A 60,098-nucleotide genomic window follows, 5' to 3' on the forward strand; every position below is an offset into this window, starting at 1 on the left:
TTTTTTGGGTGCTTCATGGGAAAAAAATTGTATTTTGCAGTTTTTTCCCGTTATTGGGGCAAGGCTTGAAAGGCGGAACGGGCAGGTTGAAGGGTCCTTGCATATGCATATTGATTGGCCGATCCATTGGGAATTTCAAGTTGAAATTAATTTTGTGCAATATTCATCCTCGTGTGTAGACACACATCCGCGCACATTCAAAGGGAATTGCTTATTGTTTGTCTAAGGATACATTCATATCAATCAAATGAACAGTTCCGATTGCCATTGATTGCCAATCGTGAGCTCAGCCAATCATTTATTCACTTGCCCATTCACCCACTGACTAAATAATCACAGCGGCAACCTTGATTTGCGCCAACAAAAGGGTGTCCATGCACACTGGGTACATCTATTTGCTCGGCTCATCGTATTTATAGTTTAATAGTGCTTTGTCATTGGGGCCACAGCCACGCCCAGCGTTGAGGTGCTCTTAATAAACTTGTCAGTGGCGTTTTGCGCCACACCACACCATCGGACCACTTTCGCCGGTGCGCCTAAACGACGGGCAGACGGCTGTGGGAGCCAGCCAAACTCCGTTTTCCCCTATTTCCGCTTAGGAGTGAAGGCAAACGTTTGACCTTCCACGGCGAAAGTCTAATTTTGAAACGTTTACCAGCAATTTCTTATAATTCGCTCAATGGAAATGAATGAACAAATGTCAGAATGTGGTTTTTTTTTGGGTGTTTTAGCCGAATCGATATGAAGGATGACTGCGCAAAGGTAACAAGCAAAACGTTAATATATTTCATAACATAAACTGGACTTTCTTAATGTACAAACTAAACAAACGGGCTGGCCTTTGCCTCACAAAAGTGCCCCAGTGGGGAACCTATCGAAGTATTTTTTTTTTGCCTAATTAAAAGAGCTAAAATTTTGCACATTATTAAAACCTCAATTCCCACATCTAATTGTGAATCAATTCTACAACTCACATGGATACTTTCTCTGGCCACAAACTCCAACCAAAGTAATGCCCCAAAAAGTATGCAAGCATTTTTGTCCAGCTATTTCCTCTTCTATATGTGAGACATATTCTCTCAACATTTTACGGTTACTTTAAAGTACTTGGGCCTGCCGTTAACCGAAATGGCAAGACTTTGCTTGCGTCTCAGCCCTCCGGCGGCCACGGCCCAGGATTGAAAATCGATGCGCGAAAGCATAACATTGGGGTGGGGAAGTGTAGACGCCGCGGCGTCAGAAAGATGTCAGCCATACTTAAGCGCACAACTTTGCCAACAGCTTAAAGAGCGATTCCTTAGCTCAATTCCTTGCACCCCATATCCCAACCCCAAGCGAGTATTTCAGCAAGAGCACATGAGTAGAGATATTTTATGTACATTATATGTGTAAAGAACGAGATTGCCGAATCAAAGCCGTCTCTTAAAAGATTCATTGTGCTGAAAGGAACTTAAGGAAAAGACCGGCCAAAGTAATATTCCGCCAAGAAATTATTGCTGGAATGTTATGTTAACGATTTCTTGCAGATTTTTAAGATGTAAATATTCAAAAATGTAAATATAACCATACCCAAAATTATCAGCAATATTTATATTTATGTTCGTTCACCCATTCTGCTGTCTTTTCTTTTGAAGGTTTGCTCCTATGGGACTAGTTTAGTTCGAGTTATGCAATGGCTCCCTGTTTCAGTTTCCAATCTGCTTTACCCCCTGCTCTGCCTGTTCTTTTTGGGCATTCTTCCCGCTCCGCTCTTTCGGTCTGTCGTTCTTCCTCCACTTTGGGTAAGGGGAAACAAAACGCTTAGCAGTAGACTGGGCCAAAGGGAAGGGGAAAAGCAAAGCCTTTGGCAGTATTGCCCCCAATGACATTGGGGCGCCTCTAACGACAATGTATAATAGTCGTGGGGTCTGGGCTGGCGGGTTTATTGGGCGACGTCGCCGCTGTCGTCGCAGGGAAGCGCGCAGCGGGCGGCAAAACATTTCATTGACCTCATAAATTGGAACCCAAAAAGAACAAGCAAGCGCGCGCAGGCAGCAAAGGAGAAGGAGAATAGCATCACCCGAGAAGGCAGGCAACGCATCCCCGCCTGCCGCAGACGCGGCGGCCATTTAGTGTCGTGCAGAAAAAGTCAAGAGAAAAGGCAGACATACAACAGTAACAACTTGAAAGCGCGAGAAAACCAGCTTTGATATGCGCCGCACTTGATACCCTATGAAACATACACACTCAGCCAGAGGTTGTTGTAAAATATAGATTATAAATTGCATAAATATTCAATCTTAATTAAATGCAATTAGATTACTGATGGTATACTTAAATTGCTTTCTCTGGTTGCATCCAATGCACTCAAAACGATTATACCCGCTACGAGGGTATACAAGAAACAGTTATTAATGCCTGCTAGTTGCTCATCGTTTGTTCGTCGCAGTCGCTGTTGACGTCGCCGTCGCCTAAAGAGGAGACCAACTAAATTGCTTTCCATCAAGCGCGAGTGTGAGCTGTTTAGCAAGAGAGTGCCGGAGTGGGCAGAGGAGAGGCTGCAGTCAGGCCAGACGGCAATAAGAATAAATTCAATGAGGATGTTCAATGGCTGTCAAGAATGTAAAAGAGAAACTGCATAACACGAAAATTGAATGACGAGAGCGAGAAACAGAAAGAAGCAAACAGAGAGATAGAGAGAGAGGGGGAGAAGCAGAAATGCAAATATGTAGTTAGTTATCAAGCAGACAAGTCAGTGCAGAGCAGCGCAGCGCAGCAGAATTTTAACGTACAGTGGTGCAAACTAGGCAAACAAATATTAAAATTCATCTGGAGCTCTCATCTGTCATCTGGAAGCCACAGATTAATCCACGTTAAAGCTGATTAAAATAAGTCAGGTTCGGCAACCTTTCTTATTTATGCATATATATAATTCCCATGGTCTGGGGAAGTTCCAATTACTGGACAAAACCAATGCGACGACAACGGGGACTTTCTCCATACCGGACACAATGTGTCCCACTGTCGGTAGGACTTGCATGAGCTTGCCTCAAAGATGCTTATCAAGCAGTGCAAAGGTGTCTATATATGTGTGTGTGTGTGTACGGGGGAGGAAGAAAAGACAAAGTGAACACAAAACGTTGCTTCTGATGGCTGGCTTTTGATAAGCGTCAATGACACATTCGGCTGGGTGGCGGTGGTGGCGCTGGAGTTAGTTCTAGCTGCAGTAACGCAACGGATGAGGTAGTGGATGGGTCGGTTAAAAAAGGGCTCCACTCCGTCTTAGGTTGCAGCCAGTTTCAGCCGCCACTCTCATTATGTATGCCCGGACAACGTGGTGCGAGGCGAGCTATTGTAACCGAGTCGTGTCGGAGGGCTCCGGGGGTGAGCGCTGAGGCTGAGTCATTCCAATTTAGGCCAAGAGGCGGGGGGTGTGTGTTTTTGTTGGCAGAACAGGTGGCTAGGCAACGGTGCTTCGGTCTCTCTTGTGACTGGCGATGCTGACCAGGGAGTGTCTCCGTTTCTCGGCCGGTGCGAATCTGCGACTATGTTAAATGCGATTACATATGTAAATATGTACAGATGTATGTACATATGTAAAGTTGTACATTTACATTTTTGCATGACTTTTGCCTAGGTGAAGAATTTCAGGGCAGCCGCAGTTAAATGACTTTCCGAAAGGTAAGCCAAAAGCAATAATACCAAAGAAAAATTAATTTACGAATGGCTGCAAAGAATTAGCATGCAATAGAAAAGAGAAAGAGAGAGTAATGGAGGAATGTAGAAATGTGGAGGGGGAGATGACTAATATGTTCGCTCAACAGAAAGTATTTTGGGGGTAGTTAAAAGACCTCGCACACCCTCACCCCCCAACACCATCGTCACCAAGCTAAGCAACGGGTCTCTTCTTATGGTTCAGCCTTGCACTGCCTGTTATTACTTCGATCCATTCATTTTAAAGCTCATTCTTAATCATGTGCATGTATTTGGCAACATTACAAATCGAATAACTACTATACGTATGGAAATGGATGGATCTGCGAGGGTATCTGAGCCGTCGAATGGACCCCTTGCCTCGTTTTTCTGTTTCTGTTTCTGTCATTGTTGCTGTTGCTGTAATAGTGTAATGGCGTGCCGACTGCCATGGCTGTAGGTGTTAAGTAATGACACACATACACACGCACGCACACACAGACAGTGGCGTCAGTAGGCCAACGGGGAATTGAGAATGTAACGGGGATGGTCACGGGTAGGGGGACAGACATTAGGGTTATTCCACTGCATGGGCCGGAAGGGGGAGGGAAGGGGCTATCCAATTAATGGAAACTATTAACTATTACACCACAATATGTCGAAAGTCGATCCTTGAGGGGTACTTGGGCTGGCAGTTCAGTTAAATATTCGCAGTTTTTGCAGAAAAATAGGTTTAATGGCCAACGGCAGCTCGATGGAAACTCTCGCTAAACATTTCAGAATCAATTATTGGGCGTGGAGTGACAATTTATTGCTGAATATCGGCAGAACTTGCCCACATCGACGAGGTAGAGGGTCACTGTAATCGTTTAAATTGAGAAACATAGAAAAAAAAAGAAATTCTTCAATATCTCTGACTCCTTCTATAAATATAAAACTCATTTGATTTGAGATCAAGTTCAAGCAACCGTTTAGAGATCGATGTGATAAAACCTGAATCTTTATTTTCCACTAAATCCTTTTGATGTTTAAAGAATTATGTAGAGAGCGTTAGATGTATGTACATAAATAAAGGGAAATTAAAGGCTCAAAACCTAGACCAAACAACCAATAGAATAATTTACTGCTAAGAACGCAATTAACTGTTGAGTGAACTTTCATTCGTTTATTACTGCCTCAATCTCGTTCAAGCACCCAACCGTGAATGCTAATTTCATTGGATTAGACCCCAAAAAGCAGTTGCCTGGTAACAAGGCAGCCTTATATAATTGAACCTGGTTCACCCATTGTTCCATTGAACATCCATCCGCATGTGGGGATATATGTACACGCACAAACACACACAGACACACACATGCAGAATGATTGTGGCCAAAAACTGCACTCGGAATTCGTGGCATACTTGTTTGGGTCTTTGCCGCTGGAATTCTTGCACTCAAACAAAAAACAAGCAAGGAAGACAACCCACAATCGTAACGGGATAAGCCGAAAATGTAGCGCATCTTTGCGGGGAGAGTAAGAGAGGGAGAGAGCAAGAGAGAGAGAGAGAGAGAGAAGCGTGGAGTAACAGTAACCACGTAAGGTATTTCCCCTCTCTCACGATTTACTTCTTTCCGTTGTTCTTTTGCTTGCTCTAGTTCGAACGCTATTTTCACTTCGTTCTGTTGCTGTTACTGTTACTGTTTCGTGGGCTGAATTCGATTAGAACCGTTAACCGCTCTCGGCGCCAAGCGAACGCCAACTAAACTTATCAGCCACCGAATGTTGCCATAAAATCATACATATATACATACATACATATGTACATACATATTCGTATGTATTTACATATGTGTGTGACTCCCATTGTTTCTGCTTGTGTGTGTGTGTGAGGGTGTTGCGACGACAACGAGCATGCAACAACAACATGTTGGACCTTAAACAGTGGAGTTCCAGCACACACAGGCGAAGAAGAGAAAGAGACAAAACAGGACAGACAAATGGCACATTAAATGTAGGGTAAGGTGTGCCCAATATCCAAATTCAGCCTCTTCCTCACTCTTTTTGTCTAATTTAATATGATGTGGTGTATCAAATATCATCCATCATATTACATTTATTTCACCTTCAGTTTAATACACCTTGGACACCCCACACAGAGGGCAGAGAGCGAGAGAGAGAGCACCACACCATTGTTGATTGCACATTTCGCCTTTTCCTTCTACTTCTGTTTCTCCCTTACCAACTGCATCGGCATCTATCGGCTGCGACTGCCCACAGAAGTAGCAGACAGAGAGAGAGAGAGAGAGAGAGCTTTGTGGATTCGAGCTGATTGATACCCTTGCAGAGATTTCATTTGCAAATACGTTTATGAGCTCAAAGCTCTGCATTCTCTGCGCTACAAAGTTGTAGTCAAAATCAGCATACCCTTGGCAAAGGGTACGAGGAGCATAACGACAAAGAAATCCCCTGCAAAATGCAGATTGCAGAAGCGACAGGTCAGGACAGGGCAGGGAAGAGCTGGGATGGGATGGGCAGAGACCGAAGCGCAGCGTAAGCTTGTTTTTTGCTGGTCTTCTGGCCTCTGAGAGTGCTTCGAGCATGTTAATGGGGTCGCCCGCCTTGCCACGCCCACAGACTTGCCAGACCTGCCCCCACCCACACGCTGCACTCGCTGTAACATTTACAATTCTTGTGGCTAAATGTAAAATTGATCAATTTTGGTTTCAAGCCACCCACCACCCAAGTGCATGTTCATGTGCATGGGCATGTGTGTGTGTGGGTGTGTGTGTGTGTGCAAGAGAAAGTAAGGAAGAACGGGTGGGGAGAACCAAGTGGGCCAAGATATGGTGTACGTGGAGTGTCTAGGCACCCGTTCCAAAGCCTCTAATTGCTGTTTTCGGACGCTCATAATGCAAACGAAGGGGTTGACTGCCACTGACACAGAAATGCATACATAAATACAGTTATGCACATGCATGCACACATACATATGTGAATTTGTAACTCCCTTTATGAAATTATACAATTTTCCCATCTTATAATTAATTAACTTGCAGTTGACAGCGCAAAATTAGTTGGACGCCAAAGCGGCATTTAAATTTGACTTTAATTATCGCTTGCAGCATTTTAAAGGATATTTACCTGTCACTTATGTAAATAGTAGCAGAATTCATCGAAGCGTGCCTCACATTGCACTCGTGTTGTGGCAGTAACATGGTAATGGAAATTTTTGGCAGCGCATCAGCGTCATGGTGGGACGGAAGCTGAGCCCGGCACGCGCACCTCGGATCGACAATGTCTGCGTGTGACAGCCAGGGTATTGGAATGAAAATGCCACAATGGACGTCACAGCATTCACTTGCCACAAAAACTTGCCAACCACACTCGGAATCCATCAGCCACGCATTCACATTGTACATCGCTGGCTCCCAAGCTGTCTCCGCAGCCTGCTGACAGGCAGAGTTGCCACATAATTCGATTACCGTCAGGCACATGCATGCACTCCACTCCGATACGATACCTCTGTCGCGGGTAGCGCCACAGCACTGGCGGATCACAAATGGGGTATAATCGGGGGCTAAGGAAAACATTTAATACCAAAAGAAGGAGAGGGAGTATACCCAGTCGAGGGAGGATACCCTCCCAGAGCAGGAGGAGTAACATCTTCTTTCCATAAGGAGGCATTCCCTTTCCCTAGCTGATGGCAGCCAAACATTTGAAAAAGGAAATCTATCTGCGCATGGTGAACCGCATGAACCGCACCCAGCCACACTGTTTGTCAACACCAACAGCTGTTAGCCAACACTGCCTGCCAGCCGTGTCAATTCCTAGAATTGGAGACACGAAACATTTCTGATGTACCCTTCACCCGGTGAAGACCTATACGGTATTCAAGAGTGAAATTGCTGAATAAATTGTTTGGGCTTAAGTAATTGTTTAATTCATTTCAAAACTGAACCTTTCACACACGAAACTAAAGTCTGATCAACAAGTTTAACAAAGAATTGGAAGCACTCTGATAACTCATTTCAAATGTGATGAGAAGTGCAGCTTAGATTCAGATTCAGATCAATGAAATAAATTTGCTTACTTTTTGTTCACAAAATAGAGTTGAAATCAAGGGCTTATGGCTCTCCATTTCGATTACGATTTGAAACCCTTTCCATATCTTTGGTTTCTTCCATTAGAATTCCATTATCCTACCCATAGCTAGCACAGCGAATAAGAACATCGGAGGTGTCCGTAAGTATGCTGAAATCGATCCACACATCAACTCTTTACTTCGATTACCAAAACAGAGCATAGGGACGGACGGTCATGTGGTCGAATACGGGGCCAGCCCGTGTCCAGCGCGAGATCAACACGGCCATGCACATGAGGAGCGTGAACGGGGAGCCGGTGGATCGTGGATTCAAGCTCTGGCTGATCGATGAGTCCTGGTCGAATCTGTGTGCCGAGATTGAGGGACCACCGGACTCTCCCTACGCGGGTGGAGTGTTCGTTGTCAAGATTCTGGTGCCGGATACCTATCCGGTCGTGCCGCCAAAGGTGGAGTTTCGGACGCGCATCTGGCATCCGAACGTCTCGCCGGAATCGGGCGCCATCGGGCTGAACATACTGGGCAAGGCCTGGTCGCCCGATATGTCGCTCCGCACCATCCTGATGGCCGTGAGGAACATCATTGGCATCCCGGATATGGCGAAACCCTTCGACGACGATGTGACGCGACAATACAGCCAGAGACATGAGCTGTTTGTGCGCACGGCCAAGCACTGGACCCACCGATATGCCAACGGACCCAACTGCATACCCGAGTTCGATGCGAAGATCCAGACCCTCATGGACCTGGGCATGTACGAGTCGCTGGCACGTTCCACGCTCTCCAAAAAGGACTGGGACGTGGACAAGGTCTGTCACAACTTTTCATCACTCAAGCGAGCATCCAGCGAGGAACGGGCTTAGCTACCAGACCAAAGAACAGCCAGCAGCAGCGGCTCTTCAGGCATCCATTTGGTGTGGTCCATAGAGCCAGCCCTCAAGGACACCCTAATCCGCCAGCATATTTATGCGCAAACCAAATCATCATCAAACCACAGTAATAACAATCCACAGGGAACGACACTGTATATCTGATAGTCTGTAAGGATCGACCAATCAATCAATGGATAAATATTCTTGAACATCGCCTGCAACCCAAAGGGCTCGAGACGAGCTTCTTACACAAATAAAACACACACTGACCGATCGCCGAACACGAAAAACACACAGGCAAAACCCATGCTAAAAACCAAACAATTTTGAGTCGAATATCATTTAGATTTTGATGTAAGCTTGGGCATCAATTGGATAATGATTGGAGGAAGAGTTCCAGCAAGTTCAATTCCGCCAGAGCCAGGCAATGTGGTTCTCCCTCTCTCCATCTCCAAGCGCTTCGCTTTCGCTTTTGCTGTGGTTGTGGTTGTGTCTGCTCCACTTCACATGGATGTGCGCCAGCTTAGAGCACTGCCACTGAAAAAAGAAGGAGGTAGACTCAAGTAGAACGACTCTCAATTATAACGAGTGGCATTAGGGAGATGAAGCAGCAGCAGTCACAGGTGCAAAGGCTTTATTCTCTCAGTGCACAGTGCCACAGCCTGTGGCCACTCTCCGCACTCCTCTCTGTGGACACTTAATTGCATTTGCCAGGCATCCACAGGCATCTCCATATTGATTGAGATTATGTTGCTGCATCAAAACTGAACATTTCAGCGAGTGCCCATGTCGAGCACTCCTGGCACTGGCACTGGCACACAGCCACACAGCCACACAGCCGCAACCGCCGGTTGCACAATGAAAGCTTTCAAGGGGAATTCAATTATGAAAATGGCGAGGAGCGCAACGCAACGCAACGCAACGCAGCCCAATTGGGGATGCGTTAATGGAGAGTCCACAAATGGTAGATACATGCATATATGTACATTGGTTATAGATAAGCCAGCCACATAAACGTATGAATAATATACATGTATATTAACAGAGCGGTCCCCGAGCACAGCTTGGGCTGCGAGTGGGGGCATGGTTGATGTGGCATGAAAACAAACAAAAAATTAAAGATGTAAGTGTGTAGGTACAGTTGCGCCATTCGTTGGTTAATCAATTTCCAAATTCTTAAGGCTCTGCGCAACCGAAGCGGCATGGGATGTGCTGGATGTGCTGGATCTCCTGTTGCTGCTGCTGCTGTTGGACAGCTTTTTGGCCTTGTTTAGCTGCCAGTTCTGGCCATCCATCAGATAGTCCCTAAAATGGCATACGTGAGCAAAAGGGGAAGAGAAAAGCGAACAAGTGTCCACTTACCTCTGCTCCTTGAGCAGTTGCATCCACTGTTGCTTCAGTTCGGACATCTTGCCAGCCTGTCCGCCATACTCCTCCGGCAGCATGGAGCGCGGAAAGTGCTTGAAGGGCGTCTCCGCATTGGGCAAATGGAAGTGAATCAGCTTGAAGACCTCGCTCTTGATGAACGGCTTGACCACGGTGAGCACCTTGTCCAGATACGAGGGGCAATTCAGCACATGGACCTCCTTTAGCCGCACGGGATGCGCCTCCTGCACGAACTTCATGTACACCCGCAGGCTGCTGAGCACCGTCTTGGTCAGATGCCGCAGCGTATAGCCAGCCATATCAAAAATGGGTATCTCCCCGTCCGACATCCGCCCGTCGTTCTCGGTGGCAAAGCGGCAGTCGGCCACCATGAAGAAGACCTTAATGCCGGCCGTAAAGTTGAACTGTGTGCGAGGGGGGAGAATCAAGCTGGTAGTCTATGGTTGAAGTGGATGCTTTGGCTTTGGGTTTACCTTGTCTGCATCGAAGTCAATCAAACGGTAGAAGAGCAGCTTATTGTTCTCCGGGGTCAGGCCGGGCAGCGGCACCAAGTCGCTAAGAGAGATAGAGAGAGAGCAAGAGAGAGGGAGAGGCAATGACGGCAGGAAAACCGGTTGCCGGCTGGAGCATGGGCATGGGCCCGGCTTGGGCCTGGATCTCATGCAATTTTCTTGCAAAGTACTCACGCCACTTGCAACAGCTGCTGGGAGCTCGCATCCAATGGATCGCGCTCAATGAAGATCTGGGCATGCTTGTTGCGCAGTCCATAATTGTGCTCCATCAGGCGCTGTGTGGCAGCCAAATCGCCTCGCGTCGTGTGCAGAAAGCGGCGCAGCAACATGCATGCTGCAAACACACACGCACACAGTCAGAGAGAGAAAAGAGAGGGTTAGGGCAAGGAGGCAATTTGGCAATTTGGCTGGAAGTCAGTTATGCAACTTACATATATTCGGCGGCAGCTGCGACTGCTGCTTTATCCAATCCTGCAGTTCCAGCACGCGCTGCACCATCAGCTGATCCTCATCCTTTTCCTGATTCTTGTGCACCATGTTCCGTTATAATATGTATAGCCTAGAGTTGCTCGCACAAAGTTCGAAGTTTCGAAGTTTCGATGTTTCCAAGTTTCGATGTTTCGATGTTCTGTGCCGTTTCGCTGAAGAGAGCACTGGAGAGGGCGCACCTGTGCGACGCTAATTCGCGACTGCAACTGACTGCTGATTGGGTTTCGGCTGGGGGCTTTCCTCAAGTCTCAGGCTGCTGGCTCTGCTTTGCTCAGCCGACGCTGACGCAGACGCTGACTCTGCGCGGCCCTCTTTTCGAACTCTGTGATCAAAGCATACACGCATGCACACATGTACATGAGTCGATGTAAGTGCGTTAGTGTGCCTGCTTGTTCATGTGTGCCTTTGATTCTTCTGTTAATTATTCCCCGTGCGGTGGATTGTGCAACACACTCCCGTGGTGTCAGAAGGTCAAGCGCAGCCCACCCCCGTTCTACGTGGGGGCCTCTCCCTAAGGGCCAGGCCCTGTTTGGAAGCGTTTCACAGCCTTTATGGCGACATTGGCAAACAGTTTTCGGCGAGCTGAAACGCCGCGCTCCACTTGCTATGCTGCCGCCGCTTGTCTGCTGGCGGGGCTGGTCTGCTCTGGTCCGGCGTACGTGTTTCGCAAGTTAAACTATTTAAAAGAAGAAACAAAAACATGAGTTAAAACAAAACCAACAACAACAACAAAGACTGTCAAAGAGAAGAAGCAGCAGCAGCGGCGAAAGCGACACAAAGCAGAGACTTCGATACGCTCGCATTCGTTGCTGTTGTTGTTGTGCAGAACGCGTGGACGACAGTAAAAGAAAGAAAGAAAGGTTCGACCACTTGCATACCCTAGCAGTTTCACATGCATATTTACGGTCTTTTGGTTACACTCATTACTCGTTCATTTAATGATCCATGAAGAAAAATGTAAAATCAGCAACAAACCAAAATTATAATGTACATTTTTGCTAGCCCAAACATTTCCAATGTAACTTCGAGGTAGCAGTGCCATTTTATGCTCAAAGATGTTCAAAGTTTTATGCTAGCTCTGTACAAGAAACGAACACTTTTTGCTAAGATTTGGCAAAGATGTTTCCCGCTGCCTGTCGTTCGGCGGGGTCGTAATACCTTCCATGCCGCGGTCACGTCTACAACAATTGAGTTGTCTTAAGTGGTCGTGGTGGATCGCATTACCATGTTATTTAGCGTTCAATTAATAGAGCTGTAAACTGTAAACTGGTCGCACACATGACCTTGACGGGGGACATGGAGCATTGACGCACCGGCAGACTGCCACATAACATAAAATAAAAGCGAGACCGAGGTGTTAAATGAGCAATCCAAATAGTTCCAAGTTCCATTCAAATTTGTTGATGTTCAGAGTTGCATATGTATGTGTGTGTGTTTTGCAGGCGTTCTTGGCACCAGCGACCTTTAGTGCACAAAGTTCAGCCATTAGCTGCTGAATCATATGCGAATATAATTAGCCAGAATACTTAGACGCAGCGGCAGCAGCAGCATCAGCAGCAGCAGCAGCAGCAGCAGCAGCAGCAACATCAGCAGCAGAAGCAACAGCAGCAGCAGCACTTAATGAAGCCAAGTAAATTTTGGATCGCATTTGGTCGAAGCTAAATTGTTGATTTATACTCTGACAAATAATATGACCCATAAAAGTTTTAGAATGTGCAATCCACGTAAAAATGTCTATACAAATAAAGGAAGGCTAAAAATTTTGCCTTAGCTTTTCTTTATCTCTTTTTTTTGTCACATTCTCTCACTCTCTTCATCTGGCAACACTGTCCTATGTCCCATTAGCAAACATTCGGCAAATGCTGCAAAATGGTAATGGTAATGTAATGCTGCGAAAACGCATTGCGATATCTGAGATCTGAGTGGAGTGCAGTGGAGTGGAGTGCAATGGTATTGTGTAAGCCAAGCGACTCTATAGACTCTGTGGACTGTTGTGTACTGTGGATGGGTCAGCACAAAAACCGCATAATTAAACGCTGCAAATTGCGACACACATACTAAACAGTTTCTGTGCAGTCACCTGAAAATGCATACAAACATAGCTCCATCCATACATATTAATTCCCTTATGGTTGAATTGTTTTCTGATTTGAAACTGCAGTCGTTGAGGTACAATGGCGCCATCTGCTCACTCCACTGAGTGGAAATCGTGTAGTTCGCTGGTATTACAACAGAGGGCGCTAACTGCTGGCAGCATCAAAATTTGGATCGTTTTCATTTAGAACTGTTTTTGCCAAGCCAAACAATTCGTATTTGAATTATAGCACAACTACCAATTCCAATACCAAATAAAAGTCCCAGCTCGGCTAGAGATTTCCGTACATTCAGAATTGATTTTAATTTAGCATCTTTTGCTTGCCACATTCAGAATACTCGTAAATACATTCAGAATAATAAATATATTAATAATTGTTTTTTGTATTTATTTATTTATTTCCCATAATTTATATTTCTTTAATGCCGCAAAAGGTGCGTGAAGGACTGTGGCGGGGGAGTAGGAAGTAGGGGGGGTTCAAGGTAGGTTTCAAGTAGAACAAGGAGATTTCTGTACACACCTCTCTCTCCCACACACGCATTTCTCTAACTCTCTTACTCTCTTTCTCCGTTTAGTTCCTCCGAATGAGTGAAAAATAAAATCAAGTTTCGTTGGACAAATTTTGAGTATTAGAAATAATATTGCAAATGGATATAATCGAACCACCGCTATCCAGCTTAGGCATTATCCGTGTTATCCATTTATTCGCTAACTCCTATCCGTAATGCTCTATCCTAGATAATATCAATTCAGCGGATTCCCTATCCCTATCCGTATCTTTATCTGCATCTCTCATGTGAGTCCGTTCCGTTCCGTCTGTTTATGTTTATGTTTCTCATTCATATTTAGCATCTAAGTACACATCAATACGTTTAGTTTTATGTGGGAATAATCTCAGGGATTTGTTTCGGTTTCTTTTGATTCTAAGTTTGATTATGACCATCCCTTAGCATCCCTTGGATAACATTTCATTTCATATCCATTTCCATTTCCGTTTTGCAATTGTCATTCCCATATGTAGACATCAATATCTGAGGGGGGGGGACAGCTACGTATATGTTTTGGTTTGCTTTGGTTTATGGATACGATTTAAGTTCGTCTATAAATATGTCTGGGAGTCATCCTCCATGCCAGTGCACCAGTAGCCGGGCAACGCTGCCTCCCGACCCTCGTCCGAGTCATCGTACTCGAGCGAGTCTGGCTCCGGATCGGACTCTATGTTGGTCCGTGGCTAAAATGTTTGGGCATTGCGGCAGACGCCACAGCCTAGGGCGAACTCCTCGCCGGTGGGCGGATGCATTACGTGCAGCGGGCACTCGTCTCCCAGCAGCTGCTTGGCCTTCGGGCCGGCTGGGCACTGCGGCAGCTTGATCTTCGGTATATTGGTCAGCCGCTGGAAATCGTCGTGGCATGTGTCGCAAAAGTGTGTCGTGCCGAAGCAGAAGAACACCGCCACCGAGCAGCAGTAGCGGCACTTGTACTCGAGGAAGTCGGTGCCGTGCTTGGGGCACATCTGGGCGCGTGCCACATCCGAGCAGCCGCCGCACACGAGCTCCTCGGGATCGAACTTCTCGCCGATCTCCGCGTCGCAGCGTGCCTCACCGCCGTAGTATGCCTTTTGGCACTTGAAGCACACGTAATACGCATACCGATCCATGGCCAACTGTGTCACATTCACGTCCTTGCTCTCCGTGTCCTTGACAACGCCTTCGTACTTGATGCTGTAATGGTTTAGGGTTAATTATAATACTAATTAGGATGTGGGGTAGGTGGGTCATGGGTGGGTCTACGCACCGCATCAGCGCCTTGCGCTTGACATCCTGCTTGAGGGCATTGATCGGCTGCAGTGTGTCGCGCAGCAGCGGATGATGGATATCCGCCTTGCAGATGGGGCACAACGAGAAGCCAAATGTGATGCGTGGTCCGCTCCAGCGCTTCTCCAGCACCGCCTTGCTGCAATGAAAGTGGAACACATGTCCACACTCCAGCTACAACAAAGAGAAATTCGATTAGGAAACGTTGCTGGCGGGGGATTCGACTAGGAGCTGCTTGCACTCACATGTATGGAGGGAGCACAGGAGACTGCCTCTACAAAGCAGATCATGCACATGTCATCCGCGTCCTGTGTGAGCTTCGGATCGTGCTGCTCCTCGGCCAGCTCGTTCTCCCGGGCATGGCACACGTGCTGCAGGCAGGGCAGACACTTCTCCTCACCCACAACGCCGCCGCACGCATGGCCGCAGGGTTTCGTTTTGAGGCAGGAATTCGCGGCATATTCCTGACACTGCGCATCCGCGCACACATTGCCAATCTCCAGCAAGCCCGAGTTGCCGGTGAGGCCGCAGAAGCGGCATCTGCCCACCGCCTCCTGCGGCCCCGAAATGATCGTGTGGCTGCCGTCGCGGAACTCCACCATGGCCTTGAGCGTCTTCGAATCGGCCAGCGCGAGCAGCCAAAAGAGTTTCGTACGGCCGCACGATTCATGCAGCTCCACGCGTATGGCCTCCTCTTCCTCCTTGCACACCTAAAAAACAAATTTGGAACTCGGTTTAGTGCATGGATTGGCATGGATTGGCATGGCTTGGACTGCTCTTCACCCACCGTTCGCTTGTGCGCTCGAGTCTTGCGATTGAGATGCAAAAAACGATCGCAGTCGCCGCAAAGGGAGCCGCATGTCTCGCACTGTATGATGGCCGCCGTTTCGCCATCATCGTGGTTGCTGCACATGGGTCGGGTGTCGCACACCTTGGACCACTGGCCGGACGACAGCTTCTCCACGTGATCACGCTCGAGGACACACAGGCTGGCCAGCGCCAGCCACAACGTGGACGTCTTGGTGCAGTGCTCCGGCGTGCGATAAATCTCCTCGAGTCGCGTCAAATTCAACACGGACTCGGCAATGGCCGCCTTCGTCGTCTGTGACCACTTTTCGCTCAGCTTTCCCTGTTGGAATGAAGCGGAGAATCATTCGGGAATTCGCAGGAATCATTCGATTCAGACTTACGCTTGCCAGGTCCCGGATGAGGCCGATAATGCTTTCGGCCTGCTTGGTTGAGATGACGCCGTTGAGGAACCAACGCTGATTGAGATTCCGCTTGGACTCCTTTCTGGGCGGCGCTGCCAGCTCGAACTGGAAGGGATCGGCTGCGGCTGAGGCAGCGCCCGATGTTGCCGGCACTTGGGCCTCGCCTGTGGGTGGACGGGAGCGCAGCTGTTGCACGGACAGATCCAGAGAGCTGCAGAGCCGCACAAAGGCCGGCGTCTTCTCCTGCTGTCCCTGCTTCTGCTGGCCTTGGCCCGAGCCTCCGCCTCCTCCGCCGTTGCTGCCTGCCGTTGCCGCTGTGGTCTTCACTTTGACCTGCAGCTGCAGGGACTTGGCTATGACAGCCAGAAAGATGTCCAGCAGTCCCAGGCGACTCATGTCAAAGTCGCTGCCGCTCTGGTGCGCAATGCTGTAGTCGGCCGGCGGCAGCCGCTGCACGCCCAACAGATCCGCAAAGCTCTCCGGCGAGATCTCGGGCAGAATGCGCCGCAGCAGGGCCGTCACCTGGCGCTGGACACGGTCGCTGCCGGTGTGCAGCAGTCCCAGGAGATCGCGCAGCAGGCCGTGCTGCTGGGACAGATAGGAGCGACCCACGACGCTGCCGGACAGGGCCAGCACCATGCTCAGCATCTCGAAGCAGTACGTGTCCGGTGCTCGGACGTTGCGCTCCGAGCTGCTCTCCCCGCTGCCGGCTCCAGCCTGCTGCGGCAGTGGCGGACCCGGCAGAGCTGCGGCTGCCGCCTCCATGGGATTCTTGAGATCGTGCGCCAGATTGGCCAGCTCCCAGTCCTCCTTGGCGCGCAGTGCCTCCCGCCGGATGGCGTGCACAATGTGGACAATCACCTGCTTCTGCAGATGCGACAGCTTGCTGCGCGAGAACAGAATGCCGACCATGTGTTCGCGCAGATCGAGGGAGTCGGCCAGCAGGGAGCTGCCACCGGCACCTGCACCAACACCACCACCACCACCACCACCACCGCCGCCGCTGCTGCTGCCAGCTGGGCCGGGCACCTCCGGTGGCGGCTCCTCGCTGCTGCGCACGGCATTCACATTGCTGATGAGCTTGCCAAACACCTGGCCGGTGATCAGGCGAAAGACGCGCAGGGTTTCCGCTTCGCAGATCTGCTGCTGGATGTGGGAGGCATGACTGAGCCGCATATAGGGCTTTGGCTCGCTGCCAAAGGGTTCGTCCAGGCCCAGGCCTAAGCCCAGACCCATGCCCATGCCCATGCCCAAGCCCATGCCGAGGCGCATGCCCTCGCCAATTGTCTGGAACTGTTGTCCCTGCTGTCCCTGCTGTCCCTGATGCTGGATGGGCAAACCCAGCAGCTTGATCTGGCGCACGCGCAGCGTGTTCTCGGGCCCGTGCAGCTCCAACCGGAAGTGGGTGTAGCTGTCGTCGTTGACCTTGGCCGAGATCCAGGTGCACGCCTTCGAGTCCACATCCACCGACTTGATTAGGTTCGTGTCGCCCAGCGATTGGCCCGCATAGAAGCCAACATTGAGGACTTTGTTCTGTGGAGAATGGAGTGGAAAATGCTTGAATGATTCTCCGCTGAGATCCGCCACCTGCTGCCGCCACTCACCTGAATGTCGCGACTGTTGTCAATGTGCACGAGCAGAAAGCGGCACGCGTACGTCAGCCGAATGAGGGACACTTCAATGATTTTCACCTTGTTGCGATCCTCCTCGTCGCTCTCCCAGAACGTCTCCGTGGAGTTGTCCGTGAGGGACTCGGCCATCGCCGGCCGCGACGACACGGCAATGTCGAACATTCCCGCGAGATCTGTGTAGCAGATGACCCGACCACCGGGTCCGCCGCTCGACTGGTTGTGCTCGATGACGTCGCAGTGGGAGTCGGACTTGAGCAGCGTGGACACGGCCATGGCGTCATTCTGCTCGTCCGACTTGGACAGGATCTTCGAGATGTTGCCAAAGACATGGGAGCTGTGCAGGAACTGATGGTCGGCCTGCCGGAAGCGTATGCCAAAGCACTGGATGGCCACGCGCTGCAGCGGCGAGCCCGGCGGCAAGTGGAGCGTCAGATCGGCCACAGACTGCAGCAGGACGTGCAGCGATTGGGTTATCAGATGGGCAAAGCGGCCGCTGATCTGTGTGTACGCTGCCGGATGCTCCAGCGCCATGTCCGGCGACTCCTCGTACCTGCCATCCGGCAGATGGGTGACGGCCGTCTCCAGCGAGCTGACGAACCACCACATCAGATCGTGCAGGCACACGCCCTGGGTAACGCTGCGCAGCAGCCAGTTGAGCGCCTGCAGGGAGTAGCTGCGGCACACGGAGATCCTCAGGCTGCGCCGCATGGCTGCCCGCAGCCGCTCCAGCTCGTGTTTCTGCGTAATGAATGCCATGGCAGGTCGGGACAGCAGAGAGCTACCTGCCGCTCCTCCTCCTGCTCCTGCTCCTGCTCCTGCTGATGCTTGCTCTGGCCCTGGACTGATGGCCTGGGCTTCTCCCTCTGCTGCTGCTGCCGATGTGGAGGCGGCTGTTTGGAGCACAGTTACGCTGGCCAGCAGCTTGTGCGGCACAAGGCGTCGCAGGTGCTCCGATGGATAGCAGATGAGCCGCGCGCCCTCGCTCTCGCTGCTCAAGTTATTCCTGCGCCGGTAGACAACCTTTGGCGGTGTCTCCTGCTGCTGCTGCTGCTGCTGCTGCTGCTGCTGTGGCGCCTGTTGCTGCTGCTGTGGCGCCTGTGTTGCTTGCTGCACAAGCGAGGCCCAGCCCTGGCCCATGGAGTAGCTGCGATGGAACTTGGAGACGGCACCAGCGGCAGCGGCTGCTGCACTCGTGCCCGCTGCCAAGGGTCCACCACCCACATCGTAGTTGTTGGGATCGCACGACTCGTACGATATCTCAGAGAGTGGCTACCCAGGGGGAAGACAGCGAGAGAGAGAGAGAGAGAGAGAGCGAGGATGAGCATCATTGGGGATTGAATTTGAAGACTCTTTCGCTTACCCTATCGAAGGCATTGTCGTTGGGTCCCAGGCCGAACATCTCGTAGGGCGGATCCTCGTGCCCCGCCGTGCCCAGGCACTCCAGGCACGCAAAGCTCTCGGGTGCCAGCCAGAGGTTGTCCGGGGCAGTCGGTGGTCCGCCCACAAAGCTCTTGCGAAAGGCTCCACCCACACCCACACCCACACCCACGACGGGGCCAAACTTGGGGCCGCCGCTGAGTCGTGCCATGCGACTGTTGCGGCTGGTGCCGGGCTTTAGATCGGCCACTCCCAACGGATGATGCAGATGATGGTGATGATGGTGATGATGCTCAATGACCACCGGCATGGCCATGGACTGAGGCGAGCGTCGCGACAGACAGTTGTTGCTGCTGCTGCTGGCGACGGCGGTGCTGTTGAAGCTGGAGCAAAGTTCCAGCAGGAATGTGGCATTCTCGCGCATTGTGGTGTAGACTTCGGCATTGGCAATCAGCGTGGAACGGACGCCAAAGAGATTGAGGACATTGTCTGCAAGAGGATAAAGGAGAGATTAGAGCACGGGGATACTCCTGGCTGCTGGCAGGACTTACCCTCTGCGGAGTTTGCCTCCTGGCCGCGTGCCACGCTGTTGATGTTGTTGGTGCTGCGGCAGCTGGCCAAATAGCGATCGCGGCACGTGTCGCACATGAGGAACCAGGAGGAGGCACCCTTGCCGCCCTCGCCGCAGTTGCCGGCCCAGCCCTCGCAGAAGATGCCCACCGAGTTGTAGCCCTTGCCCTTGGCGGACTTGCCGCAGCCCGGATGGGCGATCCGCATGTGATATGTGACGGGCATCGGCAGGAAGAGCTCGCAGATCTCGCACCAGCTGCCATCGTCCTTCTTCTTGCGCTTCGTCTTCTTGCCCTCCTTCTCGCCGGCACCCGCCGCACCCTGATCCATGTGATGCCCGCCACCTGCCAGCTTGCCCTCCTTGGCCTCGTGCCCGTCCGCGTGGTGGATGGGCGAGAGCAGGCGCGTCTGTCGCGGCTGCTCGAGGCCATTCGTCTGGACAATCTGCACACAGCCGGAGCAGATCTGCTCCCACAGGTACACCAGACACCGCAGCGCCGGCGGCAGCACACTGACCATCTCCGGCAATGCCTGCAACTTCTGCTGCTGCTGCTGCTGCTGCTGCTGCTCTTCGGGGGATGTGTTCTTGCGATGCTTGCTGCGATTGTGCAGCGAGCTGTTGCCGCTCTTGGTGAGCGTCTCCAGCGTGGAGGGCCGTATGTTGAGGTAGTGCCCCGCATTGGCCACCTCCACCGAGTGCCGCTGCTGCGCCTTCTGCTCGCGGGAGAGCTGCAGCCGCGCATCGCCCGAGTCGCCGCGTCGCGTCACTACGGTGGCCCCCTCCTTGGGCAGGCCGGGATGGAACTTGAGGAAGCTGGCACAGGCCATGGCATCGTGGACGACGCCCTCGTGCCACAGCAGAGCGGCAAACACGGCCCGAATGCTCTCGGCAAAGGACGGCGGCATGGCCCGCTTAATGGGTCCCATGGCGTTGCGCTTGGAGCTCGCTGAACCCGATGTGGAGGCCACAGAGGAACCAGCAGCTGTGGCTGTGGCTGCTGCCGATGTGGATGCCAATTGCAATTCGCTTTGCTGCTCCGTGCCCGTTGTCGTGGTCGTTATCTGCAGCAGACTGAGATCATCCTCCAGGCCGGAGACCACATCCTGCACGGCAGCAGCTGCCGCGGCAGCCGCCACCCCAGCGGCCGTTCGACGTGGCGTGTGCTTCGGCGTAGACAGCAGTGCCGCCGTCTGGCTGGCGGTGTAGTTGGGTCGCCGCATGCTGGCCAAATTGAACTCTGGCTCAGGTGCTGCCGCTGCTGTTTGTTGCTGCTCCTGCTGACTGCTGCTTCGATTGCCATTGCCCCGCATCGATGGGCAGGGCGAAGCAGAGCCAGGTGAGTGTCCCTCCTGTCCCATGGCCCTCACCATTTCCCGTACAGAGACACCCGCGTGCTGCGGCGGGGACTGCGAAAAGGATGCCTCCATGTGGCTGTGCTCCTGGGCATGTCCTTGATGCTGGGACTGGGGCTGATGCTGAGCACCCTCGATGGCATCGCCTTTGAACCATTTTTGTAGGGCCTGCAGCCGTATGGCACCGCCACCGACAACGCCGGCAATGGCAGAGCCGAGATTGGCGGGCAGAAGCTCCGTGGCCGCCACCGCCGAGGAGGAGGACGACGACGACGCTGCTGCCGCTCCCGCCAGTTCCGGCTCCGGCTCCCTCTCCCTCTCCCGCTCCCTGTCCTGTTCGAATGCTACAGGCGGTGGGGCAGACGCGCCTGCCAGCTCTGGCTCCAGTTCAGCTTCCACGTCCACATCCTGGTCCGGTTCTCGCTCCATTTGCTGCACTCGCTCTCGCTCCTCCCGCTCTCGCTCCTTTTCCTTCTCGCGCTCTCGCTCTCGTTCTCGTTCCCGTTCCCGTTCCATTTCTCGTTCTCGCTCCCTTTCGCGCTCTCGCTGACGCTCCCGCTTGGTGGGGAAGAGGAAGGGATTCGTGTTGACGGGACCGCCTAGGAAGCGGCGCTGGACAACGGGCGACTTGGGCAGCACGGGGCTCGGTGGGGGACTGTGCTCGGGCTCTGGCTCGGGGCTGGCGTCGCCGCTGCAGCCGCCGGTGGGACTGGCTGGCGCCAGAGCGCATCCCTGGGCATCCTTGGTGCCGCCTCCTGCGTCCAGCACGGGCTGCAGCAGCACCTTGGCCAGATGCTGGTTGAACTGCAGGCACCAGGCCTCCGTTGGGTACCAGCCCATGGTGCAGTGCTGCCGTATGGACTCCGTGGACAGGCGCAGCCAGATGCCGTCGTCGTTCTCGATCTCGTCGATGAACGAGATGATGCCGCCCAGCCGCACCACGCCCACCTGCTCCGACTGCAGCGTGGGATGGGAGCGGATGCGGAGGCCCGCGCTGTGGCGCACCTGAAAGCGTCGCAGCTTGCTGGGCGCCTGGGGGCGGCGCGTGGCGCTGCTGCGCTGCGTGGGCGGCGGCAGGACTCCCTCCTTGACCTCGACGCGGTAGACCTCCTCCAGATGGATGCCGTCGATGATGACGGCCAGGCAGTAGCCGCCAACGGAATTGGGCGTCCACTGGACACTGAAGGTGCCATCCTCCATGTCGCGGGCGCTGAGCGTGTCCGTGGTGCGCGTCTGGACGGGGCTGGAGTAGCGCAGCTCCTCGAACGAGTAGTTCGTGAAGGGCTTCATGAAGGTGATGGCCTTGAAGCACATCCGCTCCTTGGTGGTCACCTCGTAGTTGAAGCGCGGCGGCGGCGCCACACCGCCCAGGCACGCGTCCGTCGCCGACGTGGCGCAGGAGGCGCGACGCATGCGCAGTATATTGGCGCCACCCACACCGCCCGGTCCATGGGGACCCGGGCCCGTCGGTATGGCCTTGATCTCCACCTTCAGCTCGGGCACGAGCACAGCGTCCCCATACTGATCCCTGATGGTGATGGTCACCTGGGTGGGCCAACCATAGCGCAGTGGCTCCGTGATGGGATTCATTTCGCATCTACAAATGGCAAAAGGTTAAGCCCTGGAAATGTGGGGCATGGGGGGCTGATGACTCACTTGTTGGGATCCAGGCGGGACTCTGGCTGCAGCCAGGCCGCCAGTCGGGCACCCGAGGAGCCAGGTGCACCGCTGATAAAGTCCTTAAGGAATTGCCGTTCATTGGATTGTGAGCTGCAAGAAAGACAAGAAAAGTGGTTCAGATAAGGCTCCAGATAAAGATATGCACGGAAAATCCCATCCAAAGTTGGCGTTGCCTTCGTTGGCTTATCGTCAGTCCACAAATCAAAAGACAAACAATAGATCAACGTTTGGGCAGTCAACATTTGGAGAGTCTTGATCTGTGTAATAAAACAGGTAGACAGGGCTACTACAATAAGGGCATTCCCCTTTTCATGATCCCTTTTGGGGAGTCTGCTCGGCACCTTTGGGGGTGGACTCTCATCAAACCCAGAGCGATTCCAATCCATTTTCAATCCAATCAGAATCACAGCATCAAAGCCGGCACACCGCTGCCTTCCGCTGACCTGCTGCCCTTCGATAGAGCCGAAGAGCGGAAGAAGTGCAGCACGTAGGGGACAAACGGGCGAGAGGAACGAAGCGTACCGAACGCACGTTCGTCTATCGCTTTTCGCAGCAGGCGGTGCGCAGCCCGAAGAACGATGCACGATGCGCGATGCGTTTGTGTGCGTGAGTCAATACAATGAGTGATCCAACAGGCACGGACATGTCGAGAGGGAACGGGAACCTTTCCAACTCAAATGCAGGGCATATGAAAGATAAGATAACTGCTCCTGGATCGTCGATGACACGCCTCCACCAACCCACACGTGTGAAATTGATTTCATCAGAAATTCAACAAAATGATTACACTGGCACTTTCCTGGCTATAGTTTTTGCACAGGATCCGATCATTATACATACAGATGTACATTCACATTTATAGGAGTGAAAGAGAGAGAGAGAGGGAGAGTAGGGAGTAGGGAGCGAAGGCACTTGAAGATCTTTTAGGAAATCGAAAGAAAGGGGCAGGAGGCTTATGTTTGAGTAGAAACAAACATGGAAACAAAGCAAATAAAACAATACCAAACTAAATAAATACAAATGAAATGGAATTGAAAATGGGAATCCGAATCGGAATGGGAATGGTGGGGCCAGAGTAAAGTTTTCCAACGAAAATGATAATGTCAGGGTTCCAGCTCCACCACCACCATGAATACCACTGCGCACATGTCAGAGGGAGATGCAAGCAGAATGAGCAGGGCAATGCCAACCCTGCGCTTCACTGGCCAAAGAGAGAGAGGGAGAGGGAAGGAATGGAAAGGGGGAGACACAAATAGCAACAACAACAACAACAACAGCAAGAACAAAGGAAAGCAAACCAAGTGTTGCCGCAGTCTACCTGTGGGAAAACACGTTTCCACTGCAACTCCAAGCCCCCCCCGCACCCAACACCAGCACACACCGCTTAACTCATTCAGCAGCTCCTGCCCAAGCCCCACCCCACCCCTTTACGGGCACGCACTCACACGAATGGAAATAGAGCGCAGCGGCGGTGCAGGGAAACAAGTTGGAGTTTGGAGGCCATGTTTATCAACAGGTAGGTAAGGCAGCCAGTCTCCCTCCCGTGTACTCTCTCCGCTTTCTACTCTATTGCTCTCTTAGTGCTTTGCGTCAAGTTAAACATTAATAAATGCACATACACAAATATCTGTATCCCATACCTTCTACTTGATGTTCCATGGAGTTAAGAGTGTAATGTTCGTGGGGCAGAGAGGACTGTGTGTACAATGTGGAGAGCGAGTGGAGTGTGTGTGTGCTCCCTAAGCTGCAATGTCATCGTTCAATTCATTCATTCATTCAATTTTTTTTATCGCAGAACGAAATGCGGAAGAGTTTCAACTTGATAAACGACAGAGAGCAGATAGAGAGAGAGAGTGCATGATCGCGTGTGTGGATGTGTGGATGTGCGGCATTCGACCATTCATTAATCGTTCACTCCTAACCCCACAAAAATGGAAACAAAGGAAGAAAGAGGAGGAGTGCCTTTCAATATGAAATCATTTGATACCCTCCTTGCAACTTACATATGTATAAAATATAATGTTGATACGATCCTGCAGGCTCCAACATCATACTCATACTTATTTACATACAAAAGTTGGCTGCGCGCTAAGTCAGCGGAAAAACCAACAGACAGACTGACAAACAGGTGGGGAATGTGTGCTTTGCTAAAACATCTGGTCAAATCGTAGTGCCCTCTCCAAGAGTATGTTCACAAACCAGAAGAAGGGAGTCACTAGATTCGGCAATTGATGCCAGCAGCAGCAACAACAAGAACAGAAACCAAATCACCGTTCGATCCAATGATATAATAATTGAGTGGAAGGGAGACAGCATTCCATTTAAGTGCCCGCATCTCTCTCCCTCGCAACGATCTGCCCTGTGCTCTCTGCATGTGTCTCCCTGCGGGCCGGCGGCGGCACTGTCTCAACTTCCGCTTGTATCCCCATGCCATCCGTGCGGTGCGTCGTGTGTCCGTGCTGGAATCCAAATTGAACGCAAATTGATTTGTTGCCTGCCAAGGAACGGCTGCGGAGGGGAGCAAGGGGAATCATTTTCATTCAATACAACTTAAAACTCAGCTTGTCTCTCTCTGTCTCTCTTTCGCTCCCTCGTTGAGCCTCTCCACCCTCTGTCTGTAATGATGGCAATTAAATTTTCTTATGTCTCTCTCCCACGGGCAAACCAATTAGATGTGCCCACCTACCCTCTCGCTCCAGCCACAGCAACAGTCGGGCAGAAAAGCTTCTCTTCATCATGTGTGTGTAAGCCAAAGAGGGTGCAAAAACACAACAAAATGTATTCTAAATTTCGAGTGCCCTCAAAATATTTGTACAAAGATTACAAAATATTCAAGAATATTTGTGTAAGTCTGGAAAGAAAACTGGAATTCGAATTCGATCCCTCTACGATCGTTTCTTATCGCACCAACAACAAGCGCCAACCCCCACCCACTTGCACTGTGAATCACGCAAAGAACTACATCCATATGTTTCTTTGGAATATATTCCAGCTGAGCTTCATTTCAATGCTAAATTGCTTATAAATAGCAATTACTTAAGTGAATATCAATTATTTGTATACATAAAGTGGCTAACCTAACGATTTGGAATAAGTATTGACTCTGAATCTCTGGTTTATCTCTCTCTCTCTTTACAGAATAAAATATGGGGGTTTCAAATGCAAAGAACTGTTCAGCTGATGTAATTTATGTAGAGCTGCCCCTCAGACGCATCAAACAGCTGGGAACTCGCTCATCAAAAAGAGACAGAGAGAGAGAGAGAGATTATTATTGTGTACAAGGTACATTCGTTAGAAGGTAAGGAAATTGATTTTCATTCTCTGTGTGTACATGTAATCTTTAATATTTTCAAGTTACATATATACATTTTTAAATTTCCTTCAGTCGTATTTTCACTCCCAGCCAGCCAAAAGTTTATTTTGGCCTGGATCAGCTGCTTTCAAAACAAGACTCGAGCCACAAGTTCGCCACCCTAACCCATATACCTTGCCGCTGAGAGCACAGCGCCATCGCTCTCACAGTACTGCCACTGATCGCTATTCATTCCTCACTCGAAACTTGAATAGTACCGTACGACGTGCGCAGTGCGGAAAAGCGTTGGTTTTTTTTTTTATCCGTTATAGATCGCGACTCTATACATATATTTTTTTGTTTCTTTTTCTGTGTGTGTGCTAAAATATTTCTGTGGATGACAGCGGCTGCGGCCCGTTAATATGTATTTTAGTGCGGTGTCTTAGATCGCAAGAGGAGACCGTTTCTCGCTGCCGCCCCAAAAGGGTGGAAGACGGAACAGACCGACAGAGAGAGATAGAGACAAAAGCGTTCGCAACGGAAAACGAAAGTGCTAAAAGATAAACAAAACAAGATCCCAAGAAAAGAGGAAAATTCGCGGATCAAAAACCAAGGATATTGCCTCCAAAAAAGAGAAATGTCTGGAAAGTTAACGATGCTCTTGCTGATTCTTGGCACTCTTCTGCTGGTCGTGTGTGATGTTGAAGCCAGGGGTCGACCACTGTACGGTCGATTGCCCATCGCCGCCTACTCCGGATCCTGGCCCGCCTGGAATAGTGCCGCCGCCGGCGCTCCCGCCAGCCTGATCACTGAGACGTCGGGAGAGAATATCTGCAATCATTGTCACTGCTTAGGGAAAATGGTCACCTGCGATTTTAAGCAAAACCGAACGGTGAGTAAGAGTATACATGTACCACATACCAACCTAAAAACATAATTATGTTTATGGAATGGGAACTGTTTCGCAGAAAGGTGTGTGGGCTGCCGACTAATTTGTGGCTTTTTTGCTACAAACGAAACCTGCAATGCCATCCACAAGTAGGTCTATGTTTTCAACAGTTAATTGTTTGAGTCAACAACGAACCAGAAGGACAAAAACAGAACAAAGACAACGTCACAGCAAAACAAGTCAGCGACATTGACTACGACGAATAGGCGGCAGGCGGGCCAGCAATGGAGTGAGCCAATCGGACAAGTTCAATTATGTCTTCACTTGCAAAATACGACTGTTTTTATCCTTTGTGTTTATGGGAACACACACACACCTTCGCGTAGGATAATTACTATATTTTTTCCCCAATGGTATGCTAATTTCACTTATGGGACATCTGCACTGCGTGCAAAAAGGGAAATTTCGAAGACGGCTTTAATAATTTGTTCTTTTAAATGAATATTCAAATATTATTGCATTCCAATTTCAATTTCAAAACGAATGTTTTGGGATGTGCGTGGATTTTTCTTATGCCAAATCGAATTTAAACAAAAATGTCTGATTAATAAACATGCGGAATGGACTGCCTTAACTGGTCGCATTACTTCTCATCGACCTCCTCTGGGGCGGGGAATGTAAACAAAATCTTCAAAACAAAATGAGATAAATGAATGAAAGAACCGAAAAGTAACCGAAAGAAGGTGGGAGCGAACGCTCTCAGCTCCCAGCTCTCTGCTCTCCAGAGTCTCTTTCAACCAGTCGAACAGGTTATGTTAATTAATTACGGTTACAAAGAGAACGAGAACGAGAATGTGTGCGCGTAAGCATGAGAGCAAGCGAGCCATAGAGAGATAGAGAGAGAGACAAGTGCAAGTGATTGCAAAAATGGATTTATGGCTGAACAAAGATATTATTCGTTAGTATAAGAAATATTCTGATAAACTTATACTTGCTCTTATATGGCCATTGCTTTTGTTTTGCTTTCGGCATTTCCTCTGGAATTAAGATGCCGCTCCCCTCCTCAAAGCGGATGTGGGCCAAGCGGGTGACAAATACACACACACACAATGAAAGCTTGTCGTTTATTTGGTTCTGTGTGTCGTCATCTTATCATCAGAATTTGTGGGCTGCATAGAAGCAAAGTGGTGCATGCCACGGCCATCATTCCACACGCCTGCCGCTCTCCATTAATAGATACGGCAATAATAATAATAATAATAATAACAGACCCAAAACCAAAATATAGACACAGTGTGACCAGAAAATATTTCGAGACTTGAAAACGTTTTACACAGTCGCAGACTTATCCAAGTTCAATTAGTTGTTGTAAACAAATATTTCACCAATTACATTTGTGTATCATGCACACAGAGCCGCTCACTTATGGGTAATTTGTGCAGCCGAATAATTTCATCATTCACGGTAAAGTGTTCTCTCAGTGGAGTATCAGAAGTATAAGAGTGTCCCCCAAATCCAAAATGCACTCAATAGATGGAGGGGGGTGCCCAGAGAATATTTCTAGGGGATGGAGGGGAATGATGTGTGTGTGTGCATTGCGGTGTGTTTTAGTGAAATGCCGCGCCGCCTACTTAAAGGCCCATTTTGAATGTCTACTTAAATACTACTTTAAAGAACACAAATGACAGACAGACAGACAGACAGGCAGACAGACAGGCAGATAGATAGACAGAACACTCACTCTCACTCTTACATTTATGGGCTGTGAGAGCTGCTAAAATTGCTCGCTCTTGTTCAACAATAAACAGAGGCAACAGCACGAGGCAGAAGGAGGAGTTGGAAGAGGCGAGCACACCGCAGGAGGTGTTCAGCAAAAAGAGATACTAAAGTGAATGATTTTTGGCCAATCAGTGAGAGAGAACAAGTATATATGACTAATCATGGCTATAGCAAGTGAAACTGCAATTTGCAATGGAATGAAACCTTATCGTTGCCAGTGTGAGGAGTGTTTATCACAAGAACAACAACAGCAACAACAAAAAGTGCAAAAGAAAAGCAGAGAGCCACCGACAACTACTCGGATAATCACAACTGATATGTGCAGGAAAAGGAGGCGGAGAAGGCAGAGACAAACACTAGGTACTACTCGGTACTCCGGGGGGTAGGGGGTCCGAGAAAAAGTCCGAAGTCACGTACTGTCTGGTTCCGTCTGGTGCTCGGACGTGCGTGCTGTGTGGTTGCCAGATATGCCACCAGATACCACATGGATTTATACTCTCGTGTGTGCCACAACCACAACGGGGAAAGTCCTTTTTCCAGGGACACGTTCGGATGTCCAGAAAAACCATGTGGCCCGCTGAGACACTTCTGCCCATGTGAGTTCTGTTTTTTCCAGGGATTTCCATGAAGAGTGTGAGAGAAAGAGAGAGAGACAGTAGGAGGAGTAGGGGCAAGCGGAGAGCACATCATAATTTATTTTTAATTGGCTTTTGTTTCTTATTTATTTATGTGCTGCCGCTGCCGCTGTATTTTGTAGCTTTTGGCACTTTCCAGACAGCGATGGAGTCTCGCGGTGGCAGCTATTTCCGCCCCAAAAAGGCCTCTACACTCAGCCTAGTCAGCCAGCTCTTCCGTCCCTCCTTCATCCGTCCATGCCACTAGCAGCCATGTACCAAAAATCTCATTCGTTGGTTAAAAATATCATGTAAAAGTTCGTCTCGACGACAAAAATGCCCGGAAAAATATGTAAAGAATCGCTGAATGCGCGCAGGAGTGGTGGAATCTTTTGGAGGAAAGCGCCAGATCGGTTCCGTTCCTCGATTTCGTTCTATAAATAGCGCCTGGAAACCAATGCACATAAAGCATCGAGAGGAGCATGGGGATATACAGTGCCGGGCAAAATGTTAGCCTCTGAAATCTTGAAACTCTTGAGGCATTTTTCCCGCGTTTTAATTCTGCAAACTAAAAACTTGACTGCTAATTCATTTAACCTGCTTCAGGGTATAAATAATTAGTTAATAGTTAATTATTTTCTTAACTTTCTATGGGGGAACTATCTTATTGACCGCTGCTGTACATGTGTATATCTATAATATATAGTTTTTATGTACATATATCTCACGCTATATGCACAACATCCGAACTTCATAAACTTTTGGGCCAAGTTCTTTGCTGTTCTTTTTACTGTTTGTTGTTTTCCACACATTTCCACACATAAACTTGAATCCGTAATGGGGTGAGAAAGAAGGGATTGGGGGATAAAGATAGAGATACAAACACAGATGCAGGGAAGAGAGAGGAGAGACGGGGAGGTAAGGAGGGAGCAGCGGACAAATTGAAACTTGCACGTAATTGAGACTTCCTCTTCAGAGAGGCAGTGGAAATAGAGAGAGAGAGAGAGAGAAACAACGAAAGATATATAGAGAGAGAGAGAGAGAGAGAGAGAGAAACTGGAGCAATTGAAAAGAAATGCAAGCCCATGGGGGAAGCAGCAGAGCGAGAAAACGCTAAGCGTGGATGCTGTTTGCGTTGAACAATCTTTGAGATGAGGCATAAGAATAATAAATAAATAAATAAATAAGCGCAGGCAATCTCAGCAAAGAGACAGAAACCCAGAGAGTACAGCGAGTATGTGGCAGAATCTGCAGCTGCAGCTGCAGCCAGACATTGAACCCCACATGGGGAGGCCACAGACACAACATGGCTGTCCAGCAGGTGGCATAAACAATAGGCTACCGGTACGTATCCCCCCCAAAACATTTGCCTAACATTATGGAAATACGACAGAGTCAATGGAGGCACGTACGAAACGGATATTCGATCCAAACTGATCGATAAGCTTGAGACTTGAGACAAGTCGAAAACCCGAAACTCAGTCAATAATTTATTTGTATATTTTACTATTTTCGGTCATTCTCTTCTGCGACTCGAGTTTTTCGCTTGTCCACTTTGTAACCGTAAAGGTTTATTGATAAAGATAGATATAGATGAGTAATCAGTGATTCATTAGGGGGAGGGAAACAGCCAATACGATTCGATATTTAGCTCAGCTTGTGCCGCGAAATCAATGCAAAGGTTGTTTATTCCGTTGTCAATTAGGTTACATTAATATTAATATTAATATTAATAAGGAAGAATGATCTTCAGCAGATCAACGAGGAGAGATCATCAAGATCATTAGCAGACGACCCAATCGTCACCCACAAGGGGCAGTCGACGGCAGAGTCCCGTTCCGGGTTTCAGCACTTGAGAGCTTCAAACTATTTTCACTTAATTTAATGAGAAGATTGCACCAAGCGGAGACTCCCATTTTGCGTTTCGAGTCGTGGATTCTGCCACAGACGGACTGTCCCTCTGTCTGTCTGTCTGTCTGTCTGTCGTTTTGGAGCAATGAACGTTGTTGCGTTGCGGTCAAGTTGTGGATTGAATGGTTGTTGTCGCAGACACTGCGTTTAAAAATAATACAAGTACTCAACTCACACAATGGGGAGACGGCGAGGGCTCACAGACATGCAATGGGATGGGATGGGGACCGCAAAAGAAATGTAAGTCAAGCGTCAAGTCATAGCGACAACAAAGCACCACACACACACACACACACACACACACATCGATGGATGTTGCAACAACACTTTGATGTCTGTAGACTCCATTTACACATTTCCCCATTTCCACCGAAACTTCCAACGCGACAAATAAATTAAAGTGCCAATAAACCAAGAGAAATTTTCAAACAATTTTTCGGTAAAAATTGCAATAAAAAGGAAGCCCTGGACTGACAGCGGCTGAGGCTGAAATCGGTGCCGTGCGAATGCCTTGGTTCTTGGCAGTTTATCTTGAAAAATCAGTCAATTAGCAACAACTATTATGGGGCTAATAAGAAATATATATTGGGGCACTTCAATCATCGTCAATCATCGACCGATAAGACGAACAGCTACAAGTTCTCTTTTGCATTTTTCGCTTGTGCGACACCGAACTCATTTTTACATTTTGTTTGCCTTCCCTTCTCGAACAGCTGTCCCCTAAATGGGATTCCAAATATTTCGTGCCAGTGGCCATAACCGCCATGCGAATAAGCCTGGCCGGCAGGACACAATTTGAGCTGCACAACGAGTTCTTTCGCGGCAATCGCGTAAATTTCTTTGACATCGTGGGCCAAGGGAGCACGGATAGCGATCAGGTGGAGCTCACAAAGAACGCATTTCAGAACAATCTTGGTGGATATCCGGACATACAAGTGCGGAATGTCCAGCGCGTTTTTATACGCGAAGGCGCCTTCTCAGGTGAGTTTCCACATAGAGAGGTGAAGCATCCAATCTTAATCCTACATCTAATGCTTTTCCTCTGCGTAGGTGGAGAATTCAAGCTGCTGGTGGAGAATAGCCATGATGTGGTGTTATTTCCGCGTGCCTTCCAGAACATGAACATTTCGTGCAGCTTTCGGCATGTGGAGAATCTCGAGATGAAGGAGGAGACCTTCTATCCCAACTCGGATAGCAGTGCCAAGTCTCTGGTGAATGTAAGTAGGATATGCAGGGGTCCCATCAATCCATTTCACACTTAAAACCTTTTCTCTCTCTCTCGTTAGCTGCGCATTGAGGACACGAAAATCGAAAAGATTGGCAGCTTTGATGTCTCAATGCTTAAGGTGAGCTTTGTGAAGGCAACGATCGACAGGATCCAAACGAATGCATTCGATGTGACCGAAATCAAGGAGCTCTCCTTCGAGGACTGTCACATTGGCACGATCGAGGCGCGGGCACTCACCAGCAAGCTCCGGAGTGATCATGTCTCCTTCAAGGGCACCACCATCGGCATGATTGACAGCGAAGCAATCATCGACTGTGGCATCTCTCGACTGACGCTCAAAAATAACACGTGAGTGCGCACCACACAGCATCTCTGTACAACTCTAAATGATATTCTCTCTCTCTCTCTCTCTCTTGTTGACAGCATTATGAAAATCAAATCGAATGCCATGCAAATCTTCAGCGTGTTCGTTTTCATACAGGACAACACGGTGAAGCATACGGAGCACAATTGGTTGCGCGTAAAGGATGGCGAGCATATTGTGATCGAGAACAATAGCTTTGGGCAGTTCAATCAGTTCGGCTTGGAGCTGGCCAAGCTATCGAAGCCCTTCAACTGCACATTTGCCAACAATCGACTGGAGGATCCGGAGCAGAACAGCCTAAATTTCAGCAACTGCGAGGTGCATCGCATCACGGTGGGGCATGACTGCAGCTGCGACAACGAATGGATGCACCGCCTCACCGATCACGATCTCGATTCGGAGATCATTTGTCCCCTGGTGGCCACGGATCGGGGCTGCTTCAATGCCAGCAGCGTCAACAGGCGCCGCTTTGTGCACGAAGCCTGCGGCGGTGGCCATCACAATGTTTCGCGACACTGCACCAATGGCCAGTGGTCGACACGAACCGCCAGCGACCTGCTGGGCAGCGGCGGTAGCCTAACCATCGGCCAGATTGGCATGTACATCGTGGGATTCATTGTCGCTGTGGGTCTGGCATCCCTCATCGTTCTGGGCCTCACCGCCGTGTGCAAGAGGGGAAGAAGCGGCAACAGTTCGGCCGCTGGCTCTGGGGACTCGGACCTGTGCAGCTTTACGGATGATGCCCGGCGCACCATGCTGAAGCAAACAGAGTCGCTGCGCGACGGAGACAGCACCCGGAAGAGCATTCGTAAGCTGATGAGCGGAAAGTTGAGCCGCATCGAGTGCAAGAATCAGGTCATTGACACCATCAAGGAGATGCCCAATGGTTCGTCCATTATTAAGGATTTGCTCACGCAGCATCTGTTGGACTGCCATGACCCCAGCGGCAGTGGCAGCAGCAACAGTCACAGTCACAGCCACAGCCACAGCAACAGCAACGGGCCAGCATCTCAAGGTGGGGGCGACTACTATGCCACATCGACAATGCCACACGACAGTCCGAGTGCATCGGCGGCACCCAGTGCCCCCAATTATGAGGAGCCCATCTACGAAGAGCCGCAACAGCCGCTGCTCACCAGCGAATACTCATCGCCATCGGATCCGATGACCGAGACGCCCGTCTACTCGGAGCCCATCAACTCCACTGCCCCGCCGAGCTCCAGTAAGTACGGTTGCGGCCATGGTTACGGCGTACTGCCCTCGTACGACTGCAACCGTAACAGTAGCGGCAGTGGCCGGCCACGCCCACTCGAACCAACACCCCCTCGCACTAGCACCCGTCCACTCAACGAATTCCACACCCAACGAATGTGAAAACCTCTCAACATGATGGTGTTATCCTCTAGTACTTGTAGTTCTCGTGTAATCCTAATTATGAACAATTATGTAAATAATATGTATAGCCGAATGTAGAAATGTACGCAGGTTGTGGTACATTGTTAAGGAACCAACCCAACATAATCCAAACCCAAATCAAAACAAAACAATAACTTAAAAAATAACATTAAGTGCTGCACCCTAAAAGCGATAGTCTGAGGTGGAACCACTGGGATGCCCACATGGAGGAACAGCTGCTGCGAATATATTCAACATGGGGTCCACATATGATCCACGCGGGATGCACATTTTGCAAATACAATCCACATGCACATTATTGTATTTTATAAATATTTGTATGTTTGTATGTATAAGCGCCCAGCACACACACACACACACACACACACACACACTAAATACACACACACTAAATACACACACCACACCACACACACATAGAGAGAGAAAATGCAATCTACACACAAACACACACAAATATGGAGCGCATTAACCCAAGAAGGTACTACTAAACAACAAATTAGTTGCAACTTTTTTCCCCACTTGCTACTCTACTCGTAAATAATGGTAATGGTACTTTTTGCCCTTCCGTCCGCCTATCACTATCTCTCTAGTATGTAGCTTCTATCTCTGGCTCTGGCTTTCTTCCTCAATCTCTGTAATCTATCTACCCATTTAGATATGTGTTCTATGTTGTTTTTGTATACATTGCCATGGCACTTGAATCGACTCTTTTTTTGTTCGACTTTCAGATGCGATTAACGATATACCACCGGCCTATCAGTATGCCCTGCCCATGCGGCACCTGGGCCCCCCTCAGTTGCCGTCCACCAGAGGTCAGCAGCAGCCACAGCTGCCGCCCGCTCCACCATCGCAGCAGCATGTCAGCTATGCCACGCCCGTGTGGCGTGCCACAGCCAGTGCCACGCCCAACAGCAGGCCACCAACAGGAGGAGCAGCAGGTGGGTCAGGAAGAGCAGATATCATCCCACAGCGGCATGTGCGGGATCTGCGACAGGATCTCGAGGCGATGCCACAATTCCATCCAAATCAGCTGACTTCAGCACGCCACCAAAGACAGTTCCACCATCCCCAAACGCAGCCACAACCCCAGTCACAGTCACAGCCTCAGGTACAGCCCCCGCCATACAGTCAGCGGATGGGGGCGGTGGCGGCAGGGACAGGGACTAGGGGCAGGGTGAGAAGCTTCGAATGTCTGGATGGTGCCGCCAGTTTGGCGGCCATGGAGCATATGGACTCGGGATCCGATCATTCGGGGGGCAGCGACGAGACTGTACAGATTGGCGATGTGATCGACTATGCGGATGCCTAAAAGACATGCCGCATGACAAGCCCCCACACACACAGCCTGCCACGCACAAATAAAAAAAAAACAAAAAACAAAAAAAAATAAAACCATTAAATGTGATATTTGAATGAAAAAGAAAAGATTTAGGAGAAAGATGAGTGAAGCGGAAGAAATCCAAAATATGAAAATCGAAAGAGGAAAATCGATTAAGCCTAGGCTAAAGAAGTGCAGATTTAAGTCAACTATTATACAGTTTATACAAGTCAACGAGAAATAGAGAATAAATGTAGTATACAGCCTACCTACATTCAAGCTGTGTGTTTTGGAACTTTTATTACCCTGCAGGTACACACACACACACTAGGGGTAAGGCACACATTGTATTAATCACCCACAGTTGTTTTGGGTCGATTTTTATGGCCGGGGTATCGAGGTAATAGGCTAAAACCAAAAGGCAAGTTTTGCTGAAAATTGCAGCATTTTGAAATGTTGTAGAACTTGATTTGCCAGCGAAAACTGCTGACTGCTCGCTGCCTGCTGCTATGCAAATCCGTTCTAAAAGCCTTTTAGAGTTATTAATGTGCATATATGGTCAGTCGGTCGAGTCAGCAGATTGATCCAGTCTGTGGATCATGCATGATCATGCCTGTGCATGCACGCCAGAGATGGCAGTTGGGCTGTGATCAATAAGAGGCATGCCTGTTCGTATAAGAGCTTAACACCTCACCTTATATGAATACACCTTGGGCTTGCATTGCTTATCTCTCCATTTTTCTGCCTACTCTCTGCCTGCGCTTCTCTAATGTCGTTGCATGGAAACACTCTATGTGTTACTCAATAATTTTCAGCGATAAGAATGAGTCAAGTGTAGAGAGAAGCTACCAGAAAGTGCAGATTATAGTGGGTGCATTCCCAGGGTATCAGCTGGGTGGCATGCATCCAGCATCCTCTCTCAAAGCCATAAACACACCACACACATGGTTTGAGTTTGAGTTTTGAGCGGAAAGCGGAGAGCAGAGAGCAGAGAACTCTTAACAAGCTCTCTACTAAGTGCTTGATGTTTGCCTTTGATTTGATTTGTGTAGTCTTTGTCTTTTGCTACCGCCGTCGCTACACCGCATTTGTGGGGGCTTTCGTGGAGGAGCAAGTGTCAAGCGCTGCATCATGTCGGCGCGTTGGCCGTTCAATTAAGCGCTGTGCAAGCAATCAAATAAGATGCAGTAGCAACATCAGCATCTCTGTGGCAGAGAGACCACCAACCATCACAGCGACTTGGCAGAACAAGGTATGGCAAGCAAGAGGCAAGGCAGTCACCGAACACAGTGCAGTTTTGTGTCCAAAATATGTTAATCTTTTAAAATATTAAATTCAAATCTCAAAAACGAGGATGCCTGACCTTACAAGGTATGTAGCTTGAACTTGAGCCTCCTCTCCCACTTCCCTCACACTGTGGCAAACAAAAGGCAAGCAAAGCAAATAAACGCGAAAAATTCTTTCTGCTTCTTTGTTGTTGGTTTTGTTTCTGTTGAGCTTGCTTAGAAACGCTGCCAACGCTGTCGTCACAGCCAAACTGGCGCTCGCACCAGCTCAACGAGAGAGAGAGATTTGAGAGAAGCGAGAGCCCAGCCAACCGTGATGCAACTTCAGCCAGAAGCAAGCTAGCTTTGTGATTGCCAAAAATAAATAGACTTGGGAATTAAAACAAATGCGATCATATAGGGTAAACTATTAAACATTAGCTTGAAATCAACAAAAAAAATTTAAAAGTTGTTTAACAGCTGAATTTGTAGCCAGAGATTTTTTGACAGACCCAACAGATCTTCCCGCTAGAGCGCCAAATGCACAGCACTGCCTCGCGCTCTGCTCGCTGTTGTTGGCTGTGGCGGCCGAACGCTGTGCTCTGCTGCTCTGCCCACCGCTCTGTCACTGGTGGGGGACTGGGAGGTTGGCGGCTGGTGGTTCGTGAACGTCGCGCTTTGGCGCTCAGTTTGTCATTTGCAGGCGCTTACGCCGGTTGGGCCAACAACAACAAAAAGAACAGCTAGAGAGAGCAAGGCGGACGGAACGGACCGCTGAACTGACCGCCGTTGCTGTTGTTGTTGTGGTTCTTACCGCTTCGCGTCGAGTGGCGGAGTCGCGTGTGTGTTTCACTGTTTTAATTTTGTGCGCTGATTTCATTGCTAATGCGAATATTTGCTTTAGCCCTGTTTAAAGTACAAATTAACTACATTTTGTGTTTTTTGTTTTGTTTTTATACATACAGTTTTAACCCCAGGGCTTGTGCACACACACATATAACATTTTGGAGCCAACCGTAAGGCGCCTCCACAATAAAGTTCAAAACGATAAAAACAGCTAGAGAGGGCATCATCTTAGCAGAAAAATACAAAAATGCAGAGAAGAGAGAAAATAACTAAAACAGAGAGGACAGAAGTACATATGAAGGGAGATGGCTGATGCAATGCATATGCACACATCTCTCCCACTCCCACCCCCCTCTCTCTTTTTGCTCTCCTCTCTGGATTCCTTCTCCTTCTGGGCATTGCGTAAGGCAACAACAGCACAGCCCACGCATCAAACCAAAACAAACAATCCAAGCGAAAACACAAAAATTTGCGGGTCGAGCTTTGAATGCCCTTGCATTTCGATGGTGTCTCTGTGTATATATTTGTACATTTCATCCTATTTTAATCAATTCTACAGTTCCCCATAAATATAGAGAACCAATTTAAGAGGCTGGACTAGCCGCTGGTTTCGTTCTCTGTTCAATTCGGTATACTCTCTGCCAGGAAGTGTATTATTAATGCCGAAGCAGGGAAGACAAGAAATGTTGATGCTGTTTTTGCCATTCCCCCATGGGAGAGAGGAGACGAGACGAGCAAATCATGTAAATTAGCAACGCACACAACTCTGTGTGTGTTTATGTGTTTGTGTATTTGCTTACGCCCCCTCCGATACAAATTGGCAAACGACACCTTGCCATATATCCATATCTATTATGCGCCCTGGCCGTCATCGTTCGGCGTCACCGTCGTCAAACGATATTTCGATATTTCAAGGTTAATGACAACGAAGAAAAGCCAACGCGAAATAAAAATCTGTTTTTAGTTTGCCATTAAAAAAACGATTTCGAATATACAATACAAACAAAGTATTGCCCAGAGTCAATGTTATACGAAAAGATCAGCTGAAATGTTGTGGCAAAAACCACGAAAATTCACAGCTAGAATCACGAATATTTCATGAAGTAGAAAGCAAAAAGCGCACAAAGCAAAACAGAAAAACAGAAACAAGCTAAAAACATTAACCCCACATCAAAAGTGCCCTACACACTTTTTACCGCACCTTTGGTGAACGGTTAACCGAGCTTTTGCGGTTGGTTTTAGATTCCAACGGAAAAAAAAACTACAAGCCATAGCCACGGCCAGGGAGAGCTTCGAAAGGAATGGTGAACAGATAAGAAGATAATATCGATCCAAAGAGCCAACAAAGCGCTGTGAGGAAAGCTTTTTACTGAACGGGGTTTTTTCTTGAATAATCTTATCGGCACTGCTGAATGCTCTAGTAGCGTGATTCCCAATACTTTTTGCAATGCTTGTTCACGTTTTGAAAGTCCAACGAAGCATTTGCTCATCATTCGAAACGTTTCATTACGATTACGATTGCGATTCGATTCGATTGGAAGCTCAACGAGTCCGCGCTTTGGATCGTTTGCTGTGGTAATAAATCCATGAAATGTGTTAATTTATATATAATTTCCATCTAATTGAGTAACGGGAGCGGCAGAGTGCGGGGTGTTGGCGTACAACTTAGCTTGACAGGAAATGCAATTTTTGCTTTAATTTAATTCCCTAAGCGATGCTCCCGCACAATGAAAACCTCTTGATGCACATGGAAATTCACCCTAAAGGGTTGCCTCTCCACTCCGTCTGCGGCACATCCGGAGCCTACATCGGTAGGGTTGGGGTGGGAGACTTTGGCATACGGAAAGCTCTGCGACAGCTAGTTTACCCATCCATTTAAGGTGTCAACAGTTGAATGGGTGCAGAGGATGATGACTCTCTCACTTAATCATTCACTTGATAAATGTGTCAGAGATAGATAAAATAGAATCAGATATGCATGACAACTAGATATAACCATCAACTGATGATAGTTTTCATCAACTCTTCCGAACTTTTCCCTGATGTTTTCAGGTGTCATGGAAAAGTGTGAGCTGATTGTAAAAGTGCAATCTAATAAATAAATGAAGTGCAATTAAGTTCGGTTCGTAGAGTGAATGATAAAGGGGCAATTGGGCAAGTCCAAAGTTAGGGCGAGACTTTGTGTAACTTGAGAGAAAGAGCTTCAGCTTCGAATTTCTCGACTTGTGCGCAAATATTTGAACAGTCGAACACTTGAGATGTTGGAGAAGCCAGCCACACACAGCTGGCGATGCTGGTGACTACATTTCGTTTTGTAAATTAAGTTCTTTAAACAAATGAAAATGAAAATGGCCATAAACAAATAACAAAGCATAATTGCTCATGTTCGGGCTACCAGAGAGAGAGAGAGAGAGAGAGAGAGAGAGATCCAATAGCAGTCCCAAAAGTACAGTATTTCCCATATGATGGACGACAGTACCGACCTCCAAATTCAATTAACAGCATTCGCCAGAGTCACTCGCAGCATTGATTGAAGTAAAAGCGAAGCAGTAGCAAAAGCAGAGGCGAAGGCAAAACTAGTGAAGTGATCATCACAATTGGTAGGAGGGGGTGTTGTGATTCAATTAGAGCCATAGACACAGCAGAGCAGAGCCACAGATAGTGTTCAGCTTCGACAATCATTGGGCAATTGCGTTAGCTGATGATTATGAGCGACACTGTCAACTGTCGAGGATTTATATAAATATATATAGTTGGTCAAAGATTCCGTCTAGCGAAGGGCCCATCGATCATGGCAGTAAAACAATTGAAATTTCACATTCTCCCATTTTCGAACAGTCTGTGTTCCCATTTAATTATTCGTTTCGCTTACCTAGAGTAAAAGGCGAGTAAAAGACTTCAAAAGAACCGATAGACAACGAATAAACCTGGACACTTTATTTCTTTCTGGACACTTTGTGCAAAAAAATACCTTAAATAGTCGCAAATTTAGTTATCAGAAAGCTTTAGCGCTCTTTTTGTCATTATCTGCAAGTTTCTAACACCGGAAATGTCCCGCAAAGAGCGCAGCATTGTTGGGGCTCTCACCGCTCTCCTTACTGTTATTTAACACAAATATTTGTGTTCCTAAATATAAATACTAACGCTTTAGGGCAGGAATTCTTTTTTTGTTGGAGAAGGAGAGCAACTCAATTCGCCGTAAAGTGTATTTATTACTCATAGAAAAAAGACGTGTGTGTATTTTGTGTCAAATATTAACTTGCAATGGGGAAGTTCTGTGCGGTTGCCCTGTTGTAGGGTGGCCCCAAAATGTAACAGCAAATTCATTCGAACACACAGATAAATACACCTATCAGCGTGGTCTGTGTGTGTGTGTGTGTGCTTTTGTGTAGTAGATAAGAAACACCTTCAAAGATAAGAGTAGAAACTGAGCGATTTCCAACTTATCAGCATTTCCATGTTGAACGTTTAGCCGAGCAGAAGCAGAAGCAGAAGGGGTCTCACCGCTCCGCCGAGTGCGAAACGAGACGCGAGAACACATAAACAGAGCAAAGAGAACAGAAAAGCAGAGCGCAGAGAGAAATGTAAATGTGTAAAGAGTGCGAGTTGAAATACAAAAAATAAGAAGCCAGCGCAAAAAGTGATTCCAGTAATATGAGTGAAGAATAAACCTTCAGACAACATCCAACCTAAGAACCCACGCGACACACAAATCAACCATGCGAAATATCAGAAATCTCAAGGATCCCACCAATGGGCTGGCCATGCTGCTGCTAATGTTCCTCTGGTTGGTGGTGCCCGGACATGCGGAATTGCCAAAAGTCATTTGTCGCGATCATGACACCACCATCACTTGTGACTGCAACAACGAGGAGCAGGTGAGTCACTCAACCAACCCCTAAAATGACTCAACCAAAACCTAACCAATCTTATCCCTTGTCAGGCCATGGTCTTGCCCCAGCTGCATGGTGCCGTCTTTCAGGTGGAGGTGCGCAATTGTCGCGATCTTGTGGTGGAGGCCAATGCTCTGAGCCAGACCGAGGGCCTGCGCAAGATCTCGTTCCGACAGCTGGGCCAACTGGTGCTGCGGGAATACGCACTGATTGTGCCCCGCTATGCCAGCAACAAGGCATTGATTGTCGAATTCGAGGCGGTCAATGTGAAGCTAATCGAATCGCATGCCATCAACGGGAACATCGAGGAGATCTCATTTGTGGGTGGACGCATCGAGCAGATGCAACCGTTTGGTTTCACCACCACCAAAAACAGTGCCATATTGCTGAAGCTCGACGGGGTCACCATTCAGCGGATTGAGGGGCAGGTGAGTGCCTTCGAATATGCTCCAAACTGTTATACGCAATTTTGTGCTTTCTGCGTTCTGCTTTCTGCTAGGCCTTTAAGAAGTTTGCCGTGGAGCAGCTGACAATCGCCAATTGCCATTTCCTGGGTGATCTGCCCACACGTTCCTTCTACGAACTGGAAGTGCTCCACGAGCTGAGCATGCGCAACAATCTCTTCCAGGTTGTACATTCCCATGCGTTCTCCTTTAAGCGTAAGTACCAATGCACATGCCTAGCATTCCACCCCAGCTGCTGATCCCTTAAATACTTCTTTCAGTTGTCTCCAAGCTGAGCCTCAGCGATAATCATTTTGTGGCTGTGGACGGCGAGTGGCTGGAGGCGCAGATACGGGATGCTGTCACGCTGCGTGGCAATGATTTTGGAGCCACCAGTGAGATAGCCTTCCGCAGCCTCACAGTCCATCGAAGCTATCAGCTCAGTGAGCGGCTGGAGTTGCGCTTCCACAACAATACCCTGCGCAGTGCTCGTCCTGACAGCAGCGGACAGCAGGATGTCGCAGCACAGCCCCTGCACTTTAACGAACGCTTTGCGTTGAGTTTGCGCGAGTTGCGCTACGAGAATGCCTGGAGCTGTTACCAGATGGACACCAGCGTGGAGCCGCCAGTGCCGCGCTCCGACTTCTTTCGCCTGCACAGCGAGCAGCTGCTGTTCCCGCGGCCACCCACCGCAAATGGGTTGCAAAAGTTTGTGCAGTTTGTGCCGCTCCGTCAGCTCATGCCCGAGCAGTGCAAAACGACCAGCTATGTGGCGTACATAGTGGCGGGCAGTGTGCTGTTGGGTCTGCTGTTGCTGCTCCTTTTGCTGCTGTTGTGGTGGCGTCTGGCACAGCGGCGTAAGCGGCGCAAGCTGGATGTGGTGCAGCCGGAGCCGCGCACCTACAAGGAGACACAAATTGTATACCAAATTGAGAACGCTGGCCTGCTGAAGACTGATTTGTAGACAGGACACCAAGCAGGACGCACACCCACAAAGACAATTATAAGCACAGAGCTAAAGAGAAGCTACCACCCTTGAACACACACACCGAACACGCACCGAACCACCAATCCACCAATGAGTGACCTTTTGTTGTACCAAAACCATAGCCTAAAACATAGTCCTAAATAGCTAGCACATAAATATTAAATATTATATTATATATGTATCGATGTAAGTCGCCCTGTAAATAGTTATTATAGATAGGGGGATGGGATGCGTCATCCGAATGTGCATAAATATGCCAGTATATTGAATAAATGGAGCAACGAACGCTTATCGTTTATCGTTGGTTATCGATGGAAAACGATAAGAACGCATTCAGGCCAGAGGCAAAGCCGGAGAGTGCTCTTACAATGAATTCAATGCATAATTCAAGCATAAACAGGCCGAAGGAATATTCTAGAATATTCCATCGCTTAGGCAGCATTTATCGATAGGCAACGCGATAAATGATCAGTTTATAATCATAAAATACAACTTACCCAATGGGCAGATATGGTTCCAGAGCTTGATGTACATTCAGATGTGGATCGGAGAGTGCAAATCCCTTGGAAAGCAACGAATGATGCGCCATAATCGTCTCCTCAACGCCACTCATGTCCTCAACATCCTTGTCCTCTGTGATTGGATATTAATTTAATTATTTATGACTTATTTTTGATATGTCTGCCCTACCTGGCATATTCAGCTCCTTCTTCATGAGATTGGCACAGCACATGCCGCCCAAATAGGATAGCTCCTGCTCCAGTCGTATCAAACACGAATTGCTGCCATTAATCTGAGCGAGAGAGTGAGTGCATCAGCATGAATATGAGTGGGTTAGCAACAGAGAGCGAGAGAGGGGGAGTACTCACAGCCGTGGGATTGTCATAGCCCACCACCAGACACTTGAAGCCATAGCGATTATTGTGCGGATCCTGGGCATACAGCGATGATGTCTCCAGCGAAAACTCCACACAATTGCCGGGCACAACCAGAACACTCATCAGCCAATTGGAAGCGCTGCAAGCAAGCAAATCAATGAAGAAGAGTGTCTTAAAGGTTTACTGTCTGTCCTCCCACTTACGTGTTAAACTTCTTGACCACAATCCATTCTCTGTCATTGGCATCTTGGGCACGCAGCAGGGAGGAGGATCCAGAGCCACTGCCACCAGTGGATGTGCCTGGAGTGCGACAACAGCTGGCCATCAGCAGCTGAGCATTTGCGGAGCGAGTTTTATTAGCCGCTGCTCCACCCATCTCCGCTGCCGTGGGTATCACTGTCCTACGTGTGTCCGTGGCCGCACTTGGCAGATTATTGTCGAGCATATCGTAGTAGTCATCCGTTTGGGTGGTGGCAGGTTCGCCCGCCTGCTCGGCCGGTCGCATGGGTATGGATAGCAGCAGATAGTCCTCCAGCTGTGCCGTGCCCGACTGCCCATCAAACTCGATGGTCATCCATTGGACGCAGGGCGGAAACTCGACGCGATAGCAACTGATGCTGGCACTTCGATACGGATGCTCGCTCTCCACCATGCAGTAGTGATTGCTGGTGGTGCTGCTGGAGCCACCAGAGTTGCTGGAACTGTAGCTGCCTGTTGCTGGAGGTGCTCCTGCTCCTACTTCTGCCTGTTCAGCTGGAGCTGCCTCTGGCGGATGAGGAAAACTGGCAGCTGCTGCTGCTGCTGCTGCTGCCTCAGGCTGGCGTTGCTCCTTGGACACATGCAATTGATTGAGCGCCGCAATGTGTGGCAGAATCTCCTTGATCAAGCCGAGTATCTGCACGGAGCTCTTGGGATCGCTGCAGGCCAAATTCGACATGTGAGCGTAGACCAGCGGCAGCAGGGTGTGAAACATATTCGAGGCGGACAGATTGAAGACCTCCAGCAGCTGCAGAGCGGCCACTGGGCAGCCACCACCTGCTGGCACGCCTCTCGCAGCTTCGCCCAGCACAGAGGATGCTGCTCCTATGCCAGCAAAGCCACTGCATCCAGCTCCAGCTGCAGCATCGATGGCCGCCGCCGCCTCCTCCGAGTCCGAGTGTACCAGCAGCGATTGCTGCTGCTGCTGTTGCGCGAATTGCGACACTTGTGGCATCTCCTCCTGGGGCGGTGCTGTCGGCACTGGCTGTTCGGCCACCTCAAAGTCCACACGCTCATTGCCATTGATGGGCACAACACTCTGCAGCTGTCCCTGACTCTGGCTGGGAATTTGCCCATTTGCCAGATCATCGGAATCCTCCTCACCGATCTCTGTGGCACCCATTTCGATTTCCATTTCGAATGGATTCGTTGAGCGCTTGTCAAATGTCAGCGTTTGCATGATGCCCTTCGAAAAGGACTCAATCCGTCTGCCCAGATCACGGGCGGTGGAGTTCTGCGGATCTGCTGCTGCTCCTGCCGCTGCCGCTGCCGCCGCTCCTGCCGCTGCCGAGCTGGCTGGCTGCTGTGCCTGCGGCTGTGGCTGGGCCGCAGTGCGTGAATTGTTGGCCCAGTTAATGTCCATGTGCTCCTCGATGGGCGTTATGTTGTGCTCCGAGTCGATGGTTTGCGTGTGATTCGAATTGGAGCTGCTGTTGTCCGAGGGCGAGCAGGAGGCGGCCATCGCATTGCGTGCCATAATCAGCAGCTCTGTGCACTTCTTTGTTATGTCCGAGGCGATCTGCAGCGCCGTGTCCCGCGTGGAGACCTCGTGGGCAATCAGTTGGCTGCTGGCAGCCAGCATGCTGGCAGCATCAGCCGCTGCCATGGCCGTGGAGCCGGATCCCACGACGCCCGCCTCCAGCTTGATGGGCGTGCTGTAGTAGAGGATGCACGGCAGCTGGCCCCGGGCCGGTGTCGTGCCATTGAAGCTCAGATCGCAGGCATAGAAGTGGAAATTTGTGCCGCACGGACCGCGCACTGTGGGCAGTCCCGAGTCGCCGGAACAGGTGCGTGCTCCCTGGGAGCAGAGGCGCAGGGCGTAGCGGGCGTGCTCCTTGATTTGTACGGGATGCTCGAACTTAATCTCTGCCAGATCGTTGTGCACCGCCTCCTGGTCATAGCTGCCCGACACCGACTCGAGCGTCTCCCATTTGTGCTGCGGCTGCAGGTCCACCGTGTTGTCGAAGAGCAGCTCCAGCTGATAGTCGTAGCTGCCCGAGCCCGTGTAGACCATGGCGCCAGCAATGGCAATGCCCGACCGGTCCACCGAGAAGGCAATGGCATCGGGGCCAAAGTTGCCCGTGTTCCAGGTGCGACTCAGGTCACAGCGGGCGAAGCGGGCGCCCGTCGAGTGCAGTGTGCGCGGCGGCAGAAACAGCTTGTCGTACTCGCCCATGGCCGTCTGGTAGACAATCTCGGCGAGGACGCGGGCCAGCAGGTGGCAGCAGTTGTCGATGAGACCCTGGTTGATCCACTCCTTGCCCGGGTAGCTGCCCTCCAGGCTGCGGCTGTATATCGACTCGATGCGCTGCCGTATGGGGCTGGCAATGATGTCCAGCAGCCGCACGAGCACATCCTTAAACGTCCACGAGCTGATCAGAAAGTCACTCTTCTCCTGCTGCGTGCGGTAGATCATCTGCTCGACCAGTATGGGATACTGATGCGCATCCGTGGAGGAGAGCATGGGCAGGCCCGAGTTGTCGCTGGGACTGATGATCGACTGGCGATCGTTGCCGGGCGCACTCAGCAGCGAGAAGGTGGCCCGCAGCTTCACTGTGGGCGAGCACAGGCCCGCCAGAATGGCACTCAGCAGGCGCGAGTGCAGTGCACCGCGATCCATCTGCGCCAGCAGATCGCACAGGCAGCTCCACTTGAGCGAGGAGGTCGGATAGAAGGCATCGAAGCAGGCCACAAAGCTCAGATGGCACTCCTCCAGGATCTCCAGTGTCAAGGCGTAGCCTGTAAAAGGATTACGATTAAGATTGAGCTTCCTTCTGCCACTCGCTCCCTCACCTTCATCTGTGGCTATGTCCTTGAAGATGTCGTCACAGAAGATGCCAATGAGCAGGGCTCGCACATTGCCGACACACTCGGCCAGTTGGATATTCTCGAGATTCGCTTTCCGTGTGATCGGCGTGCCTGTGCCAGCTGCTGTATTGTCAGCGCCACCTCTTGATCCACCCGAAGCACCAGCGCCCGATGTCGACGGATGTTCGCCAAAGTATTTGGACACTGTTATGGGATTGGGCACAACACGGGGCACATGTTTGTCTGAAAGCAAAGAAAAAGCTTAAGTGGAAGACTCGTACGCACAAGCGAAGACAACAAAGAGGCACGTCGTGAATGTTCTCTCTCACCTTTGCTTGACTTGGACTCCAATTTGGATAGAGCTGCAGCCACCATGCTGCCACCAGCAGCACTGCCGGATGGGCCAGAGGAGCCGCTCTTGTTGTTTCGAACAGCGTTTCCACCCGTCGAAGTGTTCGCTCGCTGTGGATATATCTCGTTGGTGTACTTGCGCAGCAGTCGCAGACAGGACTTGTTCACGTAGCCGAGATACTGCAGCGACTGTTGCAGCTGCAGGGGACGCGAGCGATCGCTCTGTTCGCGCAGCTGCGTCTTGAAGCTCTCCCAGGACCAGCTGAGCAGCACGACCAGACTCTCGAAGCACTCGCGGCTAACGCTGTTGGCAAAGGCGCGCGATATTCGCTGCACGGGATCGGCGTCCATGGGTGCGGGTGTCTGCTTGCAGTCCTGGGTGACCAGGCGATACAGAATGGCGGGTATCTGGCCCGAGTTGACGTCGGTGCCGTTGTTGGCCTTCTTGCTGGACTTGAAGGAGAACACCACCTGATCCTCGGTGGTGACCGACGCCTGACCGCACGAGCCACAGTCCGAGGAGGGTCCCGCGATGCGTGCCCAGACCAGATACCAGCGTCCCGCTGCCGCACTCACCGGCTTGGGCAGCAGAATGTGATGCTTGCTGCGGGCAGCGCACTCGTACGGCACCTCCTTGGTCTCGCTGAGGAGGACGCCCTCCTTCTCGTAGCCGCCACCGTCGGTGCCCAAATCGAAGAGCTTCACCTTGCAGCTGTATTCGCCGCGTCCGCCGAACATCCCGAAGCCGCACAGCACAATGTCCGTGTCCGAGGCGAAGCGTATGGCCTCCACACTGTGTCCGGAGTAGCCCCAGCCGCCTCCGAAGTTGTCAAAGCGATTCACCACCTGATAGTCGCCGCCCGGCGTCTCCGTTGCGGGATGTATGGCCTTCGGCAGCGTCTGCTCGAAGCAGTACGGTATATTGTCCTGCGCTGAGGTGAGTATGTCCAGGCAGGCGAGCAGATTGAGGGATCCTTGCGAGCGCGATACGCGTGCCTCCGCCTTTATGGGCAGCGACAACTCTGGCGAGAGCAGCGCCCTGTAGTTGGCCGCATTCTGTGGGGGATTCAAAGAGGTTTTAGCAGGTCATTCGACAGGGATTCGATATGTTATGATATGCGTACCTCATCGCTTTCGGCTATGTCGCTGGCCACCACATTGTGGCAGCGAATGCGCCGTGAGACGCCATCGAAGACCCACAACACATTGTAGCTGGGATCCATGGCAAAGGCCAGCTGCTGCGGTGACTGCAGCTGCTCTGACGGCGAACCGGGTGCACCCATTTCGAGTCGCTGCCGCAGAAATCGACGCGGACGCGGTATACAGCCGCCGCTGCCGGAGGCCACCACGGCCACACCGCGCTCCTCGGGCTCCTCAAAGATCTGATTGCGACCCTCGTGCATGCTGCGCGACATTTGCTCGTTGATCGGCACGCCAGCGGTGGCCGTGCCCGCCAGTGCAGTCAGCAGCGAGGACGAGGCATGAGCCACGGGCTCTGCCAGCGCTGGTGAGGCCATCACAGGTGTCGCCGCATCCTGCGGCTGTGCCTGTGGCTGTGCCTGAGGTTGTGCCTGCATCAGCTGAATAAAGTTGCTCTGGCCGCGATAGTGAGCCGTGCAGCTACCATCCCGTCTGTTGATGGACAACGTATGAAAGGACAGCGGTATGCTGGGAACAAGCACTGCAAAACAGAAAGGAAACGAATTAGCACAGAAAGTGAGTTGGGAGTGGATTAGCTGCTGCTCACAAATGGTCTTCCTGTTGGCCACCACATGCATTTTGGGCAGCATTTGGGCGGTGATCAGCGACTCGTCGATTTTGATGAATGTCTGATCCCCATTGGCGCCGATCCAGGTGACTTTCTTGCCAAAGCTGGGACCCAGGCCGCTGCAAAAAAGAAAGGAGAAAAACGCAATTAGAAAGGAGTTGCCACAGCTGGACTATCGCAGCTTACAATACAGCTGCCGGGGAGCAGTTCCAGAGAAACTTTTGCCTTTGTGTCAGCACGGGACAGGCGAAATTGGGCATCAATGGTGGCAGCTCCTTGCTGCAGCTGGGCAGCACACTGCTCTCAGTAACAGGAGCAGCAGCTGGAGCATCACTGGCACTGGCTGCACTCGAGGCAACTGTGCTGCTGGGCTCTTCATCCAGCGGCTGGCCTGGACTCTGTCCTGGTCTCTGACTCTTGTCCACATTGGGGCCAAAATCGCTGGGCAAACGACCCAGCTGTCCCTTTTGGTAGTTGCCAAATGTGTAGACCATCCCCTTGTGGGTCAGCAGCACCGAATGATTGCTGCCGGCTGCCACCTGACTGATGGCGCCTTGGACTTGCACACGCACCGGACCACTGACCGGCTGCAGGTCGCCGCTGCCCAGCTGTCCGTACTGATTGCTGCCAAAGGTGTAGACCTCGCCGGCCAGCGTCAGCACCACGGTGTGATGGAGGCCGCAGGCAACTTGCACCACCGGCGAGGCGCTGGGCAGCTGCAGCAGTTGTGGCGCCAGTGGGGCCACACGCGGTGGATCCTTGTCCAGATCGGTGGGTGTTGCGGCGCCACCGCCAGCGGCGCCCGTCTCCAGCTCACAGGGTTTCTTCTCCTTGCGTCGCATGAGCAGCGTCTTGGAGCGCTGCTGTCGCTGCTGCACCTCGGTGGACAGAGACTTGAGCTCCCGATTGGCGTCTAAAGCGAAAGAGGAAAAGGATGTTAGAGACACATTAAAGACAGGATGAGAGACGCACCATTATCGTTATCCTGCAGGGCAATGCATGTGGCACACAGACCGCACTTGGCGCAGCCCGCATCGCCATGCCCACAGGGGCAAATGCTGCCCGCCAGCCGCTGTTCGAGCGGCACATTCAGCGCCGAGACGCAGCTGACATTGTAGCCTGTGCACTCGCGGCAGACAATGCAAACGCGACACTGGCCCTGCACCAGACTGTGATCGTCGTAGTCGCACAGGGCGGAGAGGTCCAATTTGTAGCGTTTATCGGGCGGCAGCAGGGCGGCAAAGCAGGAAGCGGCCGAGGAGGAGGAGGCCACATCCTTGACGGGCTGCAGCTTATTGAATATTCGTCCGCACTGGCCCTTGTTGTTGAGGCCGAACGAGAAGAGCTGCCCCTTGGCATTGAGGGCCACGCAATGGGCTTTGCCCAGCGCCACCTTGGTGATGTGCTGGTCCAGCAGTTCGGTGACAAAGCCCATGGCATCGCAGTGGGCCGTGTCCTTGCCGTACATAATCAGCTTGCCCGCCTTGGTGACGAACGCCGAGGTGCCATTGTTGCAGGCGGCATGCACCACCACATGGCCATCGATTTTGGTCATCTTTTTGGGCTTGACGGCCTTCGGCTGGCGACGGTTCTTGCTGGTGTCCCCATCCTCGCCGCGCCGTGCTGTGCCGGCAAAGAAGACGGTCCCATCGTCGTTCACCAGCAGCGCATGGATGCCATCGTGCCCGACGGCCACATGGACAATGTGCGCCGCCTTTGATATGATCAGTTCGGTGAGCTTCAGCGAGGGCGTGCGACCCACGCACTTGAGGCCCAGCGCCGTCGACTTGCCGTAGTAGTAGACGCGTCCGTTGCTGGCCCGCACCAGGCCGAACTCCTTGCCGCAGGCCATGCCCAGCACATCGACATCAGCGTCGCGACAGGTGGCCGGCAGCTTGGGCTCAAAGCTGTTGTGCGACGACTGAATGCGCTGCACCTGATGCTGGTTGAGCAGATCGTCCTCGAAGGCCGCGTAGCCCAGAGTGCGGAATTTCTTGCGTGCCAGCTGCAGCGGCAGCTCAAACGGCTGCGGCTCGCTGCTGTAGCTGTTGTGGTACAGATTCAGCTTCTTCACCACCAGCGTGTCCTGCGCAAAACAAAGGTTAAAGAATGGAGCTTGAACGTTTCAGGGCTGCGCCACACTCACGTCGCGGTTGCTGCAGATGGCATGGAGTGAGTCGTCGTCGGTGAAGAGCACATAGTTGATGCCCTCGCGCATGGGCAGCATGTTCAGGGGGCTCATCGACTTGAGGGCCAGCGTGTCGAGGCCCACCAGCTGCAGCTGATCGCCCGTGTTGCGGCGACAATTCCTTCTGAAATACAAATGCCCCGCACTGTAGCCCAGCCAGGCGTTTCGCTCTCGCGTAAAGTCATCGTTCTGCGCGTACACATGCCCCTTGTAGGAGCCCCCAAAGCCAGTGCCGATCTTCAGCAGATATCCATCGTACAGCAGATACAAGAAGACACCGTCGCAGGCCATGGCTGGGGCCGTTTCGGGGCCACCGGGCCCCACCTCAGGCAGCTTCAAGGGGAACTGAAAAGCAAGAACAAGAACACATAAAACAAAGCCACAGAATGGGGCTGAGGCATGGGCGACTCACCTCATCGATTAGGGAATTGTGCGGCACTCCGTGGCTATGAAAGTCCGGCCGTGTGGGCTTGTTCAGCGCCGCACTGATCACCGTGTGCTGCAGGGCGGCCAGCACTGCCGGCAGTTGGACAATCTGTGCCGAGAGCTGCCGCGGTGACATGAGCATGGCGGCAATCGCTTTGAGCATCTTGCCCGTGTCTCCCCGGGCAATGCACAGGCCCAGGAGAGCGGCACAGGCCATGGCCGACCAGTTGGCCTCGGCGCCAGTTGTGGAATTCAGAGCCGCCGGCATGGTGGCCAGATCGAGCAGCAGATCGTACAGCGGATTGATCAGCTCCTCCGGTTCCATCTTGAAGGACTCGGGCTGCTGGCCCTGGATAACGTCGAGCAGGGCCTTGAGCGCCTTGGTGCAGAGCAGCGGCTGAATGTGGCGGGCGTCGGCGATCAGCTCGAACAGACTGCGCAGTCCGGCGCCCACGATGAGCGGAACGGTGGCATAGACGGGCTCCCGTTCGGTGGGCTCCTCGGTGTCCGAGTCCGCATCGCTGTTGGCGCTATCGCGCCGGTTGCGCTTGTCGCTGGAGCCACCCGGTCCGCCGGGGCCGATCACCACACCGATGAGGCCAGCGATGGCAGCGCCGCCCGGCGCAATGCCGGGCCCTGCGCCACCGCCGAGCGCCCCGGCAGCGAGCGCCAATTGAGCGTGACATGTGCAGTCCAGAATGTTGCTGGCCAGGCAGCTGGCGGCGCACAGCAGACAGCAGGACGAGTCCAAGTTGGCGGCCCACTTTTTCAGGCCCATGCCAGCCTCCCGGCCGGCACCGCCGCCCTCCTGCAGCAGGGCATAACGCGTCTCCGCCTCGAGGACTGCGGTGCGAATGGCCGAAAAGACGGCAAACTTGGAGGCGTTCGGCTCTATCTCGATGTGACCCGCCGGGAACGAGGGCATGATCAACAGCTGCTCCTTGACCAGCGGCGGATCCAGGGGATTGACAATGCCGCCAGGATTCCCATCCAACACGGCGGCGGCAGCAGCGGCCGCCATCGCTGCCGCTGACTTCTCCTTGCGGCTTTTGCGCTTGGTGAGGGTTCTCCTCTCATTGTGGGTTCGTCTGCGTGGGAGGCCAAGAGGGGAGGTGGAGTATCGATTAAACAAATGTGCGTGGGCCAAACAAAAAAAAAAGCGTGGGACATTCCTATGGATTCAGACTTGCATTTAAGTAACGGGACTGCACGGCGCACTCGATACATTTGCAATCGGACGATGAACCAACGGTAATTGGAATTTGAAAGAGTGATGCAGGTCGCGGTCTCTTCGCTCTCGTCTTGTCTCGACTCTCTCTCTCTCTCGGATGGGATGGCAACAAACACAACACAAACAACAACACACACTCACACCAAAATCGGCAGCAAGTGGGAAGCCAGCAGATGGCGCGCAGCCGGGTCAGCTGATGCAGCGGTGCTGCCCACTTGTCGAGCCGATTTTTGAATGGGCCGCCGGGCGGCGACTCATTTCAACCCCGTTTTCGCATCCCCATCCCCGTTTGTCAGGGGTTGATTGAAGCCGGCGGAGGGAGGAGGGCGGTGGAGAGTGCAGCAACTGCGACTGCGGCTGCGGCTGGCGGTGGTTGGATCGATTTTTCAACGCCACAGCAGCAAAAGAGGGATAAAGCCATTGTCCTTTGGACTTATTAGGATTACCTGCGTGTTTGGTTTGTAAACAACTCGTAGAAATGATCACCATACTTCATGGGATTCAATAGTCCCACCATATTTGCGGGCATTTTTCTGTCGGCGCGGTCAAATCGATATTTTTCTCTCTATATAGATATCTTTATATATATATATACACCTTTGTAAAAACGAACTGCGTAGGCAGCAGGCAACCGTACCGTACCGAAGAGACCGTACCGTTAGCGTTTAACAAGCGAAAATTAGTTGCGAACTTGGTTTTGTTTTTCTTTGGCTAATTTATTGCACAGAGTTTACGAACAAAAAAAAATTGAATTAAACAACTAAGAATTAACTATTTGGCATTGGCATTCTAATAAAATATTGCTAAAACTTGAACTTAACTATCGCCTACGCCATTTGCCATTTGCACTCCGCGGACACACACTTGCAGCAGGGGCAAGCAGAACAACATTTTAAAACTTTTCGATGCAAATGTCGATATATCGATGGTTTAAGCCGCCATTCGATGTTACGTGCGACTATCGATTGTTAGCAGCCCCAGTCACTGTACACGAACTTAAGGAGCCACCCCTAACCACCTTGGTTGTTGCTGAACTTAAAATAATGTTAAACTTCCCTCAGCGGTAAGCCAGGATATGAAGTCTTTAAATATTATTGACTTTTCCTTGTCTTCGTCGTATGTTCACAAATTGCACCCTTCATGTCCTGCCAACTGCAGATGACAAATTCAAAAAAACTGTTTAATGTATCGATACCACTCTGACCAGTTGCACAGGTTGGCAGCACTGTGCAGCAGCTGTCAAAGGCGAAGAAGAAGCAGAGTACTGACAGCAGAGCCGCAACAAAATCGACGAGAAAACATTTTACGTAATTAATATGTGTGATTTTGAATGCTTTTGCATGCCCTAACCGATGTTGTTTGTCTTACCCCTAGGATGGGCAACGCTGTGAATCACTATCTGAAGCCAGATGTGACACCCGGTCCGGACGTGGTGCCCTCATTCGATCCAATGTTGGGATTTGAGTCGCGCAAGGAGCGCGTCATGATCGCCACCCAGGAGGAGATGGAGTCGGTGAAGCTGCCGCTCGAGAACCGCGACTACTGTGCCCACAAGCTGATCGCCTACCAGGCCTGCCGCTCAGACAAGTTCCCCTTCGTCTACCAATGTGCGCACGAGAAGCACGAGTACTTGACCTGCGAATACGAGGACTATGTCCTCCGCATGAAGGAGTTTGAGCGTGAGCGTCGTCTGCTGGAGCGCCAGAAGCGCCTAAACAAGGCTGCCTAGATCAGCACTTGGTCTCTGCTGTTAATCCTTTACCCTCCAACACACAAACAAACAACCACGGGCCAGGCCACTAAGCTGCTGCTGCGTGCGGAGTGCAGGTTGCTGCAGCTGCCACTCCACACACACAACCACTGCCCGTTGCAGGCGAGCATTTCCAGCTGGAAATGTCAGTAATAAACACCATGCTAGTAATAATGTGGATTGGATTGGCTTAATTTTTTTTTAGTGAATTAAATGGAAAAAAAACTGTTGAAAAAAAAACCAAGATTAAAGTTTCCTCTGGTGCTGGGCACCAAGCAGTTGGGAGCTGGCATGGAAGCAGATTGGTAGAGCTAATGGCAGGCGCTCGTGGGCAGGGCAGGGAACAATGCAGGGGCAGAATGCACTCCAATTTGAATGGATAAAATGGATACTTGCTGCAGCAGCACACAAGTCAGACACATTTCGCTTTGTTTTGTTTTGTTTAATTGACTTTATAACCTTAGAATTGCTTAGTATTGCTCTTAGAATTACAAATTGCTTTTGTTTAACAATGCCTCCTGCACAGCACAATCACACACTCACGCACGCAAGCACACACGTTGGTACACTCTATATATATATATGTTTATATATAGAGAATATGTCTCAATGTTCAATAAATATGTTTGTTTGTATGTTTCTATATACTAGGATGATGGCATGGCAAGCGGGGGGCTTTTTACATACTAATTGGCATTGAAAATGTCCAAATGAAAGTTGGAAATGCTGTTGGACCTGCACCTGGAGCTGGAGCTCTCGCACATCTTTGGTAAACTCTTCACCGTATTGCTCTCTCGTCGAAGCTGCATCAAATGCCCAGCTTGCGCCACAGATGATGCATACGGCCGTGCGTCTCAAAGATGCTGCGCAGCATGAAGACCTGTATGAGGCCGACGCCAATCATGGCACTGATCTGGAGCATTGACCAGTGGTTGACCTTCTGGAAGTTCGTCTCCGCCAGATTGCGGTCGCGGGCCTCGTGGGAGCGCAGCATGTCCTGCAGCTGGCGGGCCTTGTTCAGCTGCAGGCGAATGCGACCGATAAAGTCCATGATGTCCTGCACCTTCATGTCGTAGTACTCGTCGGGCGTAAGATCGGCCAGGTCCTCGTTCCACTGCGTATCCCCATGATGCTGATCGCCCTCACGCTCCACAATCAGCTCGAAGAATACCGTCTTGCGGTTGATCATGCTGAAGCTGTTGTCGAAGCAGAAACGGTAGTCGCCCTCCTTCTCCACGTCGTGGCGGTGCATGTTCTCCGGCTTCTTGAAGTCGCTGACTATCACCAGGCCAATGGGATCAAGCAGGGTGAAGCTGATGTCCAGATCCCCGTGCCCGCCATCGATCACCTGGTACTCGAAGTCAATCGTCTCGCCCTGCTTGACGCTATGGTACAGGCACTCCGTCTTGCGCGCATCCACATAGACGGTCATCTCCTTGTCGTAGCCATTCGCCGGCTGCACCAAGCAGAACACCGGCAGCAGGAGCAGCCAGGCCAACAGCTTCACTTGCGGCTGCATTGGGGAGAACGGAACAGAACAAAACGAGCAGTGAGTAAGCGCTACCAAAGTACACCCACATTATCTATATCTTGCCTTTATCGTGCTTTTTTTGGGGGCACGCAGCGTCAATTTTTTTTTTTTTTTTTTTGTGCTTACCGATTTTTGCATAGCGACTAGTGACCAATGTGACCGCGAAATGATCGATAAAATATACCGTCAGGGCGTCGAAAATATACCAAAATATACTTTTCGATTTCAAAATACCCACCGTAAATATACCGTGGTCTTAAATCATATTCTTCGATTTTGATGTTCTATTTGATATTACTAGCTTGCAAACACTTTAAACACTGAAACAATAATTTGATCCGAATGAACCATAAAGTTGGCTTATTTTAAATACTAATTTTTATTGGATTGTTAACCTTATGACCTTGTATTTTACAAATGTGCATTTGAATTTTTCATTGAAATCGGCCTTCTGGAAGCAAGGGAGCTTTTTCTTCAGTATGTAAATGTATGTAAATTATTTAACCTATAATCTGCAAAATGTTGTTGAGACGGCTCACCAACACAAATTGATTTGTTTTTGCTTGATTGGTTCCAAAGATATCCAAAATTTCCTCAATTCAAGGATATACATCCCTCCAAGGGTACTAATGTTGCTTATTCCAAAGGTTGCCAAATGTTGGGGAACAGTGCTGCTCACTGTTTGCAGCATGCTGCTGGGCCATGCAAATTATGTTATACCGCAAATGTACTGAGCAAAGATATTAATTTAACCCACTCAAGCACCCGTTTCTAACTACTGGTGCTTTCATCGAGCATTGATAATTCAGGATGAGTTAATCATTAACAATTGGAATTCTAAACTCATAACCAAATGTTGCCGTCAATTCTGCCACATGGTGGCCATATCACTTAAAATTGCTGATATTAAAAGACGCCAGATGGCGCTACAAGAAACGTTTTCACAAATTCAAATATTTTAAATTATTGAATAATCGCAGCGGGTAAGAGCGTAAGCCCTTGCCTTGCCCCATTTTTCGACACAGAGGCATTCGACTTTCCATACCTGATACCGTCCACGGTCTGTCTGTTGTTCGCCTCGTTCTTGTTCTCATTTTCATTCGATTTGTTTACGTTTCTTTTCTTTTCGTTTCACGTTTTCCTATTTGGCTTTTGTGTGTTGCCCATTTGCCTTTGCTATCAGTTGGGTGAGACCCAATAAATCTAAAATAAGGTATTCAAATCGATGCTCTATGGTCAATGGGATCCAAAATCACATGCAACAGCGCACGAAGGTGCTTTGAAAAGCAGACCCCAAATGGAGAAATATTACACATGGGGAGCTGAAATATGGGGAAATTACGGGAACTTACTTTCGTTTAAGTTTTAAACGAAAATCTAATTGTTTCTTATCATGGCGCTGGGGCTAGATTTGCGTCACGTAACCCAAAATATGACGCAGGTGTGTTCTGGCAAAAAACATGCATACAAGTACATAAATCATAGAACTTGGAAATGGCAAGAAAAAAACAAAGACAAGACAAGCACAGCAAAACAGTTTTCATCATCATAAATTACAAACATTCTCGCAGTAGTTTTCCTTATTGATGCTACAAGAAACACCGCACCGTACATACCCCATCCACGGCTGCTACCTCAACATGAGTTTGAGCCGCGGCCTGATTGCCTGGTAAATTGAAATAGTACTCAGACCTTGATCAATCAAACGTTCCTTCGACATGACCATCAATAGTGTGTACACGAAGAATTACAACCAATTGAAAAACGCACAAACAAACAAACAGAACAAATCGTGAATTGAGATGTACCAAAGGCTTTTAGAAAGTGCTAGAAACGGCACTTAAAGCTCTTTAACCTTCAGCATGGATACCCAAGAAGAGAAGGTCGGGTAGGGCTGCCGCCCAGGCAAAGAGAGAGAGAGAGAAAGAGCGAGAAAGAGCTGCAGAGAACAAGCAGCATGCCGGTAAAAGGACAAAAAGCACATGTGAAAAATTTGCACGTGCAGCGGGAGAGGAGAGTTAACGGGAGTATTGCACAGCGCAGGCGTTGTCGAAACTTCCCCTAAATTTTGCGAGAGCCAAGAATAATTTTGCAGCGAATTGTGAGGAGAGCAAGAACTACCACCAGGGCGCACCACACCTCAACATCAACCTCAACACCTCAGCCTCAATGCACCAATCCACCACCCCCTTACCATGCACAGCAGATGCAAGAGAGAGCTGCTGCTATTATCCTCATTTTAAAAGAGAGAATCGTATGAAGACGAAGAGTAATTGCGAAATAAAAACAGCTGCAGTTGATGTTAATGATAAGCAAACATATCCAAAAATATATGTACATATGTATGTATTTACGTATGTAGTTGTTTACATGTATGCATTTGTGTCAGTGTGTGCATAAATTAAACGTTTGTACTCTGACCCTTCTGCGCTGGCGACGCTTGTGGGGTTAAGGCTAATTGAGTGCACCCTAACAGTGCCACAAAACAATGTTAACGAGCAGACGCTGGCAAAGCTACAGGCACTGCTAAACTGTATTTCGAATATTCGATGGTTAGCTTCTCCATCTCGGTTAATTTTTGGGTAATTTCTATTATCTATGCAATTCCAATTCATGTAAAAACATCACATCACAGCTTCTACGCTTTGCCGTTATTCTTCTTTGTTCTTCTGTTCTTTTTTTGTGTTCAGGTTGCACGGTTTCATGCCCTTTTTAGGCACAGGCGAATTTTGTTTTCACTTTCGTGTTTGTTTCCCCCAAACACAGCATTGTAACCAGAGCAGGCGGGAACTCGCCGAATTTTGTAAATATGCTCATACATATGTATATAATGTAATATTATGTACCTAAATATTTACATATGTATGTATGCAGATATGTTATCTGCGGGGAAGCTTCCATCCTATTAAGCGTAAAAGCTTGGCCTACAGCTGTTATCTCTATGTACACACGTAAATACATGCATTAATATATGTATGTACATACATATGTACATACACATGTACATATATATGCTACCAGAATCGATCACTGGTGGTTGGGGGAAGTGGATTCCTCAGAGAGTATGAGAGACAGAGTTTGCGGGATAGAGAGAGAGTTTTTTTTTGGTGTGTCTGATGCGTATAACCATATTTGGCATTGCATTTGTTCAGCTGCAGTTGCCTCTTCCTCTTTCGTTGTGTACCACTGCACAATAGAGAGAGACGGAAAGAGAACGAGATGGGGCAGAAGAAAGGGAGCCGAAGACAACAAGAACGCAAAAGTTGAGCAGCCGGCGAGAGAGCGCGCGAGTGGCGCATGAGCATAAGCCGAGCTTGTAGCATAGGCTCTCTACCCACACTCCCTCGTTTGCACAATGTCCCACACTTATGCATGCACATGCAGGCAAGCAGGCAGACAGACCGGAAAAGACAAGAGAGAGAGAGAGAGAGAGACAAGAATGAAATAATAAAAATAAATTTGAACTTGAACTTCCCGCAACCCCGTCTTGGGTGCGTTGCGTGTGAGCGTGTCCGTGTACCAAGTGTGTATGCGTGTTAGTGTTCATGCAGTGTCGACGCCCCCGCCCAAAAAAAAGACGGCGAAAAATATACATATGTATGTGCATACATATCTCCATCCCACTTCATCCTTTTGCTTCTGCTTGATTTTGTATACCCTTACAGAGAGCATTTTAATCAGAGAGTGATTTTGACCACATGTTAAAAATAAAAACCTGAGAATGTTCTCGAACAGCATACACACCAAAGTCGAATACATAAAGGATAGACCCGTAGGAGCGGTGGATCAGCGGGTTCCGGCCGCGGCTTAATGCATGCCTTTGGCTTGGCTTCTTTTGCTTTCCTCTCTTGCGCTTTGGTATGACCATTTTTGAACTGTTTATTGTCTACCTGTTCGAGTTCCCCTCCCTATCTCTC

The 60,098-nt window shown here is 50.0% G+C and overlaps 7 protein-coding genes across 11 annotated transcripts; 4 read left to right on the forward strand and 3 right to left on the reverse strand.

Moving 5' to 3' along the window:
• The first annotated feature begins 7,971 nt into the window (after positions 1-7,971).
• On the forward strand, positions 7,972-8,616 carry LOC117580848 (ubiquitin-conjugating enzyme E2-22 kDa-like). Its single transcript, XM_034267594.1, has one exon. The coding sequence runs from the start codon at positions 7,972-7,974 to the stop codon at positions 8,614-8,616; it is 645 nt and encodes a 214-aa protein (XP_034123485.1).
• Positions 8,617-9,636: 1,020 nt separating this feature from the next.
• LOC117581021 (alpha-tocopherol transfer protein) lies at positions 9,637-11,259 on the reverse strand. The gene is made up of 5 exons (XM_034267847.1): positions 10,955-11,259; positions 10,698-10,857; positions 10,485-10,566; positions 9,988-10,415; positions 9,637-9,930 (listed from the first exon to the last, which is right to left on the reverse strand). The coding sequence occupies exons 1-5, from the start codon at positions 11,058-11,060 to the stop codon at positions 9,783-9,785; spliced, it is 924 nt and encodes a 307-aa protein (XP_034123738.1). The 5' UTR covers positions 11,061-11,259; the 3' UTR covers positions 9,637-9,782.
• A 2,406-nt stretch (positions 11,260-13,665) lies between these two features.
• Positions 13,666-53,776, reverse strand: LOC117581008 (E3 ubiquitin-protein ligase highwire). 3 transcript variants are annotated; one of them, XM_034267817.1, is made up of 23 exons: positions 53,347-53,776; positions 51,656-52,757; positions 51,202-51,588; positions 50,028-51,141; positions 49,242-49,968; positions 49,035-49,174; positions 48,412-48,968; positions 47,266-48,343; positions 46,922-47,179; positions 44,074-46,867; positions 43,862-44,009; positions 43,683-43,785; positions 43,490-43,625; positions 22,720-22,833; positions 19,692-22,660; positions 19,124-19,629; positions 18,839-19,032; positions 16,112-16,859; positions 15,709-16,050; positions 15,167-15,631; positions 14,902-15,095; positions 14,306-14,828; positions 13,666-13,675 (listed from the first exon to the last, which is right to left on the reverse strand). In XM_034267817.1, exons 1-22 carry the CDS (start codon positions 53,427-53,429, stop codon positions 14,339-14,341), a joined length of 14,649 nt encoding a protein of 4,882 aa, XP_034123708.1. In that variant the 5' UTR covers positions 53,430-53,776; the 3' UTR covers positions 13,666-13,675; positions 14,306-14,338. The 3 variants fall into 3 exon arrangements, with proteins under 3 accessions (XP_034123708.1, XP_034123709.1, XP_034123707.1); XM_034267818.1 differs by lacking the exon at positions 13,666-13,675 and adding an exon at positions 17,131-17,665 and having other exon boundaries at positions 13,683-14,828; positions 16,112-17,094; positions 17,737-19,032; positions 53,347-53,775; XM_034267816.1 differs by lacking the exon at positions 13,666-13,675 and having other exon boundaries at positions 13,683-14,828.
• Positions 26,291-35,590, forward strand: LOC117581011. The gene is made up of 6 exons (XM_034267822.1): positions 26,291-26,927; positions 31,942-32,209; positions 32,279-32,445; positions 32,515-32,804; positions 32,880-34,042; positions 34,968-35,590. The coding sequence occupies exons 1-6, from the start codon at positions 26,673-26,675 to the stop codon at positions 35,546-35,548; spliced, it is 2,724 nt and encodes a 907-aa protein (XP_034123713.1). The 5' UTR covers positions 26,291-26,672; the 3' UTR covers positions 35,549-35,590.
• On the forward strand, positions 37,514-43,277 carry LOC117581017. 2 transcript variants are annotated; one of them, XM_034267843.1, is made up of 5 exons: positions 37,514-37,737; positions 41,141-41,546; positions 41,612-41,989; positions 42,061-42,220; positions 42,286-43,277. In XM_034267843.1, the coding sequence occupies exons 2-5, from the start codon at positions 41,388-41,390 to the stop codon at positions 42,966-42,968; spliced, it is 1,380 nt and encodes a 459-aa protein (XP_034123734.1). In that variant the 5' UTR covers positions 37,514-37,737; positions 41,141-41,387; the 3' UTR covers positions 42,969-43,277. The 2 variants fall into 2 exon arrangements, with proteins under 2 accessions (XP_034123734.1, XP_034123733.1); XM_034267842.1 differs by lacking the exon at positions 37,514-37,737 and having other exon boundaries at positions 41,049-41,546.
• Positions 53,777-54,112: 336 nt separating the features above from the next.
• LOC117581026 (NADH dehydrogenase [ubiquinone] 1 beta subcomplex subunit 7) lies at positions 54,113-54,890 on the forward strand. Its single transcript, XM_034267855.1, has 2 exons — positions 54,113-54,207; positions 54,275-54,890. Exon 2 carries the CDS (start codon positions 54,276-54,278, stop codon positions 54,627-54,629), a length of 354 nt encoding a protein of 117 aa, XP_034123746.1. The 5' UTR covers positions 54,113-54,207; position 54,275; the 3' UTR covers positions 54,630-54,890.
• Positions 54,891-55,077: 187 nt separating this feature from the next.
• LOC117581023 (transmembrane emp24 domain-containing protein 5) lies at positions 55,078-56,348 on the reverse strand. 2 transcript variants are annotated; one of them, XM_034267851.1, is made up of 2 exons: positions 56,308-56,348; positions 55,078-56,163 (listed from the first exon to the last, which is right to left on the reverse strand). In XM_034267851.1, exons 1-2 carry the CDS (start codon positions 56,317-56,319, stop codon positions 55,459-55,461), a joined length of 717 nt encoding a protein of 238 aa, XP_034123742.1. In that variant the 5' UTR covers positions 56,320-56,348; the 3' UTR covers positions 55,078-55,458. The 2 variants fall into 2 exon arrangements, with proteins under 2 accessions (XP_034123742.1, XP_034123741.1); XM_034267850.1 differs by having other exon boundaries at positions 56,245-56,327.
• Positions 56,349-60,098: the final 3,750 nt, after the last annotated feature.

This window comes from Drosophila guanche, unplaced genomic scaffold (assembly GCF_900245975.1).
Source record: "Drosophila guanche unplaced genomic scaffold, DGUA_6, whole genome shotgun sequence".
In the NCBI taxonomy this organism is placed as follows: domain Eukaryota; kingdom Metazoa; phylum Arthropoda; class Insecta; order Diptera; family Drosophilidae; genus Drosophila; species Drosophila guanche.

Coding starts and splice junctions, on each gene's coding strand:
- LOC117580848 (XM_034267594.1), top strand. CDS start 7,972: ATGTGGTCGAATACGGGGCCAGCCCGTGTCCAGCGCGAGATCAACACG.
- LOC117581021 (XM_034267847.1), bottom strand. CDS start 11,060: ATGGTGCACAAGAATCAGGAAAAGGATGAGGATCAGCTGATGGTGCAG. Junction 10,858..10,954: donor GCAGCTGCCGCCGAATATAT/GTAAGTTGCATA, acceptor GTGTGTTTGCAG/CATGCATGTTGCTGCGCCGC. Junction 10,416..10,484: donor TTGACTTCGATGCAGACAAG/GTAAACCCAAAG, acceptor CCTCGCACACAG/TTCAACTTTACGGCCGGCAT.
- LOC117581011 (XM_034267822.1), top strand. CDS start 26,673: ATGTCTGGAAAGTTAACGATGCTCTTGCTGATTCTTGGCACTCTTCTG. Junction 32,210..32,278: donor ACGCGAAGGCGCCTTCTCAG/GTGAGTTTCCAC, acceptor TCCTCTGCGTAG/GTGGAGAATTCAAGCTGCTG. Junction 32,805..32,879: donor CTGACGCTCAAAAATAACAC/GTGAGTGCGCAC, acceptor TCTTGTTGACAG/CATTATGAAAATCAAATCGA.
- LOC117581017 (XM_034267843.1), top strand. CDS start 41,388: ATGCGAAATATCAGAAATCTCAAGGATCCCACCAATGGGCTGGCCATG. Junction 41,547..41,611: donor ACTGCAACAACGAGGAGCAG/GTGAGTCACTCA, acceptor ATCCCTTGTCAG/GCCATGGTCTTGCCCCAGCT. Junction 42,221..42,285: donor CCATGCGTTCTCCTTTAAGC/GTAAGTACCAAT, acceptor TACTTCTTTCAG/TTGTCTCCAAGCTGAGCCTC.
- LOC117581008 (XM_034267818.1), bottom strand. CDS start 53,429: ATGCCCGCAAATATGGTGGGACTATTGAATCCCATGAAGTATGGTGAT. Junction 49,175..49,241: donor TGCTCCCCGGCAGCTGTATT/GTAAGCTGCGAT, acceptor TCTTTTTTGCAG/CGGCCTGGGTCCCAGCTTTG. Junction 48,344..48,411: donor ACATAGCCGAAAGCGATGAG/GTACGCATATCA, acceptor AATCCCCCACAG/AATGCGGCCAACTACAGGGC.
- LOC117581026 (XM_034267855.1), top strand. CDS start 54,276: ATGGGCAACGCTGTGAATCACTATCTGAAGCCAGATGTGACACCCGGT.
- LOC117581023 (XM_034267850.1), bottom strand. CDS start 56,319: ATGCAAAAATCGGTAAGCACAAAAAAAAAAAAAAAAAAATTGACGCTG. Junction 56,164..56,244: donor CCAAAAAAAGCACGATAAAG/GCAAGATATAGA, acceptor TCCCCAATGCAG/CCGCAAGTGAAGCTGTTGGC.